Genomic DNA, 72,089 nt, shown 5'->3' on the forward strand with positions numbered 1-72,089 from the left:
TAGATCTTAATAATATTATAAATGTGAAAGTTTGTGTGTTTGTTTGTTTGTGTGTTTGAAGTTCAATCACGCATAAACCACTGGACGGATTGAGCTGAAATTAGGCATGATGATAGCTTAAATTCCCGATTAACATATAGGCATATTCTTATCTCAAAAATCCTTTCGGGCTCCGCCCCAGTGCCTCTGTAATTCCCCATGTTAACATTATGAGTATTCATATTTAAATTAAAGGAATTAAAGAATTTGGTCAGCTGTTTCAACTAAAAAAGTTGGTTCTATGATGTGGAAAAGCATTAAAAAGTTATAAGATTTACCAACAGGGTGCAGCACTATATTTTTTTGCATTTATGAAAACAGCTTATTTGAACTGTCAAAGTAGGATTGTTTACAGTTATGTTAGTGTTTTTCATTTCATGAATAATTTGTAATATTTTGCGAATTGTTGATAATTTATTTTTCTCTATTGTTTAGGTGAAGTGGTAGAACATTATGGCTATGGTAGATGTGTAATACTATAGAATACTGAAAAACAAATTTTATCAAACTGTGTCCTCCCTTATTGCAAACGCAAAGCTTGAGTATAACTGCAATAAGCATTTTATACTTATATTCCAACCACGTACGAAGGACGGGTACTCTGCTAGTGTTTTCATAAATACAAACAAAATTGTCAGTGCTGAACTTTATTGGTAAACCTTATCACTTTTTAATGCTATAGAATATCATAGAACCAACTTGTGTAGTTGAAACAGCTGACAAAATGCTTAATTTCCTTTTAAATATGAATACTCATAAGGGAAACATGGAAAACCCCAGAACTACTGGGGCAGAGCCCGAAAGGATTTTTGAGATAAGAATATGTCTAGATGTTATATGAATATGATCTATCCTCATAGCAAATTTCAACCCAATCCAACTAGTATGCGTGATTGAACTTCAAACAAACAAATAAACAAACACATAAACTTTCACATTTATAATATTAGTGGCCTATGATATGATAATTTATAATGTTTTTACACCTTAAACTTCGCATGTTATGTGGAAAATGTAGAGAACAACAAGTAAACGTATTTTCACTCAGGAAATTAACCAATAAACTGTTGTCAGAACTGAATCATCATGTCTGGGGTTCATGAGCAACCCTCTATAAATTATTTATATTCCATATTTATAGTTAAACCTTGTAATTTGTATTTATAAAATAATTTATATGAGAAATTAACTTTAAAATTCATTACCTCTGGTCTGATTTAGGGAATACCTTAGAGATTCCGTGATAGTAATTATCTTCTGTTCACCTGGTAACTTGGCATTTCATTAGCTTTTGTTGTAACAAATGAGAGATTTCCTACTAGTAATTAATTATCTTCTACTTCTCTGCTTATTTGACTGTTCATTAGTTGTTTTGTTTTGGAAAATACCCTACCTTATGAAAAGAAAGGTTTCGTTGTTCTCATAAAATGTGTTTATAAGTTAAAAACAAGAATAAGTGTAAATAAAAAATAGGAAGCAGGTGAATATACACTATATATATAATATATATATATATATAATTTATATATAATATGTATTATATATATATATATTATACCCCACCGCAGCAGAGGACAACTAAGCGAATTTATATTTTTCTGATTTTATTTTTGCTAAACTGTCTCCTTACGCACAAATGGCCCTGTTTTTAAAATAGACCCCATTAAGTTGTAAGCAATTGACTTTTTACTCTAAAACCAATTAACTATCTGTTACTATATTTATAACTCTATGGTTAGCATGTAAATTTATGTAAATACAATGAACTATGGAACTGGAGTGAAGAACGGTTATGTACGAGTATATGATTTTGTTGATGAATTATTTACATTGATTTTGAGCACTGATTAACGATAAAAGAGATTTACTTTAATAACCAAAGGTAATACAATATCTATCATTTCATTTTTGCCTTTTAGGATATTTACACAATATGCTGCAAGTAAAGAGAACAGCTGAGGGGGGGGGGGTAAAATGTACCAGTTTTATATGAAATCAATTTAAGTTAACTTTTTAACGAATTTCCCATATAGGGAATAAGCTATTACTGTAGTACTCATGGTAAGACCTAGACCCGGTTGAACGATTTAATTTTTCATTTTGAGGTCCCTAAAGGCCAAAAACACCATATGTTCAAATTCATATATATATATATATATATATATATGTGTGTGTGTGTCCTTTAGCGTAATAACTCAAACAAAAATGATCCACAGGATCAATTATGATTCAAGCAAAAATGATATTTATGGGGTAAAAATGGGGGTTTCCCATTTTTGACCCTAAAAACAAAATAAATTTCAATTCCTTTTCAAACCATTTGGTAGAGCTAAAAAAAAGAAATAATTTAGTATATTGTTGTATGCCTAACGGTCACGGAGAAAATTAAAAAATAGTGTAATTTAAAATTCGCATGTTATTCGGAGAAAATTGAAGTTGTTGTAGTTTACTCGTTTATAGATGTATATTAATAAAATTTAGGCAAATTTATTTATTTAATCTTATACTATTAACATAAGGTCAAAAAACACTTTCTACATTCCCCGTAGCAGCAAACCTAACCACTCGTTAAATCTAATGTTATTTAAATAGGGAATAAATATATCTTATTTATGGAAATATTTTAGTAAAAATGTAATCAGACAAATTGAAATTCGCTTAGTCTGCAGGTTTGCTGCGGCGGGGGTATTTGTTTAAATACGGTACCCTAAGTAGTACGATATTTCCTATTTTCATACATGCATCAACGCCTCTTACAATTCGTTCTATTTTGAGGTCCAATTAAATTTTTTTTTACCAAAGGTTGATGTGAAACTATTTCATACAACAGATTTAAAGATCATTTAACAAACTTAGATGGAAATTTTGGAGTAGAACTTGTTACTTATTGTTTCTTTAGCGTCCGCTCCTTTGGAAGCACGGATAGAGCAGCCAGTAACTTATACAATGTCTATAAAATATACCCCTACAAATTTAATATCCAATCCGATCTACATCAGAATTAGACCTATTGAATTACAACCTTGGAACTAAACCATAATCTCGAGTTTTTCGTAAACCAACTATTAGAATGGTTTAACTACTTAACATTCGTTCAGCAACGCATTGTTAAACTCAAATAACTGTATCATTAAACGTTTCGTTTATGATCTTGATATATTTTATTCATATTGTACTTTTACTATCGTTTATTTCTCAACATTTATTTTAGTACTAGCTATGTACCCGTTCTACGCACGGGGGTCTTATAGTATTCAGTTGAAACCTTCTTATAATAAGAACAGCATTTGGTTTGCATATTTTCAGATATGCTGGCTCAGAACATTTAGGGCAAATAACTATTTATTTGTCCACATAAAAGTCTCGTTTGGAGTATAAACAATAACTGAATTGTGAGAAAGTGTCTTATTGGAATGCAAAATAAAAGACAATATTGTGGGAAGGCTTGGGTTTGTTTGTCTAACGGTTTGTTTATAAAAGAGGTCAAATCCTCTTGGTTGGATAACATTGTGGAATCGACTAGTATATATTATATATAACTAAAAAAATAAGCCACTAAATAAAAGCATATAAATTGTTTCAATTTAAAAACAAATTCCACTGTAATTACAAGGAAGTTAATGAGTGTGTCCCAATTTATAGTGTTAAAAATGTAATACGGTTTACCCTGTACAAATAATAAAACATCTAACCACAACTATCATATAACATTTTATTTTATGGGTTCATTCTTTGCATTTCATGAAAACGACGTCCTTTAAATGACATACTCGTTCTACTTGATATTCTATTAGTCGCATAAATATGTCATAGAATACTCGAACCAGCATATATTTAGGAACCGCTTTTTCTTCCTGTGCAGATTTTAGCATTAGTTTAACTTAATATCTCGAGACTATGGGGACGACTATGTTTTCTTGACCGCACTATTCAACTTTGATTATATATGATGTAAAAATAATTATGTTTGGTTTTTCCTGACCTCGTATATGTTAAAACAAATTACTTAGTTTGTCAAACAAGTGTTTTTATCAGAGTTATAATTCATAAATTACATATATATATAAAGTCAAATATATTAATATATTGAAGCCTTTATTTTGATGTAAAAATTATGATGGTCTAATATAAGAAATTTAATTTGTTCAAGAATGAATTATTTGTGATATTTCACCACTTTATATTGTAAGGGACTTAAATAAACATAAATTCAAATTTTAAATCCTAAAAACGCTACCATATATCAAGCAATATTCTTTACCTATCGTGAACAAAATTAATGTCCTTTACAAATTATATAACATCCTTTTAATCAAAAAAGAATTAGGAGATTGTTTTATGCTATGAACGATTTTCCGATTTTGTGGTTATTATGTTTACAATTGAAGCAATCTGTAGACAACAGACTACAGTGAAGTACAGTACATTACAGAACCTCGAGGAGCACAGTCATGTATAATTCAAAAGCGGCAAGGTTCTGAATAAGTTGCAGCCCAAGAACATAAAGTAAATGTTTGTCAACAAACTTATAGTAGCTGTTACAATAGCTCCTTGGGAAAACTAACCATGGACTGGGTCAAATATTGGATGTAACTTAGTTTCATACAGATCTTTGTTAACAATTGCAATAATGAGATAATTAAAATAACTGTTTGTGTGTATAGCGATAGTATAGTGTATAGCTGATTCCTTGGTAACTTAACGTAGTTTTGCAGTGTATATAGCTATTTAAAAATAATGAAAATGTATATATCTGTAGAGTGTTTTCAGGTATACGTCATATTATTAAGACATGGAACTAATATGTAAGTACAGAGTCTGCGTCAAAATCAATCATTAACATAAATATCATATAAATCTCTTAAGGTGTTTTAGTTGGATCGGATGTGATCAACATTGTCTATATGGACGAAAATATCCCATTAAAGTGATGTTTTCAACTACGCGATTGAGTTGTAACTTATTTATGTAGAGTTGATTGTTAACGTAATCACATTTCTACGTGTTACACCTCTGACAACCATTTCTGTTTAATTTCCTATGGGAAAATCAATTGAATCATTTCTCACTGTACACTTCTACATTTCTTACAGATAATGAACTTTTTTTAATTTTATTTTATGTTAAATCCATTATAGCTTAAATAAACTTACAATCAATGGTGTATGCATACGAATGTTTCGTACTTTGCGATATTTTGGCAAATTTCAACCTAACATTAGGGCAATAAATTTAAATTACCCTTTTGCCTTCCATATATCATATAAAGCTTCGAAACAATAGCACATGCAGATAAATACTGTTATTATTTTTATTAGGTATCATTTAATATAATTAGTCATAATGCAATTAGATAGATTAAAAAACACATGAAGATAGTGTAGGTCTGTATTATATTGAAAAAATAGGAAAAATAATGAAATGTGAAATTCGTACATACTTACTGTAGTGGCTTTTCGTAGCTCAGCCGGAGCTCCAGTGACAATGTAGCCTCAGTGATTTTCATACTCTTTACACATTATCCTCATGTATCTCTGGACCTGTTATTAGGATACTGTTGGCAATATTTAAACTAGTTTTATTCTGCATCCAGGGGGTGTTGTTTAAAATAATGCTTATTATTGCGTTTTCCTTCTTCATAATACGGGTAAAACGTCATGTCGATGTCAATGCAATGTTAACATCGATCGACTTACCATCCATACAGTTTATTAACCATTTTGACTTGGTTAGGCTTGATCACTGTAGTAGCTTTTATTTATAGTTTTTTTTTTATTTCACTGAAGCTATCATTTTTAATAGCCTCACCTGTTATATTCAATTTTTATCTTAAAACAGTTGACGATTTTTATTATTATGATTGATCATTATATTGATAACTAGCAGAGTACCCGTCTTTCGTACGGGGTTGGCATATAATATTGCTTATTGCAGTTATACTCAAGCTTTGGACACAGTTTGATAAAATTTGCTTCTTTAAATTTACAGTGTTCTATAGTATTTCACATCTACCATAGCTGTAGTGTTCTACCACTTAACTTAAACAATAGACAACAATAAATTAAAAAAAAAATTGCGAAATATTACAAATTATTCCTGAAACTAAAAACATAAGCATAACTGTAAACAATCCTACTTTGACAGTTAGTTATAATTTCATATCACAGTTTTTTTATGCTGCTTAGTTCAATAAATAAATGTAAAATAAATATAGTGCTGCACGCTGTTGGCAAATCAAATAATGCTTTTGCATATCAAAGAACCAACTTTTTTTAGTTGAAACAGATGACTAATTTTTTTGATTATTCCCTTCAAATATGATTACTCATAAAGTAAACATGGGGAACTATAGAGCCACTAGGGCGGTGCCCGAAAGGATATTTGAGATAAAAATATGCGTATATGTTAATCGGGAATGTGAGCTATCATCATGCCAAATTTCAGCCCAATCCGCCCAGTAGTTAATGCGTGATTGAACTTCAAACAAACAAACACACAAACTTTCACATTAAAATATCAGTAAGATAAATATCTCTATCGTCAATCTTTAAATCCAATTTCTATGGAAGGGATTTTAAAAATAAATCATATTCTTTGTTGATTCTTGTTCTTTATTAATCAAATTAATGGATCTGTAATTTAATTGTTATTGTCTGGTCGAAACTTACTGTATGTTAAGCCTGATAGATGCACAAAAGCCTCACTCAGGTGTTGAGTAGAAAATTGTTTTCGTACAATCATTTTCAATATAAAAACTTAACTATTTTCCACCCCTCTCATAGTTGGGGTTGTTTGAAACAGCAGCAATGTTTTGAAGTAATTTTCCAAACAAGACTGTAGACGAAGCTCTTTGGATGTCGTAGACTTAAACGTCAGTTCAGCTTTTTATTTCAAGTCTAGTAACAGATTGCCTCTGAATGGCACTTTTCTTTGTAGTTTTATGTAATAAGATGAGTGTTATATTATGTTGCACTGTATGCCATATTGAACACCCTTTACAAAGTACGTCATGGTCAAGTGTCATGACATGGAAGGTCCATGTTGCGAAGTGTTGAAATGTTGAACACCTTTTACAAAATACGTCGTGTTCAAGTGTCATGATATGGAAGGTCCATGTTGCGACGTGTTGAAATGTTGAACACCCTTTACAAAGTACGTCATGTGCAAGTGTCATGACATGAAAGGTCCATTTTGTGACGTGTTGAAATGTTACCACCCTTTACAAAGTACGTCATGTTTAAGTGTCATGACATGGAAGGTCCATGTTGCGACGGGTTGAAATGTTAAACACCTTTTACAAAATACGTCATGTACAAGTGTCATTCCATGGAAGGTCCATGTTGCGACGTGTTGAAATGTTACCACCCTTTACAAAGTACGTCATGTACAAGTGTCATGACATGGAAGGTCCATAGTTGCGAAGTGTTGAAATGTTGAACACCTTTTACAAAATACGTCGTGTTCAAGTGTCATGATATGGAAGGTCCATGTTGCGACGTGTTGAAATGTTACCACCCTTTACAAAGTACGTCATGTACAAGTGTCATGACATGGAAGGTCCATAGTTGCGAAGTGTTGAAATGTTGAACACCTTTTACAAAATACGTCGTGTTCAAGTGTCATGATATGGAAGGTCCATGTTGCGAAGTGTTGAAATGTTGAACACCCTTTACAAAGTACGTCGTGTTCAAGTGTCATGATATGGAAGGTCCATGTTGCGAAGTGTTGAAATGTTAAACACCTTTTACAAAATACGTCGTGTTCAAGTGTCATGATATGGAAGGTCCATGTTGCGACGTGTTGAAATGTTGAACACCCTTTACAAAGTACGTCATGTTCAAATGTCATGACATGGAAGGTACATGTTGCGACGTGTTGAAATGTTGAACACCCTTTACAAAGTACGTCATGTTCAAGTGTCATGACATGGAAGGTCCATGTTGCGACGGGTTGAAATGTTAAACACCTTTTACAAAATACGTCATGTACAAGTGTCATTCCATGGAAGGTCCATGTTGCAACGTGTTGAAATGTTACCACCCTTTACAAAGTACGTCATGTACAAGTGTCATGACATGGAAGGTCCATAGTTGCGAAGTGTTGAAATGTTGAACACCTTTTACAAAATACGTCGTGTTCAAGTGTCATGATATGGAAGGTCCATGTTGCGACGTGTTGAAATGTTGAACACCCTTTACAAAGTACGTCATGTACAAGTGTCATGACATGGAAGGTCCATGTTGCGAAGTGTTGAAATGTTGAACACCTTTTACAAAATACGTCGTGTTCAAGTGTCATGATATGGAAGGTCCATGTTGCGAAGTGTTGAAATGTTAAACACCTTTTACAAAATACGTCGTGTTCAAGTGTCATGATATGGAAGGTCCATGTTGCGACGTGTTGAAATGTTGAACACCCTTTACAAAGTACGTCATGTACAAGTGTCATGACATGGAAGGTCCATTTTGCGAAGTGTTGAAATGTTGAACACCTTTTACAAAATACGTCGTGTTCAAGTGTCATGATATGGAAGGTCCATGTTGCGACGTGTTGAAATGTTGAACACCCTTTACAAAGTACGTCATGTGCAAGTGTCATGACATGGAAGGTCCATGTTGCGACGGGTTGAAATGTTGAACACCTTTTACAAAATACGTCGTGTTCAAGTGTCATGATATGGAAGGTTCATGTTGCGAAGTGTTGAAATGTTGAACACCTTTTACAAAATACGTCGTGTTAAAGTGTCATGATATGGAAGGTCCATGTTGCGACGTGTTGAAATGTTGAACACCCTTTACAAAGTACGTCATGTTCAAATGTCATGACATGGAAGGTACATGTTGCGACGTGTTGAAATGTTGAACACCCTTTACAAAGTACGTCATGTTCAAGTGTCATGATATGGAAGGTCCATTTTGTGACGTGTTGAAATGTTACCACCCTTTACAAAGTACGTCATGTTTAAGTGTCATGACATGGAAGGTCCATGTTGCGACGGGTTGAAATGTTAAACACCTTTTACAAAATACGTCATGTACAAGTGTCATTCCATGGAAGGTCCATGTTGCGACGTGTTGAAATGTTACCACCCTTTACAAAGTACGTCATGTACAAGTGTCATTCCATGGAAGGTTTATAGTTGCGAAGTGTTGAAATGTTGAACACCCTTTACAAAGTACGTCATGTACAAGTGTCATGACATGGAAGGTCCATAGTTGCGACGTGTTGAAATATTGAACTTTGTGTAAAGTATTTATGAAACGTTCTTTTGCAATGCGGTTGATGCAATTGATTTCTATTTCATGTATTCAACAAACTTTTTTATATCAAAGAATAGGGTTAAATGGTCTTAAAATAGCTATGTTCAGTATACATTTCATGATTGTGTTTTACCACGCCGATGATTGTATAAAGAAAGGACCACATAATAAAACCAAGGTTATTTCACCGACATCTTGTTTAATAGTGGAGATGTAACAATTATCTTCAAGTAACTAAAAACTACAATCTTCTTTAGTGAACTTCTTATTTTATATCTATCAAGTTTCAAAGCACGTAAAGCTTATGGATTTTTCTTTATTTAAAGTTCCGGACACCTCTCAATATTGTCTGTTAAAATAAGTAGAAATTTAAAGTGCTTTTACAAACAGAAAATGTAAATAAAGTTGATTGATCAATAAAATATAATTAACAGTTGATATAAACTATATTATTATCCAGCATCCAACAGATTCTATTATTTTGATACGTCACTTAATATTTGTTCCTAAAATACCTACAATACAACACGAGAAACATTATCTTGCAGTACATTGGCCAACGGTGAATCATGTATCGAGCTTTTCAAATGGAAAACAGTTCACTCTAACCCCCCCCCCCCCAGTGTGCGGTGTATAATTATTATTTCTTTAAATAATATTTTTAATATGCTTGAATAATGAATATCAAAATAAAATTCACCCTTTACATACTGCATTTTATTCGTATTTATTTACATTAGTTAGGATGTAAAAAACACTGGCCAACGCACACATTCGACACATTCACAACAATTTATAGTTTCTAAAATGACTTAATTTAAATGCAAATGAAAACGGAATTTATTTCTACTAGAAATACACGTTTTAAATTCCTGTTAGATTTGATATTCAATGTATGTGAGGACGGCGGACGTTTATATTACCTCCGTGCTTGACCCTAAACCCAAGATATTTTAACCCGTTAGTATTTTTATTCCTCATTGTAGATTTTTCAAAAAGTTCAGTAAAAAGTGTATATTTAAATTGTATTACACTTCTACACGGTAGTTAAAATACGTAATCATAATTGTCCTTATTTGTGTAATATATGTTTGACATTATATGCATGTATTTCAATTGGTTCATTGAAAATTGTAGTTACAAAAGTTACAACAAACAATTAATAATAGTTGGTAAACTATAGGTATAGTAAAATATTATTGAGTTAAAATGTATAAAACCATTTTCAAGAACTGTTATTGATTTCGGTCCTAGAAGATTATTTTCGTGTAAGGGGATTCTCTACTGAAAATGCTAAATCTGCTAATATGCCAACTATTTGTTTTTGGTGATTTTTTTATAGTTTCTAGCTTTGATGAAAATTAATTTTTATAGTTAAAAGTTACAAAATAGCCGTATGTTTATTTTTATGGGGGTTTTATGGGAAAAACTAAGTGTTATCTTTGAATTGATATATCTTAAGTTCTACTGGCTGAATATTCACAATCAAGGTGTTATTTTGTAGGGCACTTAGTCTACTAAAAAGTTAGGAAAAATTATAACTTTATCCGTGTATAAAAAAAAGTTACATGCAAAATAAAATTAAAATTAAATTTTGTTTTTCAAAAAAAAAAAAAAATTTTTTTTATTACTTTTAAGTGTGATATTGGCATAAATCTTCCTAACTTTTTAGATATACTAATGAGGAATGCCTGAAAAAGATTTCAACCCTCTACCTCAAATAGTTTCTGAGATATATCAATTTATATGTTTATAAAACACGAAAAATCTAATATGCGGGAATCGCGTGTTGAAAACCCCTATCCTATTTTCTTTTGATTACCAACCTGTTATATGGAAATAAAATCACTTTAAAAGGCTTATAGTGAAATGTTATTAATTAAATAATTATAAAAGGACTCACCATCAATAAAAGGATGAAGTTGTTGCCAGGATACCGTAGATATAAGTCCATAAAATAATTTTCAAATAAAACACAACACAAATGAAAAACGCACAAATTACATAAAAAAAAGAACAAAACGCACTTATCCTACTATGTACATCACTTAGTTTGCCTAAAAGCTTCCTCTTCCATAAGTCAGTCCTTCTTTCTGCTTTTTTCTTTCTTCCTCTACTAACTGGGCTTGTCTAAGCTTTTTACGGTACTCCGTAAACTTCAACATCTTTCGCGCCTTCGAAAGTTCAAGTCGCTTTTTATCAAAGCGTTTCGCTATTTTGGATGTTGCAACTCCAGGACTAATCCCACTTTTGTCTTGAATGGTGCAAACAGATTTATTTACACCAGTGTTATACTGGCACACAGCCTCACAAACACAAATTTCAAGTTTTTTCCTGGATGCAAAACTTGTTTTAGGGCACTTTGACCAGATAACCCCATGTAGAGCATCGTTGGCGTTTTGTGTTTTGCCTGAAACACATCTTTCCAATAATGCATCCGAAGCTAACCTTTGGTACAGGGGCATTATTTTCATAGCTACCTTTTCAGTTATAGGTGTTTTTATCATTTTTTTGTGAGAATCAGGGGTTTTGTTGTTGGCAAGGGCTCGGTTGTAGAAGCACCAAGACTCCTTTCCTTTAGGACACTTTTCATGCTGTGGTTTCTCATCAGTAGACTTGCAGTGGTACAGTGTTGCATATATGGCAGTTTTCATCTCTTTTATGTCTCCCAGGTTCTTTTCTATTGCATTTCTGTAATAAGCAGTTAGTTTGTCGATAGTCGATGCTTTTAAGCTTCCGTATTTCTTTCCGCCAAGAGGGTCACCCTTTCCCGTATTGTCTGTCACAACTTTTCTTAGGCCTGTGCCTAATCTCTTGGCTACATGGTTGAGACACTCAACCTTCTCAAGTTTTACACCATCATAGGGATTGTTTTCACTCAAGTGAACAAAAGTTTTTGAGTTGCCGTCCGATACCACGGTTGTGTATCGGAAACCGTGGTCCTGTGATCTCTTCCACATGCGCTCGGCCGCAACCACTTCCATATTAGGAGAAGACCCCTCATAGTTCTTGTCACATTTATCTTCATGGGCAGCAACCCAGTTCTGATATGCGTCGGATTCAGCACCTAAGATCCGCTTCATTTTTTCACATTGGCGGCAATGCTTTGTGAGGACCTCAAAGTCAATGACTACACCTGTCACAACATCCACTACACAGCCAACTCCATTTTTTGATGTAAAGCCTCTTTTTTGCCAGCTACCATCATAACTCACAGATATATCTAAAGGGCCTACATAATCGAGAGGATGGTTCCCTAAAGTCAAGTATGCTTTCCGCACTTCACTTCTAGCGTTTTCCAAAACTGCATCCGCTGCCTCCAGATAGGTTGTATGACACTGGTCCAGGTGCCGATGATATGCTTTAACAGCTATAGGTTTCATATTTAGATGCATGGAAAACACTTCCATGCCTCTATGGCCTTTCCCTAAAGAGATAAATGCATGTGCAAGCCTTCGGTTGATGTAATATGGTGCTCGAGTAGAGTTAGCTGTAGAATGTCCAGCCTGCCGTGAAGTTTGGAAAACGGTTTCTGCCAGACATGAATTACAGTGCAGTTTTAAAAAATGTGCATAGCCTTTGCTATCCTCATTCCTTACTTCCAAAGTTTTACAGAAACATTCTGAACAGGGGAACTGGCAGATGAATGATTTCAGGAGGGCTACATCAACCATGATATAGCTGGTAGCAGCTGCATTTGTTTCGATAGTTTCATTGTAGCTCTTATACAAGGCAAACCCTGTAGGTTTGTCATTTTTTTCAGTAGGCATATCTCCATCAACATAAGTACTTACAGATGTAGAAGGCTGAGCAGTCCCTTGAGTAGACGAAACAGACATAGGCCTAGGCCTGGGTTCAGTCTCACTTTCTTCTGCACTTGTGCTCGAAACACCACTGTACCGTCGTATGTCTTTACAAAACCTTTTAGCAGAGTTGAGTCTGTTCCTTTCTACAATGTTTTTCCTAGTTTTCTTTGTCCTACCCATTTTACTTGACAAATAATTAGTTCATTGAATAACACTCACAACACAAGCAGAATAACACTTCTTGAGGTTATGTGAAAACAAAACATTGTTTTGGTTGCTGTTTGTAAGCAATCAAACAGCTGGTTGTATTATTTTTGTTACATCACTGCCAGCATAGAGTAAGTACTAAGCCAGTAAACCAATAGAAATATTACATATAACAAAACTCTTGGTGAAATTACAGGAGTGGATGCTGAAAACAGACAAAGTTGCCCAGCGGGGCAGCTACTCGAGACTAGTCCGGCGACGTGCAACACCACACTTATATTATTTTATTATATATATATAACAGTCATAATGGTATTATATATATGGTTTTTCTGAAAAAGGACATCCTAAAAAATAATATAAAACAAAAAAAAAATATTTAAAAAATTTAAAAATTTCCCGATTTTCAGTAGGGAATCCCAGAACATTCACAATATAATGATACGTTTGTAGTTATAATATTATGCACGTATGAAGAAGAATCTAAAAAAAAATGAAATATAATAAAATAAAATTGGAAATACTCTTACAAACAATTTTTACATTAGAACTAAATGGTTTTTTTACATTTTCCTTTCAATATCGTTGTATTAGCGTAATGATTTTTTTAAGCTATCAAGCCTGAACAACATGCTGCACCTAAAGCAAAAAATTGATCTTTATAAAATAGATTATTATAAATATTTACTCTAAATTCTTAATAGGTTACATATTTAGTGAAATAAATGACATAATAGTTTAAAAGTGAAGTCCATATGGCATCCCTCCCAGACCATAACGCCACAATAAACTGTTCACGTACCGACTCAGAAAATCCAATTAAATATAAACTATCTAAACATTACGACGATACTGCGAAGCTACACGTTAATTTATTGCTTAAGTAGCAAAATTGACTCTCAGTATACAAAGCAAAGACAATTAATGAAAATTTTCCATATTTGAAAGCCATCTACCCAATATATTTTAAACTTCATATCCATTAGAAAAAAAGGAACTGAAAGAAAAAATACGAGCGCAGATAAGCTACAATTAGACGAGGAAATATTCCAAAAAAGGGCAAAAATGATTAACCCATACAAACTAAAGAAAGAAGTTCCACAGAAAATTATATGAGGTAACACTATTTGGGAATAAAATCCAATTCTAGAAAACCAGTAAGACAAAAGAAATCCGAAATTTTGAAATGTAAAACAAATTAGATGGAAAGTAAAAGCAAAGCTATTTGGGAAATAATAAGAGTAAACTAAATTAAATGAAAGACACACCTACAATTTAAGGAACCCTATATTTGTGATGAAAAAAGTATATTATAGTAGATCCACAAATATAGTATTTAATTGATCTTATAGTTTCGTCATGAAGATTGGCAGTATGTCAATAATTTATAGTTGTTTCCGAAAATATAGTAGTTATATGAATTTATTATTCGGATTCAGTAAAAAGGCATGGCAGTCATTTAAAACAGTCAAACAGATGTGCTGACTATGTGGGTTAAATTACCTCTTCCTTTGCACAATGACTGAAAAGAGGCTGTACCTGAGATTTGGATGATGAAAAATAAGAGATCAGCCAGCACCTGATGAAAAATCCCCAAGGCTGTTAATGTACCCCTTTGTCCCCAATACGAGACAAATTTGACACCTCTGACCTATTTCATTAACTCTTCCTTGTGTCTGGTCAGATTTCAACACTACTTGTTGTTAAGCCCATAAATAAAAAGAGGAGTGATCGGCTGTTCGTTAACATCAGGCCTATATTAATAGTGTTACACTATTCCAAACTGTTTGAGAAATCTTTCCTAAAATCATTACTGGCATTTAAACTCAAATTTACATAATTGCCAGTATGAAGTTTGTCTTTGTCAAAAAAGTCGGTCACAGACAAAACTTTCTATTTTTATTAAGCGTAGTCAGTGCACTAAATAAAGGTGAGAAAGCAATGGGCTTTTTCTTCAACCCATCCAAAGTAATTTACACAGTGGAACATTACCTTTTAAAAGGGAACTAAATGGGTTTTTATTACCTTTCATGCAGTTCCAAAAGTAAAAACAGTGTTACTTGTTTTGGTGAAATATATCGTCAGATACTTCAGTCCACGGAATAAACACCTTATCGGATTTGCTTGATAAGTTTCGTTGGTTTTCAAAATACAGGCACATTCAACACACGATATATACAGATAAGACAGAGAAATAAATAATGTTTGTAAAGAGATATGCCTATAACATCAGTTATCATTTATATTTATTATAATTCTATTTAGGGTTCCGAATATATTTTAATTGTGATTTATATTTATTCCAATTTAAATAACGCATACAACGACAGATGATTAAAAAATCCAAGATTTCTTGAACCACATGAACTGGACTGTTGTAAACCCTGGCGTATAGATAACAATAGTGAGATGATATATTGTAGTCTAGCAATAATTGAGGAGATACATTGTATTGAAAAGATAGCCTATTGTCAAGATATCACTCATCGTCCAAGTAAAGTACGCACCCTGAGGGTACAACACAACATTACAAGACTTCCGTAACCTCATCCTGATAAAATATGGAGCCAAGGATACAGTAAGCCCATATTACATTTTCTAAATAAGTTAAAGGTTGATGTTCAAAAATGTCAACTATTACTTTAATGTGATACTATATCTCACTATATGACACTATACTATATGATAAGAATGAATAACGAAAGAAACTTAATTAATCCACCACCCCCTTTACAATGTTAATAGCTTAAAATATTTCAGCTCAAAAGACAATTTTCCATTTAGATGAAAATAGAAAGAGAACTGATTCTGCTAAGAATACTCCGTTTTAAAATCTTCTTGGAATTTATAGTCAGAGTATTTCGGGACGACGGTAACTTTATTACATTAAATAACAACAAGCTTGACAGTACCTTAAATCTAACTTCTCTGAAACATTTAAACATTCGTCGTCACTTTCGTACAAGTATTTACTACAAATAAATTTGTTAGTATTATTAATATCAATATCCCGAATGGAGTTACTCCTAGTGATAGAAGTGCCTAATGGTACTTTTTAATGGTACTTAATGGTAGTGTTTGTGTTCACAAGACTTAAAAATATATTTACTAAACGTAATTAGAGAATTGATTTTGTCAATGGGTTAAAATCTTACCACCCGTTGTTTAATCATTAAATAAAAACCTAATGACAATTTGGCAACTGCCAATAAGCCATCAACAAGTTCTTTGGGAAATGGAAAAATAAAGCAATAAACAACATTTTATTTTAATAAACTATATAAACAATTATTTTCAAATAAAATAAAAATAAATACATAGATAAATAAAATAAATAAAAGTAAGCTATTAAGTTATAAATTAAGTTATAGTAATTAAATAATAAAATAAATTAGGTTATGGAATATGGTAAAATGAGAATATACTTGCCTCGAATAACAGTTTACGTAAATCGGATGAACCAAGAGATATAACCACAGCGAATTCACATTTCACAAAATTATTTCTTTTTGGATTTGATTTGGAACTAACTTATTTGGCAATTGATTTGTAAATGGTATTTTATGAAAATAAATTATGCAAAGGTATACTCGAGTGTAAAAACGTCCATCCTTCGCTGTAGTAAGTTTAAAAATACATATAACTAGTACAACCCCGTCGAAATCGACGGTTAATCTTGAGGTTTTATGTAAATTCAGCTAACTGCGATGCATAGAGTAAAGTCATTAAAATCTTAGTTAAATGAAGGGAGGATAAACATAATAATAAGTATGACGATTGTGTTCCCTAAAAAACGTGATTGATGAATTCGTTTAACACAATATTTCTTACTTTTTTATCGGCTTTAGGTTGCCCAAAAGGTTTTTTAAGAGTCTTATAATTGTTTGTTCATGAGTTTGTTTCATGTCAAAGCCACTTTCACTATATGTGAGAATGGGTTCATATAATTAGCCTATTATGTTACGGAAATAGTCAATATTTATCACTAACAACTAATTCAATCTGCTTTAGGAAAATCATTCAGATTGTATTCGGATTTATAAGTAAATCTTCATCTTTGGCCATAAAAATACAGAATTTTATCAGCATATTAAATCAGTTTTTTTTATTTGATAAAAATATCTGATTCTCTAGAAAGCAGTAAGATTCTTACTTCGATCTAAGCAATTTTAATTCCTTCTCTTGCCACATCGACCCATGTATTTAATCATCCTGTTCTTACTTGATAATTCATTAACTTATGGGATAGTTTCGCCTTGGCCAGATCGATAACAAAGCTGTGCACGAATTTGATCACAAATCTTGAACATTTGCGGAACCAAATCCATAACCTAGTCCAGCCTTGGTAACAAATTATGCAAATGCGATTAGATGTGATAACACTGTTGTGTTTCCGAATGCTTTGTATGTAGTGAGGATTAGATGTGTTGTTACATGTGTACAGCAAAGTAAAAACCCTGTACACATTCTTTTAAATACCTGAATTGACATTAGTTCACCTACTTCACAAAAACCATAGATGAAACATACTCCGTAGTTAGTCTATTCCAAAACTTGAACACAGCTCTCATCCTCAACGTACTCATCTATGACACAATTTTTTACCCGATCGTCGAAAACTTTTATACCAATAAATGAATTTCTGGTGTTCTTTCTTTAATTCAAAAATGAATGGTAATTGAAAGTAGGCAACAAAAGGCAAGTGCCAACCTTACAATATATGTAAGCTAACCCGATAAGGAATAATTATGTTCCTTTAAAATTTATATGTCACACTTATTTCATAATTTAAAATTTTCTAAGAGCAATAAAGCATATATCTTTGATCACAACATTTAAAACGTATCATAAATTCATAATTTTGTTGAAACTATAAAAAACATGCCATGCATTGGAAAATCAATTTAAAATCATAAATAATAATGTAAACATTTAATTTTGACAGTTTCAGTAGACTTTTGAATACAATTTTAATATTAACAGCTGGTTCATTAAAAGTAGTGTAAAATTATCCATATGGTCGTAATGTAAACAACATTGTGTGTAAACAACTGAGTGAACTTTAAAGGCCTCTGGGGCAGAGTCCCAATTAAATTTACCTCGTTTCTCTTTTGAGGGCCCACCTACAGACCAATACCTTTCTTTAGACACCCCTACCAAGTTTCTACACCCAGCCGTTCTCTCAAATAAGCTGTGACAAAAACCCCGTTTTCCTCCATAAGAATAACATGGGATGGAACTTTAAAGGCCACTGGGGCAGAGCCCCTAGGGAATTTATCACGTTTCTCTTTTGATGGCTCATCTACAGACCAAGACCTTTCTTTAGACACCCCTACCGAGTTTCTACGCCCAGCCGTTCTCTCAAAATAGCTACGACAAAGAAAAACAGTTTCAAATTAATATATAGATGACAAAAAAAACTTTATGATCTTAATCTAGAACGATATAATATTAGTACAGTACTTTGCATACACTTCCATCGTTTATCAATGCCTAAGACTCATTTGGAGTATGAAACAGTGATTTTGCTGCAATAAAAGGACCAGATTATTCTTTGATAATCATAGAGAATATATCTCAAATAATCACACTGTGCAAATCAATACAATAGTACAATCCTTTATGGGGAACATTGTGAGTAAGATTGTGCTTCGTTGACCGTATAGTTCACCTTTAATGATGAATGAGGTAAACCTAATTACTAAGTTTACTTAAGTGAAATGCGTTTAAAAGAATTATTTAGTTTATTAAATCGGTGTTTTTATTTTGTATGGCTTAGGGTAATTAAAAACATATTATCAGAAATTATAGAAATTTATACCATAACGATGTGCAGTAAAATCATTGACCAAATGTAATCAATTGTAAAAGATAGCTAGTCTAGTAATGGATTTTAGTATTTTAATTATTACATTTTGAGAGACCCCTCAACTATAATTTAAGTTCACTATTCGTATAAATGTTGTCGTTAGCAAGCTACCCAAGAAGCATTAACAATCCAACTACACAAATCACGGAAATATATTTTACAAAGAGGAATTAGGTACCGCTAATTGCATTATGTTATGAAGTATTCCTTACTTAGTGCATATAATATACAGGGTGTTTTTTTAAAAACTTGCATCTTTATTTATGTAAAAACCGCAATAGATAGAAATATGCAGTTTGCGGGAATCACCTATTGACGTAGGGGGACCAATTGTTTTGAATTCAACGTTACATTCACATTCCCCCCCTTTTCCCCCCTGCCCCCAACTTAATTTTTTTAAATAGCAAAATACCCCTTGTGACATATCAAATAAAAGAGCATGAAAAAAGAAAATTTTTGATGAAAAAAAAATTGAAAATCGGTTCATAAATTTGTGAGATATTTCCCCCCTCGCCCCCCCGGAACTTAATTTTTTTTTAATAGCAAAGTACCCCTTGTGACATATCAAATGAAAGAGCATGGATAAAGAAAAATTTTGGCGAAATTTATTTTTCATTTGATATGTCACAAGGGCGGGTACCTTGCTATTAAAAAACAAGTTATGGGTAGGGGAAAAGGGGGGTGATTATCTCACAAATTCATGAGCCGATTTTAAATTTTTTTCACCAAAAATTTTCTTTTTTCATGCTCTTTCATTTGATATGTCACAAGGGGTACTTTGCTATTAAAAAAAAATTAAGTTCAGGGGGGGTGAGGGGGGGAATATCTCACAAATTTATGAACCGATTTTCAATTTTTTTTCATCAAACATTTTCTTTTTTTATGCTCTTTTATTTGATATGTCACAAGGGGTACCTTGCTATTTAAAAAAAATAAGTTGGTGGCAGGGGGAGGAAGGGGGGGAATGTGAATGTAACGTTGAATTCAAAACAATTGGCCCCCCTACGTCAATAGATGATTCCCGCAAACTGCATATTTCTATCTATTGCGGTTTTTACATAAATAAAGATGCAAGTTTTTAAAAAAACACCCTGTATAACGGATAAAATCAATCTTCCAGACAGAAGACTACAGTATAAGAAGCATGAAGAACACAGCGATGTATAATTCAAATGTGGCGTGGTTCAGAATAAGTTGCCACCCAAGAACCTAAAGTTTACTGTATGTCTACAAACTTTGATTCCTGAGACAACTAACCATGGACTAGGTCAAATATTGAATGTTGTTAGGATAGTTGTTAGCAGAGTGTGAATGGAATTAAAATGTTTATTCTTACATAATATGTAACAGTTGTTTTATAAATAATTATTTATATACTTCAGTAATTTGCCCACATACTTAAATAAAAATACCAAGAATATTACTCGAATATAGTCCAGGGGTGTTTTCCAATGATCAACAATATTAGTTAAGACAGGAACCAACATGTCCGTTCAGAGTACCTGCGTCAGAAACAGCCAAACGTAAAGTAAAGTCTCTTTTCAGTTAGATCCACAGGTGATCGACATTCTCTGTATGAAAATAAAGATCTTATCAACGCTTTATGTTAAACAATAAGTACGATATGAGAATCAAAATTGTGAATAACTCAACATTTCTAGGTGCTATAACTCTGATAACTGTTTCTGATGAATTTCCTAAGTGGATACCTATCTTCTTCGCACTTCCATAATTTAAATGTATCACACAAGTATACGTTTAGTACAAGTGTTTTACACTCTTTTTATATTGAATCCAATATAATTCCTAAAAGTATAAAGCATATGAAAGAAATCGATATTCTTAAAACGTCTTTACAAATGACTTGAACTTCAGGACGTTACAGCGACCTTTAGCATGACTTTGGAGTAGTTACTTTAATTTGTTCACAATGAGGAATCGACAATAAATCCTTATGAAGCGTTGACTAATTTTCTCTGTTATAGCAAAACGGTGTAATGCGTTCATCAGATTTTCATTTAGTAGCTTAAAAGTTCTCTGAGAGTTCATTGTGCTCGTACTATTCCTTATAGTGCAGGTTCAGTAATTTACACACTCTTAACAATCATCCATGTCCCTCGTGTTTATCTCTATCTGGACCTGATCTTGTCAAGAGATTGCCTCAAGAGAGAATTTGCATATCTGGTTTTGTAAATGCAGAATCCAAAGGGATAGCCATTAAATAATTAACACGTACTATAAAAGTTTGTTCCTCTAATTACTGTTGGGTCTTGGGTGTGTACTGTATACTGTGTGCTGTACTATTTAAACTGTAACTTTTTTTGAAAAAGATTTAAAGATACACATTATTCCCTTCTGTATTCTCACTTCGTTGCGTAGCCTGGGCAGAGTATCAAGTATGTTATAATGTTTTTAACAATTCCCCAAACAAGGCAGCACCCTAATAATAATTGTTCTGGATATTGTTTCCTTCAATACCCGTGCGTTTTTTTTTGTTTTTTTTGGTTGGCAGTATAGTAGACTGTATCTGGATGCCACAATGTCGTGTCATTTCCAGTTGTCATATAACGAGATGAGTGTTATGTTGTGTTACATTGAAACATTGTACGCCATGTTTGACACCCTTCACAAATACGCCATTTTGAAGTGGTGTGACATGCAAGGTCCATGTTGCGATGAGTTAAAATGTTGAGCCTCGTGTAAAGTACAAAGGAAATATTTCCTTGTGGTGTGGTTGATGAATTTAACCTATTTCATTCGGTAATTTCTATTGAGTGCGTTTGCCTTAAGGATAAAATTTTCATTTTTTATTTCAATTAACTACATTACCTACGTTGATTTTTTCAGTTAATAATGCTGGAAACTCATAAGGAATAAGATATCTGAAAGGATGGAAGGGACATTATTTTTCATTTTACTCATTCATTAGGAAGCTACTTTCTGCTATTTATTTTAAATATGATCAGAATGAAACAGTATCTAGGAAATTAAAAATTTAACTTTTTGCAACTAATGTATAAGTTATACTATGAATTACGTTTAGTTCATTTACTTACTAAGTTGAATCAAGACTTAAAAAATATGTTTAAGATTGCAATAATCAGCTCACTATTACTTAACAATAAAATTGTAAATACATTACACCGCAGTTATTTGATAGGAAATGCAAATGGAAGCATGTAATGGGGCTTAGCGCAATGTATATCATATGATGTATTAGCATTCTAATATGAAACCTGTTATCTACAAATTATCTCTAAGCCTACATTACACACACCACATTACAAACGTTTAATGGAAAAGGATCACATTTTTGCAGTTCTGTAATACGAGTACTAAACATTTACATAATTAAAATGAATGAGAACCCGTACGTATTTTAAGGGTTGAAATAATTTATATTTTGGCTAAGGTCATCCACAGAGGTTATGTTTACGAATAATGCTACCCCCATTCCTACACATCATGCATATCAATCTCAAGCAAATCAACAATTAACTCCCTATTAACATAGACAAAAATATTCCCTTAGTGGATTTCCCAACCTTATGAAACAGCTAAAGCAAATTTTATCGTTAGCTCTGTCTGGTGCACTGTAGAGGTTGTGTTTCGTTTACAATTTGTTTCTTGTTATTTCAGTAGTTTAAAATCCTCTTTTGATCAAATAAAACTATATAATATAAACCAAAAAGTATAGCACAAATCATGAAATTAACTCTAAAAGAATAGAAACAAAGTTTCGTCAACACCAGCCACCAGTGTCACCAGGCATGAAAAACGAGCTTTAAAATTTACAATGGGATGGGAAGTCTACTTGTGTTAGTTAATCTATGCCTTTAATTAAGAAGACGCTTCAGTCCACATCAAATTGAGTTTATTTAAATCGCTTTACACCAAGAATAATTGATCAGATTAGTGTACGTAGAGATCAATTAATAGTAAAGTGTACCATAAATACAATAAAATTTTACATGTAATTAGCTTATATCAAATCATTCATTTGGTTATGATACGTTTAAGTTATAATGGTTATAACTCTGGCGTGATTATGAATTATTCTATCAGAACACAGTAGTGTTATAAGCTATAAGGTAATACAAGACACGACTCTGGTCCACTTTACCGTGATATGATGTATCGTGTCTTCGTGTTTCCTCTGTCGCACAGTTGGGTGATAAGAAAAGTATGAGTGATCTTAAGTGGTTGACTCTAGTGTCTCTTTTATAGCTTTATCTAATAATAAGATAACTCATAAAAGCATCTAGTTAATATGACAGAGTCAGTTTGGTATGTTATAGTTACGAAACTTAACCGGAAAATCCAAGCAAACAATTCTCATATTTTTCTTTTTACTATACCAGTTAAACTTACCCAAATTTTAGTAATAATTCGTAACAGGTGATAATTTACACCAAGAATAATCGATCAGATTAGTGTACGTAGAGATATATGTTATTTGTTATACATTATGTATATTTATTATTTATTTTATATATATATATATATATATAAAATCCAATTTGTTGACTACATTCAAGTCTATTCAACATATACAATTTCTCCTGAGCGGCTAGACTAACAAACATTGATTCGCAAAATATTTAAATCTTTAACATCTCGTATTTGTTTATTATATGCCCCTTTCAATTCTATATTTGAGCTAAGACTCCTTTAGTTGAGTAGGTCTTTACATATTTCTTGTTAATGATTTATGTAAAGCAGTATTTTTACGATACGGTGTATTGTTAAGGTAAATAAAAATATTTTGCTATCCAATCAAAATATTTTGAGGAGGAGACAGCAATAGAAGTGTTGTAGTAGTATTACACACATAACTCCGGTCTGTAAGGGTACAAAACTAAGTCCCGTATCGTTCCTTCATGTCTTCTAATTTGAACAGTTGGCAGATAAAATATCAGACATGTCCACTGTCCAGCTGACCAGAGTAGAGCTGCATCAGCTGTTATAGTTACATTTAATTTGGGGGAAGGGATCATTCATTGTTAAGAGTTTAATTGTTTAAAATACAAAATGAATGCTAAGAAACATGTTATTGTAATGATGAATATAATATGTAAATAAAACCTAGACAGGAGTATTCTAAGAGAGATGTGTCTAGATTAAGAACCTTGAGGAGTGTTTAGATGTCTATGATAGTTAGAAGGGAACAAACCTATAATTGTTTCAAACATCATCCATCGAATTATTTATGTTTTTTCAAGTTGAAAGGTATACTAAAAATCTTTGTTTTAAAATAGTTAATAGGACCAAGTTATTCTTGCTATACTACTATACTACTTATCTACAAATAAAACACCTTAAGTTTATTACACTTTATTTTACGCTGTTCCACCAGATGGCTGTGTATGCTTTCGGTTAAAATTACTAAACTTTCGGTGGTAGCGGAACGACTGAACCGATTTTAATGATTTTAATGTTGTTTATAAAAGTATATACATTTTTTTGTGGGATGCACTGTTTTTTAGTTATAAGCGACACACTAAAAAATGAGCAAAATCGGCCAAGATTTTTGCCTCCCATACACTTAGCTCACTTCAGAATCCTTAGCAAACTCATTTTTAACTTATTTAGGATCTCAAGAGGAGATGAAAATGATTTACAGCTTTCCCTCAATTTTTATGAGCTACAAGTCTAATTTGCCTGAGCTATCATTCATTTATTCTTAAATGTTAGCTTTAAAAGTTATATTATAGGAAGTAATTTACTCTCTAAATAAATTACAATACGATATGTACTTTATACGGTATTCAGTGAAATGTAGATTTTCACTCAGCAACATAACTATAAACAATTGTCAGAACACGTATTGATAAATAAAATGGTTTCACGTGTGATAAAAATCATTAGTTTTACTAACGCTCTTCTGACTGACTTCCAAAGATTTCTTGTTAGTAATTATGTTCTGATTACTTGCCACCTTGACTGTTTATTCGTCTTTTCGTTTCAGTTTTTAGTAAGAGAAAGGTACTAACTATGTTTTAGTTTTTCTTAAAAAGTGTGTTTCAATAAATTAAAAACATGTACAAGAGTAAATAAAAATGACGAAACATGCGAAATAAAATTATAATTTTAATATTGAGTTGGGTTTTAGATATATTTTTGAATGGTTTTAACTTTTATATCAGTCGTAGATCTTTTTTGAAGGTCCAGTAATCTACAGCATAATTCGCATTGAAGCTCAGAATATCAAGACGATGTATTAAATACCTAGTACGCTAAAAGCGTAGGTAAATATTACTTTAATGAGAAGGTTTTTATCATCGGTATTTTTAAATAAATTTTAAATGCTATATTGCACGATGAACTAGTAAATAAAACAGTAAAATGTAACACTGTAATTCGGATATAATGTTAGTACCGTGTGAGTTTTTATCGTATGTAATGATAGGGTTTAATTACAGAGTGTAATATCATAAACGACAATACTCGCGTTCCACATAACAGTACTTGAGATGCCTTATGTGGTGCGGCGATGAAGCGTCATGCGTGTGGTTATTTAAACTAAAGCTGGACTGCTAAATGACGATAGTCAAATTTAAATCAGGACTTACATTTATACATATATTTTTTCTAAGCCACATATCAGTAGAGGTCTTAGCCATCTGTGTGAACCAAAAAAGGGTTACATGTGGAGAAAAAAAGAAATTTGTGGAGATGGGTGCAAAGGAATACGTTTCCATTGAACCGCAAAGGATAAGGTAATCGGTTGAACCAAGAGATAGCGCTACAAAATTCTCACACATCACACTGTTATGATGTATTGGACCTAACCTAGTTGGCTACTGATCTGTTAAGTGTAACTTTGTAGAGATAAAAGTTGTTATTTACTGTTTCTATATCTCTCTCATGTTTGGCAAAAAATTAATAAAAAGAAAATATAATTTCTAGAATATTTAAGAATTTAAGTCAAGTCCATGGACGGTTTAGTACTAGTAAATTATTTATTTCTTAACATAAAAGTCTAGTTTTGAGTGTAAACAAGCGATTGAGTCGAGAAAAGGTGACTTATTGGAAATCCAAAACGAAAGACAACATTGTGGGAAAGACTTGCTTTGTAGGTTTAACGGCTCACCTTGTTGAAAGTGCTGAAATCCCGTCGGTTGGAAAACAACAGTTGTCGTATTGAACCGGATCAATGCAATTTGTACAAGATATTAAACAAACTAACTTGATTTACTGGAAAACATATATATTTTGTAATGTTTTATTAAATTAATTTTTTACCTAGGGCTTTAACACATATAGAGTAAATATATATTTCATACATATAGACTGCAAAATCAGTTGAAAGCAACTGGAAGATGAAAGTTTACTTAAGATTTAGAAAAAGTCGTATTTCTTTTTATATACCAGGCTGCATCATCAGTGGGCAAGTTGAACTAAAAATATTCGAGGATAATGGTTTTGATACGGTGTTTGAAAACGTGTGTGAAGGTAAACGTGTGTCTTTAGTGTGTAAACGAGTATTTATTCTTAATCAGCATGGCACGTGCTATTATACGTACATTCTGTAAATTTGTGTATGATAAGATTGCGGAACACAGATCTCAATACCAAAATCAATATAAATTTAATAATTGTAATTGATTGACTATTTACGGCTTGTCATGTCTTAAAACTTCGAATCCTTAACTAATTCCTTGTTCTTGCGATGAATAGACAAATAGAGTTGAAAATGAAAATGGCATAAATTCGGAAAAAATAAAGGGCACAAAAACAAAAATGATCAATTACAAAATAACATAATATTTCTCTCTATCTATCGTCGTGGCTGAAAAGGGTCGTAAAACAAGGAATAATTCAGTGGGAAACTTTTACCTTGTTTAGTTTCTTAAAAACTACTTATTAACATGAAACTAGCTCATTTCGTTAAAAAAATGTATTAATAGCCGTGAGTTATCTTTTCTCCAACTGTTTGATGTTGATTTTAACTTTGTAAGTTTTGAAAGTAAACAAAACATTAAATTTTAAACAACGGTTCCCTATTTCAGTACAATTTCTCTAAACTTGTGTGAATATTAATTATACACGAGAGGTCGTCCAGTGGTCGAAACTCGACCAAAAATATGTAATGTACTCACTTATCTATTTTCACCCCACACTGTAAATAAAACATGTGATTGGAGTTTCCTCCATTTGTTTTGATTTTCTGTTTATATTTCGTTGTTATTTCGTAACCAGCATAGCAACGCATAAGATCCATGTTAATTTTTTCAAATTTTTAAACTCATTTTTTGTGCTTATCTTTGAGCCTATTTAAATTTATAAAGGGATTCTGCACACCTACAGGAAAATAGCTTTCCAACGGTATGCGTAGATTTTCCCTACGATGCACACGAGCTGAGAAAAAAGGTTTTAAAGAAACATGCTTGCCTATTAATATATAGATAGATGCTTAAGTTACTTTATTAAGTATTTATTCGGTTGTTTCATATTACATTTTTATTTTGCTTTTATAAAGTGATTACCAAGTCGTTTGAAAAATATATGCGATTATATGCATTGTCTACCTTGAACTTATGAATTGCGGCCCAATACAATACACGTATAGCCCAAGCCTTCCCTGATCTCAGCTCTGGGAACTAAATAATAAAGGAAACACGAAGTCACAATAGATCATGTTATGGTAGATTGGACAAGAGTTGTGTCTTTGTCAAAAATGGTATAATACTACTGTAGTCTGCACTCACTCTCAAAAACTTTAATAAATAAGCAATTCATATGAATTAATTATTTTTTTATATCACCCAAAACATATTAAAATAAAATTGAAAAAGGTATACATATTGAAATAACATCTCGAAAAAAATTATTAAAAATATTTTAGACGACCTTTCAAACTAAATAACACAACTATTTTGATTGCTTATGTGTGCATCTTTATTGGAATGTGAAGAATATAAGCCATTATCATCTATATTTTTTACTATTATAACTACTTTTAAAACATCTTCTCTGAGGTACATATTTTAAGCAGTAATGATGGTTGCGAGTAAATGAAGATAGGTTACTGTTGTACTTTTGTTACAAGGTGAGATTAGCTGTTTCTATAGCTTAGAATGGCTTAAGACAAGTGAATATCTTGGCCCAGTGATCAATGACTACTAAGCTGTCCTTGAGTAAATGTGAACTAGTGAACTTCAAACAAATGAACGCAATGTTGGGACCCTTGTACAAATTGCGCATTTTAATATAGTCCAAAACTAGTTTTATAGGTGAAACACATAATGCAATAGCATTTTTATCTTAATGATAATGTTTGTTTAACAGTTGTTACGTTAGAAAACCTAGTAATCCTACTAATATTATAAGTGAGAAATGTTGGATGTTTGTATGGATGGATGGATGTTTGTGACACTTAAACGTGAAAAATACAAAACTGATAGGGTTTAAATTTTGTATGATGGTAGCTCACATTCCCGTTTAGCATATTAGACATTTTATTACCTCTAAAATCCTTTCGGGCTCCACTGCAGTGGCTCTGGGGTTTCTCATGTTAACCTAATAAGTATTCATATTTAAAAGGAATTGAAGAGTTTTGTTAGCTGTTTCAACTGGACTAGTTGGTTTTTGCTAATGATATTAGCATTATATAATATATATAATAGCATTACAAATTTATAAGGTTTGCCAACAGGGTGCAGCACTATTAGTTTTTTGCATTTATGACAACAGCTAATTCGAACCAATTAGCAACAAAAAGCTGTATTACACAAACTTTACTTTTTCTATGGTTTAGGGGCAGTGGTAGAACATTATGGCTATGGTAGATGTGCTATACTATATCATACCGTATAAATTAAAAGAACAAAATTTTTTTAAGCCATGTCATCTATATTAACTGAAATAAACAAAATCCATGTGTGTTGCCCCTGAGCTGTTGGAATAATGTAAGACAAAATTACTTACGTAATCCCGTCACAGATTAATAAAATATGTCAATTCAGCTTTAGGTACTTATGTAGAGTGTTGGAATTTATTTACAATCTTGTTCCTCATTGCCTTCTTGGTATTAAGTTTAAAGCAGCTGTCATGTATGATATTATGCCATGTGTTTGCTATGTTTATAATTTGTTGTAAATAAACATCACTTCCACTATGGACTTTAGAAACCATACTGTGTAGTCATTTTACTCCTATTATTATAAAGGAAAATCAATTATAAACAAGTGGTTATGGGCCCAGTTTCACTTTTATTGTAACATGTTCTCTGTGGCCTATTTTGAACTGTTTCATTTTTGAAGAGAAGTGTTTAAGAAATATTTTAGTAAATTTCATTGAATGAACACTTATTAATTACTATGATGGGAGACAAAGTTATATACTCCACATCAGCCCCTGGAATTTCTAAGTTGAAAGGGTTAGCCAACTATGCCAGTTGGAAATTTGACATGAAGATGGCTCTAAAGTATGAGGGATTGTGGAATTGCATTGAACCACGAAGGTTTACTACAGAGACGACACCGCTAACTGTGGATCCAGACAAAGATGAGAGGGCACTCGCCAAGATTGCCATGCACCTGGAGGCAGCTCCAAAACTACATATCAGGACGGCCACATCAGCGAAGGAAGCATGGGACATTTTAGCAAAGCAGTATGAAGTCAAGAGCACAAACAGGAGAATATTTCTGCTGGACCAGCTTTTAGATTTGAAGTTGCAAGTATGCAACAGCATGAGTGAGTATATTTCTAAATTTCTTGACCTCAATGCTCAACTTGCTGACATAGAGAAACCCGTGGATGATGAAATGAAGGCGTGTCTACTTCTAAGAAGTTTGCCTGAGTCTTACAGGGCATTTAGGATGGCAGTCGAGAGTACAGATAAAGTAGAATATAGTAAAGTACTAGAAAAATTAAATAGCATGGCTGAAAAGGATACCACTGAGTCCTCCGTAGTATTTTCAACTTTTAAAAGCAGTACTGGGAAGCTTTTTCTATCAAAATCAAATACTAATCAAGCTAATTCTAATAAAAGCTCAAAGACGAGGAAGTCTTTTATTCCTACTTGTTACAAATGTAGAAAGGCAGGCCATATGATAAGGGATTGTCCTGAAAATAATCAAGCTAATATAAGTAATAGCTCAAAGATAGGGTCAATTTCCAAAATTGGTAAGTCAGATGGTCAAAACAAAAATAAAAATGTAAGTTGGATAACTGCTCTGAATGTAGAATCTGAAAGCTGGTACTTAGACTCGTGTTGTTCTGACAATCTTTCTAAAAGTAAAGAAAGTTTTCAAACGTTTAACTCGAATGAGGGAGTTAAAGAGGTCACTTTCGCTAATAATACCAAAATTTACTCTGCAGGTACTGGGAAAGTTTCTGTGAACCTTAAAAACTTTGGTGAGAGAGTGATATCGAATGTGACGTATGTACCAGATTTATCTACAAATTTGCTATCTGTGAGCAAACTAGCTAGTAAAGGGCAAGTTTTAGTTTTTGATGACAAAGGGTGTAATATTTACATAAAAGATGGGTTTTCAGTAAGAGGTGAAATTTGTGGAACTGGAACAAATGTAAACGGATTGTATCGGTTGGATACAGAGAGTAAATGCAACATTGATCCAAATGATGGAAATTTGGCTATGGCTACTCAAGTTGACCAGTCAGTTAGTGTGGACCTTCACAATTTATGGCACAGAAGGTTGGGTCACTTGAATCATGTTAGTATGGGTGTTTTGAAAAAGGGGATGGCTTTGGGTATCGATTTTCCTAATCAGAGGCCAGAATCTTGCATTCCCTGTGTAGAGGGGAAACACTCGAGAGAATCTTTCCCAACCACTCCAAGTAAGAATCTGAGGCAAAACTAGAGTTAATCCATATGGATGTCTGTGGGCCTATGAATGTTCAGTCTCTTCAAGGTAATCGCTTCATGCTAATATTTATTGATGCCTTCACCAGAATGACCTTTGGTTATTTCTTGAAATCAAAGGACGAAGTAGTTGACTGTTTTCTGAAGTTTAAGACTTTAGTTGAAAATCAGACCAACCAGACTATAAAAACTGTTAGGTCAGATGCAGATGAAGGTGGGGAGTACATGAATGCGAGACTAGAAGAAGTGTGTAATAGATTTGGAATAAGGCACCAGGTCACTACTCGATATAGTCCTGAGCAGAATGGGGTAGCAGAGCGTGCAAATAGAACTATTATTGAAAAGGCTAGAAGCATGCTAAGTGACTCAAATTTGAGCAAGGGTTACGGGCAGTATGCTGTGGAGGCAGCTATTTATCTTAAGAACCAAAGTCCTACAAAAGCTGTTTTTGGAGTCACGCCACAAGAGAAATGGACTGGATCGAAAGTGGACCTCAGTCACCTTAGAGTTTTCGGGTGCATAGGCTATGTGCATGTGCTTAAGGAGAGAAGGACCAAATTGGACTATAAGAGTGTTCCTCACATTTTTGTAGGTTATAGTGAGGATGTCAAAGGTCAAATTGGTCGATTCTAAGTCTCCCCGTAGATTGATTTATTCTAGAGATGTAAAGGTTTTTGAAAACTTATTTTATAATGGGCGTGAAGAAAATAATGGTGATGAAACTATACAACCAGTCGAGACCATAGTAAGCATCCAGACCGTCAAACTCGATGAACCCTGCAGGAATCCTGAGGCAGAAGAGGAGAGCTTCATTCTTGATAATATCAAAATTGAGCAAGATGATGACGATGTTGGAACTGGAGGATCCGCTGAAGGGGATTCGGGAAATGATGAGGAATGTATTGAAATTAATGTTGGAAGTAGGTACCCTCTAAGAGTAAGAAAACCTAAAATGTTTCCTGATTTTGTTACCTACATGGTTACCTGTGAGGATCTAGAGCCAAGTAGTTATCAAGAGGCAATAGAAGATCCGAATAAGAATTTGTGGAAGCATGCTGTGGAGGAGCAAGCTGATGAAGAACCTCTACATGGTTTTGTTGATGCCAGTCATGGAAACAACTTTGATGGGAAAAGTTGTACGGGATATGCTTTTAAACTGAGTGAAGGACCTGTGTCTTGGGGAAGTAAGAAACAGAGATGCATGACTGATTCCTCGACAGAGTCAGAGTTTGTAGCAATGGTTCAGGCATGCAAGCAAGCAATGTTTCTGAAGCACTTGTTGGAAGAGCTGGGAATATTTCTTGAGCATGTAAATTTGCATTGTGACAACATGCCAGCAATGAAGATTTTACAGAAGAGAACCGTGAATGACTAGACCAAACATATAATTCGTAAACAGTTATTTGTCAGAGACATAATCAAGAGAAAACTAGTTGTGCTGAATTACGTTCCAACTTCCAGGATGGTAGCGGACATTTTGACAAAATCACTTGGCAAAATCAAGCATGATGGTTTCATGACCGACCTTGGTCTTACCCCAATGAAGGATCAAGATTAAGGAGGGGTGTTGGAATTTATTTATAATCTTGTTCCTCATTGCCTTCTTGGTATTAAGTTTAAAACAGCTGTCATGTATGATATTATGCCATGTGTTTGCTATGTTTATAATTTGTTGTAAATAAACATCACTTCCACTATGGACTTTAGAAACCATACTGTGTAGTCATTTTACTCCTATTATTATAAAGGAAAATCAATTATAAACAAGTTAGAGTGGATAAGTAATTAACATTGTCAGAAGATAAACACAGTTCGAAAACGAATAAATACATAAAACAATAAAACATTTAAGAAACAGGCCTGTTCTAACCAAAAGATGACCGACCGCACAGGTAGCAAGGGACAGACTCCATTGGATATGATGGTTTGACCGTCAAAGCCGTGTTCTTCAGATCATCTACCCGCGCTACCTGTAAGTTTGGAGAGTTACTTGCTACTGTTGTCAGGCGCCGTTATCTGCATGTGAAAAGGAACTGAAGACAGCTAGCTATTACTATTTTTAGTTTACATACCTAAAAATTTAATTTGAAATCAATAAAAGGGTTTTATTTCTATTGCCCATTTTCTTTCATATATTAGCATGAAAAGGTAAAATTTGTGAACATTAAGCATGTTGATATGGAAAAACCTAGAGCTTTCATCCTTTTGCCTTTTTAATAAAAAAGATCATTATTTAGTTTAAGTAGTTAATTGTGATTTTTTAAGCTTTTACTTTTTTATAACACAACTGCTGATATTGTCCGCTAATTAAACGGAATTGCAGTAAGAGAGCTGCAAACAATGAAGCCGTTGTAACAAATTAAGGAGTACAAAACCTTGTTTTCTTACTCCTTGTCAGCCTGTGTTATTAATTATAGCTTATCTCGCGGTTTTTGTACTTCATTCAATTTGTGTTTTACGTCTTTCATTACATCGTATAACTAATAATTATCGTGAAAAAATAACAAAACATTAAACACACTCATTATAAATAGCGCTGCAAAACATGTTTCATATTAATAAAAATTCTTTCTTTAACCTTAAGCAACATATTGAAAGTCAAGAGTGACCACCCATTACCCGAGCACACTTTTTTAGCCTTAAACCTAGATCAACCATCAACCTAGACCTACCATACCATAGAGAAACTAATAGTGGTCCTTCCCCTACTTACATGGGAACTATAACTATTTCTCATTTACCTGATCACTTAAAACGAATCGCTGATAATAAAGCTATAAAAGAATCTAACAATTTGACCGACCGACAATCTACGAAGATCAAAATAAATCTGCATACAATACATAAATCCTAGCCTTCGCCAACTAGGTTTATAGAGTTATGACTCCGTCAGAAACGTAATGAAGTTTGAATATTACCTGGTTTCAAAGACTGCAGAGAAGAAGTAGTGGTATATTGTAAATACAAAATGGCATATGGATTGATCATTATACAACACAGATTTTCTTACAGGTAAATCAAACAAAAGTAAATATCTTATACTAAAATAGTACAGGGATAAATTTTCAGAGCCACGTGTCTACACACAGATTAGTGATAGTTCAAAACAACCGGACTGCATTTTCACATTTCAACATTGTTAAATATTGGCGATGGATGAGCTTCCATCTCAGAACCTCCTGGAGATGGGTTTGGTCCTATATCTGGTATAGTAACACTCATATACAGTATAACCGTAAATATTAAGTAATTTGTAGCAATGTTTTATTATTTTTATTTTGCAAACCAAAATGTTGTTAATACTGTTGAAATAAGGTTATTTGTCTCACAATGTATTTTATTAGAAAATGATAACATTTAACAACACCGTCCAAGACTTAATTCCTACTTAGGAAAAGCCTGATTGAGGTATTCTTTTATAAGAACAATATGGTTTTACTAAACTCATGCTTTTGTTTTACAAATACTCCTCCTGAACGGCTGAAGCGATCCGCACGAAATTGAAAACAGTCATTGTTGCCAATTAAGGGAAGGTATGGGTCTAAAATTACACAAATCGGATATCAGGGCTTTTTTCCACGTGAATTTAATCTTTTAGAAATTTTACATGGGCCTTATAGGTTGATTGGTAATCATGAGGTTTTACAAGAAAAAAATACAAGTATAAACGCAAGAGTCGTAACATGTGCTTATTAACAAGACATTTAAACAAGAACATTTCAAATATAGAACTGCTATAAGAGCTGATCAGCTGGTAGTTATTTTCTTATGATTGTTTGAGTTTGAATGTTATGAATGTATCTTATGATTGACAAGTTAAATGTTAAATGCAAAGCCAAGATTGAAATATAAGTTAGGGTCACAAAAACACTGGCAGGCCGTGTGATGAGAAACAATATGTTTCTTCATGCTGTAGTAAGTTAAAAAAACAATTATTAAATATAAAAAAATTAAAAGATATTTCCAATTACATCAATCCAGTTGTTTTCTTTAGAGACAGTTATCTAATGCTGACATAATCTGGTATATAGCATATTCAATTATTATTTTCTTGTTAATGGTAACTTTAAGTAATTTAAATGCATCAGGTATCATTCCGCCAAAGTTAAAAATCAAATTGAATTTAAACTACTTAATTACTTTATGAAATGAAAATGAAATAAATAAAATCTTTATTTTACCAGGCAAAGTTAGGGCCATATGGCCCTTTCCTACACATACCCTGACATATGTAAATATAAAGAAATAAATTTTTTTTTCCATGGGTATGTAAACAACTACTTTATATCCTAGACACATGCATTGAAACAGCCGTTTGATTGGAGTATGACAAAAACCTTTGTTTCATGAAATGTTGACATGATGTTATATGTGAGTCCTCAATATTATATGGAAGCTGACATGAGACTAATAGTTGTCGCCACGAGGACAATATTTATAAAGACGACTGCAGCTTGTTTAGGTTCGTCTCTTCACACTTCATATATTCATTCCCTCATCTGTCTGATCAACAACCACATAATAATGACAAAGTGTTTTAAAATTGTATTTATTGAGCTTTTTAATGGAAGTATAAATATTTGATTTATTTATTTAAACTAATAACGTAAAACGTGACTAGTGGTAGGTTATTTCAAGTTTTCTAAGTTTAGTTTTAAATTCAGCATCAAAATAAAAGTTGTAAAAAATAAGCTATCAAAATCTTATTTTACTTATAATATAAATATTATTTGTTCTGCCAATGCTTTGCAACAGCTCAAGGATGCTTAAGAAAACAATGTGGTTCTCTAAATCTACAGTAAAGTTACTCACACTTACCATGCAAATTGTATATTCAAATCTTCATCGCAATTTTATTCTTGCTTATTTAAATTAAAATCTTTTGTGTATTTGCATTACACTGTATGGCGGAATCAAAACTAATAATTTATCGTATTGTAAACATCTATAATGAGAATCAAAATAATAACTCAGGGAAAAGTAAACAAACTAATAATAAATACCCCAACCGCAGCAAACCCGCAGACTAAGCGAATTTTAATTTGGATGATTGGATTAGGTTTAAAAAGTACCTAGGTTCGCTGCAGCAGGGACTGGCAATAAAGTTATTTATTTAGTGAAGCATTGAAAGCCTTAAATAAAATATACAAATTTGTCAATTTTGACCAAAAAATATCTATAAACAAGCAAACTACAACAGTTAACTAATTCTCCATAAGAATAACGATAGGAAATCCATAGGAATTAATTTTAAATTTGTCGAATTTTCGCCGTACCGGTAACCAATAACAGAAAGCCCGTTTCTAAGGTCCAAACATGCTGGTTTCGGAATCATTCAAGTCTATCACGTCCTACATCTTCAAGCCAAATTTTATCAAAATTGGACAAAAATTACTCAAGTATTTAGTATAGCTCACAGCTGTACAAATCTATATTATAATTACAATTTGATATACACAGAATCTCCGGTTCCCGGCCAGGATGATACCTAGTTATTTAATTTCATTTACGGTTAAACATTATTGCACTTGCGATGACCTAAATCCGTTATGTAAAGGCACAACGTGTTTCATCTGACTTGGTTTGGTTTTTCTTACATAACGTGATTGGGATTAAATATATATATATGTGTTATATTAATATTCGAATTTTCGTATTAGCAGGCCTAACTGTTATAACATGTTTTTTTTCAGTATTAGCGAATTTTCCATATAGGGAATAAGCTATTACCGTAGTACTCATGTTAAGACCTGGACCCGGGACCAATTTAATTGTTCATTTTGAGGTCCCTAGAGGCCAAAAACACCATCCGTTCAGTATATATTTGTGTGTGTGTGTCCGTTAGAACGATAACTCGAGTAAAAATTATCCGATTTTGATGAAATTTGGTACAAACGTGTTAACCTACATTTATTCGAACGAGTTTGCGATCCAGCATAATCGGACCATGTGAACCGGGATGGGGGGTTTTATGGGGTAAAAATTGGGTTTTCCCATTTTTGACCCTAAAAACAAAGCATTTTGCAATTTCTTTTCAAACCGTTTTGTAGAGCATAAAAAAGAAATAATTTTGTATATTGAAGCGCTGTTATATGGCTAACGGTCATGGAGAAAATTAAAAAATAGTGTAATTTAAAATTCCCATGTTATTCTTATGGAGAAAATGAAAATTGTTGTAGTTTACTTGTTTATGGATATATGTTGATCAAATTTGGCGAATTTATTTATTTCATCCTATACTATTGACGTATTGTCAAAAAACACTTTTTACCTTCCCTGTAGCAGCAAACCTAAGCACTCATTAAATCTAATGTTATTTAAATAGGGAATACCTAAATATGTCTTATTTATGGAAATATTTTAGTAAAAATGTACAGACAAAACTCTAATTTTATTTATATAGATGTAATCAGACAAGTTGAAATTCGCTTAGTCTGCAGGTTTGCTGCGGCGGGGGTATTTTATTTATATGGTGGAGACATCCGTGTTATTAAATAAGAGGATTATGTTTTATTAACAAAAGTTAGTCGATGTTTTGAAGAATTGTAGTTTTGTCTGTGAAAAATAAGGCTTCAGGTAAATAGGCTTGGATAACATCGAAAACTTAGATAAAAGATCCTTATCTTATGTGACATCAAAGAAGTACTAGGTTGACGAGACAACGTCCAGCGTTTAATTCAACCCTAACGTAACTAAAAGAAAATATGTTTACTAAACTATAAGCGGTTAAATAAAGTTTTTTTTTCCTAAAAACAAAAGCAATTATAGATGTGTAACTATTTCATACAGCAGATATAAGGAACTACATTATTTTTCTCCCCGTCTTCTTCCCGTTGCAAATCACGGTTATAGCAGCTACTAAGTAAACACAATCTTATGTTCTTATCATGAGTTAAGGGAAGCTCGATGGGAGTTAGTTACATGTTTGACTAACGTTTATATACGAAATAATTCTGTTGTAAACTTGGTGTGTACCATAGTGTTTTCCCAATATCTGTATTCTTAGCTTACATGCCAGATGGATACATGTTATACCAGAATACTTTAAAGTTTATCTATTTAATTTCATTGTGTTAGTATTTTTTATTGTGAATTTCGTCGACGACTGGTAGGTTTAGTTGTGGACGAAGTCAGTGTTGACAGTAAAATAGTAACTTTTTCTAAACCTAAACTTTCAACGATCACTCGGGCCGGCAGTCCACAGCACCAGGTGGTCGCGTACGATATTTTCTCTCTGCAATGTTGGTAGTCCTTGACTGTCAGCTGGTAGACTTTCATTCAGTAATCAGTACCGTCGTACACGCGCGACTCTGCCGGTAGTATTGTGTTGTGCTGCCGAGGCCCAGCGTATAAAACAACGTGGTTGTTGTTCGTGTAAAATTTAATGCACTTTATATACAATTCAGTGCTGGGGGCAAAGGAAATATTTTCAGGTTAGGTGAAATTCAGGATTGCACAGTCAATCTTTACTATTGTTTAATGCGACTTTTACAAAATATTGAGTTTCTTAGTGTCATTTGCTTTCCTCAAGTGATCTTACTATAGTTATTTAGATACACTCACAGATTTTCCAGCTAAAGTGTTTTTGTCTTTTGTTTCATTTAATATCAACGAATTAAAAAAGTTCTTACTTTAAAATGAAATGTAAATATCAGTAGCACAAACTAAACGTTAAAACTGTGCGTGTCGTTAACAAAACAACCGTAATAGACCATTTATATGGTCCAAACAACTTCCTCTTCCAGACCAACTCATTAGACAGGTGATAAGTGAAAGGCAACCAGGATTTGTGTTTGTGTCTGTGTTTGTGTCGTTGTGACTGTTGTCGTTGTCGTAGGTTGTGTCCAGTGTTATGTTTTTGACCATGGGATTATTGCATTTGATGGATTGATACTCAAACGGTAAGATCCTCCTTTAATTTCCTTCTTATATTTTAGCAATTTCCTATATTTTAGTCTCAACTGTTATATTATTGCCCTCTTAATTTTTTTGTAACTCTGTCAGTATTCTTCCTTAGTTTACTAAACATCCATTAATTTGTTAATTGTTATTGGTAAAGTAAATTATAAAACGAGTTAAAAGATTTAATAACTTTGAATTAGTTAGACAAAGATGTCCTGGGTAAATTTGTGATCAATGTGGTTGAAAATGTTTTTTTTTCTTCTAAGATATATTTCACGAAATGAAATTGCTAAACTATTTTGTTTTATGTAGTAGCAGGTTAGTTTCTAGGAACCCTGGCTGACGTTTTCCATCAAAGATAATTAATGTTTGTTAGGAATACTTGATATTATTTAGGTTCCAATTATAATGAATGCGTTTCATGTGCTCGTATTCATCACAATCACCGTTGCTGATTAACTGCTGACCTTCTATAACCATAAATAATTATGTATATCTAGAATGAAAACTATGTTTCATCGTTCCCTCAAGTAATTAATATCGTTGGCTTTGTTAAGGGTGCGCTTTTCAGTGAAAACTATGCCATTGTAAAAAAGCCATCAACACAAAAACCGTATTATTACCTCAAACATAGTGCCTTATTATTACTTCAAACATAGTGTTGAAAAAAGGTTCTGTAAACATGTAAAAACGTAAATAGCTTAACATTACGTTTTTAACAGCTATTTTTCTAAAATGTAAACAGGCATCTATTCCTTAGGTGAGGACCCATACTTAAATCAAGGATGCACTTACTTCGTAGTATTAACTGTATGTTGTGTACTTGAATAAGTGGGATTTGAGAAGGACCACAGCAAAGTATCAGGACATACATACAGTAAAAGTGATCAGTAAACATCAGCACAGGACCACAGCAAAGTGTCAGTGTTGTAGTGTGCAGGACAGGAGGAGGGTGTTGTGTAGACTGAGTACCAATGATGGTCCCAGTGAAGGTGGGAGAGCCGGTCTGCACTCTACAGACAGTAAAAGTGATCAGTAAACATCAGCACAGGACCACAGCAAAGTGTCAGTGTTGTAGTGTGCAGGACAGGAGGAGGGTGTTGTGTAGACTGAGTACCAATGATGGTCCCAGTGAAGGTGGGAGAGCCGGTCTGCACTCTACAGACAGTAAAAGTGATCAGTAAACATCAGCACAGGACCACAGCAAAGTGTCAGTGTTGTAGTGTGCAGGACAGGAGGAGGGTGTTGTGTAGACTGAGTACCAATGATGGTCCCAGTGAAGGTGGGAGATCCGGTCTGCACTCTACAGACAGTAAAAGTGATCAGTAAACATCAGCACAGGACCACAGCAAAGTGTCAGTGTTGTAGTGTGCAGGACAGGAGGAGGGTGTTGTGTAGACTGAGTACTAATGATGGTCCCAGTGAAGGTGGGAGATCCGGTCTGCACTCTACAGACAGTAAAAGTGATCAGTAAACATCAGCACAGGACCACAGCAAAGTGTCAGTGTTGTAGTGTGCAGGACAGGAGGAGGGTGTTGTGCAGACTGAGTACTAATGATGGTCCCAGTGAAGGTGGGAGATCCGGTCTGCACTCTACAGACAGTAAAAGTGATCAGTAAACATCAGCACAGGACCACAGCAAAGTGTCAGTGTTGTAGTGTGCAGGACAGGAGGAGGGTGTTGTGCAGACTGAGTACTAATGATGGTCCCAGTGAAGGTGGGAGAGCCGGTCTGCACTCTACAGACAGTAAAAGTGATCGGATTCCCTTCTCTACTTTCTATTAAGTGAACGTTCCTTACCGAACCGACCATCCTACGTCCATATTTGATTTTGAATGCGATAGTTTCATAAGACGAGTTTGTATTAAATCAATGTTGATACTACTTGCTTACTTTGTAGCTTGTGTTGGTTAGTCTATGATTGTAGTTAGCTTTTAGATTTTTCTTTCGTAGTATCCATCATGTGAATACTAGGCAAGAATTATGTATTTGAACACATGTTTGGTAGCTTCTTAGTAACTTGTTTAATTCTTCCCCCTAGGATGCTAGGTTACAGCTCGGTAATCTTTTACGCAGTACTTCAGGGTGGCATGCTAGGTTTCTGCATTATCAAATGGATTAAATTCATTGTAGATTAGCTGGATGTTGAACCTGGGACCTCGGGATTTGAAGCTCTGTATTTTAACTCTACCACACTATCGTGAATGATATATCTGCTAGTAAAAAAAAAAAAAACAACTTCTTTTTAGTTTGTCAGTTTCAGGACTGTCGAAGTTTAGCTATAAAACTTATGTGAACACTGTATCAGTTGCTGAAACATGCTGGTTTCAACATATTTAACTTAGGTTCTACCTTAGCTATATCACACTTGCAAAAAGTAACCAATGGGACATCCTGACATCATCCTGACTTGGAAATACAAGCTAACTTGAATAACCCACACTTTGTTATAGACATACCCTTATTTAACTCTATTATCTGTCCTATGGAACTGTCGGTTAGGTCAAAGTAAACAGTCAGGTGTAGATGTAGGCACAAAGAACGCCGGCCAGGTGGACGTGGGTGTGGCTGTTTGATTTACTCTGTTGGCTTGGCGGGTGTTGCGTTATGGTCTAAATACAAGTGTGATTGTGAACATAGAACTGAGAACACAACATTGACAAGGTCGCCTTTCACACCAGACTCTCATGCAACTGTGCAGAATACTGCACCATCTATATAAATAAAATTAGAGTTTTGTCTGTACATTGCTTAGAATAATGAACTTTTTGGTTATTTTTACATTTCATAGGTCAGAGAAACCGAATCAAACCTTATCTCAATTTCTGTCTGTCTGTCTGTCTGTCTGTCTGTCTGTCTATCTGTCATTCTCTTGGTAACGCTAAAATACGCACTTTATTACAACTACTCCTCAATAACTATAGCACTGTCCCGCCTGAAACTTATTTTCCAAATACTATACATATATGAGATGGTTTTAGACGTATTTCATCGAATATGAGACAGTTAGATATTTAACAGTAAACCCTTGAAAATCAAGTTTTTGTCGATTTTTGACGTGGAATTTCTGGAAGCCCATGTTAACCTTATGAGAAATGAAATTATTGAATCTTAACAGCTGTTTCAATTAAACAAGTTGGTTCTGTTCTGTGATGTTCAATAGCATTAAAGTTACAAGGATTACCAACAGGGTGCAGCACTAGCACTATTATTTCTTTTACATTTATGACAACAGCTAATTTGCAACCTGGAGGCGAGTGAGCGTAGCGAACGAGCTAACCTGAAGGCAAGTGAGCGTAGCGAACGAGCTAACCTGAAGGAAAGTGAGCGCAGCGAACGAGCTCCAACATACAGGTGAGTGAGCGTAGCGAACGAACTTCAACCAGGACGTGATTGAGCCATGCAAACGAGATCAGATAGTAAAAATAAAAGTAAGCCTACCGTTATAGGATCGACCGGCAGACACAGAGGTAATTTAACCTTTTATTGATTGTCATACCGATCCGGAACAACAAAAAACAACATAAAATGAAGCTATGTATAATAGTTTGGCCAGCATATCTTAAAATATGCAAACCAACTGCTGTTCGTTATATAAGAAGGTTTCAACTGAATATTATAAGATCCCCGTGCGTAGAACGGGTACACAGCTAGTTGGTACATAAATTCATAAATTATAATCCTGGATTGAAGTTGTTTTACTATGTACATATTACAATAATAACAAAACTCAAATAAAAACTTTATATTACCACGGGATTCAGGTTTAAAGTGACGTAGTTATTTATTTATTTATGCTGTGCATGGATGTGTCCCGTCTCTAGATCCAGCTGATGCAGCATAATGCCCCGATATCCTAGAACCTCTTACCATTTCAAATGAGACAGCTGATCGTTGATGTGGCGCGGCGCCGTGACCACAACCTGGACGTCTGTGACCCGGTCCACTTATGGTTATGGTCATGAGTCTGTCTGTACCACTCAGGTCAGCTTCACTTCACATCCAACCGACCATCAATGCCGGAGAAAGTTATTTGCATACCTGTATCGTATAACAGACATCGAAAGTTATGATAAACGAGCCGATTTCTGTTATAGAATCAAGATTCAATAACTTCGTCTACATTATTTTTCTAAACTTGTTGACTAAAGTCTTTTTTTGCGTTCATATAGAGTACAATTATTTATGTCTCTATGAAACACAGCTATGGTTTATGGGCCTAACAACAACTTACTTTAGCTACCAATTTCCTTTTTTTATCTGTATTTTTGTTTCTAAAGTTTTCGTTTCAGCAAAAAACCTTTTGCATAGTGACCCAAAAAACATAAGCAAATTTATTTGCTGGAGCTAAAAGTGAAACACAAACGAGAAATAAGCACAAGAATTAACCAAGAGGCAATACGTATAATATAAACTGCGAGAAACATAACAACGGCTAATTTTGTTTGAATATCTTGTGCTAAACAATATTTTATTAATGTTTTTAGATTGGTACCCCTAATGTCTATATTTTTAGCAAAATACGGAGTTATACGGAAATTACGTTTCATTCGAGAACAAATCGTTGACAACAACTTTTTAAACTTAAAACGAAACGAATATGATTTCATAACTCAGCCATACATCAGTCTTCTTTCAATTTAAATGTAAATCTTGTTCAAGTCTCTTGTTTTAAAACTTTGTTGAATTATAATTAATGGAAACTATTCAATTAACTACGATACTGCAACTATTCAATTAATGGAAAATTAATGGATTTTTAAAGGAACTAGCTATACCCCTAAACCCCGGTTTTCGACTTCAACTCTACCTTTAACACGTTGGTCCAGTAAAATAGTTATGCATATTGTCACCAGCAAACATGTTTACTGTATATACCTAACAACGGACACGACAATCGAGTAGCAACGAAAATTGAGAAGACCGTGACTGCGACCAACGCCCACTCTCTCTGAGCAGGATCACGACCTAGGATCCCAGTAGTGTCCTACTCAAGGTCACCAACACAATGGAATACTGAACTTAATCGCTACTGTTAAAGGCAATGATTTTGTATACTCAATCTAGTTTGTTACTCTTTGAAGTAAATACAAAATGTACAACGACTACTATCGGAAGTAAAACACCCCCAGCACACGTACAGTCAGACTTAACGAGAAATATGTTAATTCGAAAAGTGTATTGGAATAACTATCCTTAGTTAAGCACGTTACATAGTTAGGACGGATATACTTTGCATGTATCATTATTTTACCGCAACTCAGCATCCTTAACAACGAACTCCTTAATTTAAATCTTTAAATTTTAAAGAATGAGGTGCAGTGTTGAGGGGAATTCCCAAAAACAACTAGATTTCTCTACGTTTATCATTTACACTTACTAAAACCCCAGTTTGATTGAATTTTGTATATTATAGCAAAGGAAAAAACTGATTGCTTTTAAATGACACCCTTATCATTTATTAATAGAAAGTTATATATTCATCATTCTAAAGATATTTTTTCCCAAATAGTTTGTTAAGATATTGGGCTTATTTACTTATATTATGATTGCTGAACAACAATATTTTTACTTTACAAAAATATTGTGCTCTATGTAGTAAACAGTTATTTCTACATTGACATGAATTATAATTTAAGCTGTACTTGTACATATAGTAAGCTAACAATGAGATAAACAATAGTTTCATTTGATTTGATTTGACTAACAGTGGAAGAAATTGGATGAAAAAATATCCACTAAAATACTAATTTAAATCACCTCACACTTATTACGAAATTTAAATAACCTCTAAATAGTTATATCGTTATTGAGTGACAAAAAATTTTGCTTTCTCATCAAACGGTGTTAAATAGTAGTGAACTTTAGTGATGTAATACACCTCAATACAACAATCACCTTCATTTTCAATGGTGTTCGTTAGGATCTACCGGAGACAGACAGGTGTTGGGTTGGGGTGCGTTTGTTGGTTCAGCTGTTGGTGGTGTGCGGTGTGGCTGTGGCGAGGAGAAACTATGGTTAACATGCGTGTTATGGTCGGCGTTGACAATAAAGTACCACACTTGCAGCATGCATCAGTGGTAGGTGTGAGCATATACGCCATCTGTATGCAGCTAGGATCACGCACAGTGTGCAATACCAGCTGCAGCACATTCAAACAATAAAACCTTCTGGGATTTCTTAAAAATTATAATTATCAAACAATGTGTCGAAAATCTAAGAACTTATCACAGTACTATGATAAAGTTAAATGGACTTTCCATACATGAAACCAGTCCAGAAAAAAACTGTTTGGAAAGGGTTTGTTATTCAAATGGCATTGCATTACGCACTTCAATGACGGCAACATATTTTACTGGATACTAGCTGATTAATTAGCCTATAAGTAGTTATTAAACACCTAATAACTAGGTAATCTCATAAACATGAATTACTATCCACGTAAAAAATTTACAAAATAAAATGTACTTTTTTGCACAGAAATTACTCCAAAGTTGAGTCAAAACTCGAAACCTAAGACACCTTTTCTGTAAAATAAATACCTGAGCTGCAGCAAACCTGCAGACTATGTGAATTTCTATTTCGCCTAATTGTTTTTATAGAATAATATTTCTTTAAACTCGAAAAATGTATTCCCGCTACCCAGGAAGTGCAGAGACTCACTCGCATCTGTTAGAAAGCTGCATCCAACCACTCCACGTAGAAGACACGTTTATCAGGTGAAATCCCAAGTGATATCCTATCACAGGACCTATCATTTGCGGCACGAAATCGTTTGGTTATACTCTCGCCGCACAGTGCCGTGTCGCCAGTTCGTTGAGAAAGCACCACAGTAGGTACGAGTGTATACTGATGCTAATCGTCAATGTACAATGTAGGCCTTCCTCGTTCTGTAGAGAGTCCGACTTCGGTTGTCAGTTATTGCTTTCACTAGCGATCTCACAGAATTATTCATCGACTTTACGCTTGTAAGTCAAATCGTTCGGTGAGGTGGCTCTTGTAGTAGGTATGCAGACGTTTTGACGTTATGTATGCCTACATCTGAAAGTGATTATGTGGTTTCACGGTCTATAGTATTATACAGAATACAAGATCTTAATACGTATTTTAATATACCGGTACGTACAGCGTGAAAGCTTTTGTACAAAAAATAAAATTTGAAATCGTGAAAAACTCAAAATATTAAATAGAAAGAATAGTCGTGATCAACATTTTGTTAATCCAACATCAAACTTTTAAAAATAATTTAATGATTAATTTCGAATATTAATGTTACTCTTGTGAGTGATTAAGTCTCTTGCGCGAGGAGCTTTGGTTGAAGTCGACTTAAGCGTGGAGAACCATAGACTGTTGAAGACTAGTCGCTCGCACAAACTTAATAAGCTTATTTTCTGTTTATACCCGACCTCTTTATACCTTTAACACTCTTCTATACCCGAAGGTCTGAAGAGAAAATTCATGTTGTTTTAATCACTTATGATTGCAATGTTCTTGGATTTCATAATTATTTGTTAAGTCATCTACTAAAATCTATTAGCCAACGTTTAAGAAATATTAACTTATTTGAGTATTGAACAATACATATAAAAATAGGGTTACTGTTAACCGTTACTTTAGTATATTAATTTACTATTGACAAATTTGCCTTTGATAACTAAATAAGTTTTTAAAACTCATCTTTATTGAGTTCATAAAGCTCCTTCACGGCGCGACATGGCTCAGCCCAATAGAGAATATTGATTAGGTTGAAATTAATTATTACGTGTGTAGGGGCTTTCTTAAGTTATTTATTATGTTATTATGTATCATTTGGTCAATGGATGGTTGCATGTTTGATGCTGATCATCATAGAGTTGTTTACAGGGATTGTTACAAGTCGGATGATGTGTATTGTAGTTAGCCAAGGGGGTCCACAGTAAGGTACTATAATAGTAATGTGTTCTAGGGATGTTTACATGTTTGGTGCTGATCATCATAGAGTTGTTTACAGGGATTGTTACAAGTCGGATGATGTGTATTGTAGTGTAGCCAAGGGGGTCCACAGTAAGGTACTATAATAGTAATGTGGTCTAGGGATGTTTACATGTTTGGTGCTGATCATCCTAGAGTTGTTTACAGGGATTGTTACAAGTCGGATGATGTGTATTGTAGTGTAGCCAAGGTCCCGGTCCACAGTAAGGTACTATAATAGTATTGTGGTCTAGGGATGTTTACATGTTTGATGCTGATCACCATAGAGTTGTTTACAGGGATTGTTACAAGTCGGATGATGTGTATTGTAGTGTAGCCAAGGTCCCGGCCCACAGTAAGGTAATGGTAATGTGGTCTAGGGATAGGTAAGTGTTTGGTGCTGATCATCATAGAGTTGTTTACAGGGATTGTTACAAGTCGGGTGATGTGTATTGTTGTGTATCCAAGGTCCCGGCCCACAGGAAGGTAATATAATAGTAATGTGGTCTAGGGATGTTTACTGTTTACATGTTTGGTGCTGATCATCATAGAGTTGTTTACAGGGATTGTTACAAGTCGGATGATGTGTATTGTAGTGTAGCCAAGGTCCCGGCCCACAGTAAGGTACTATAATAGTAATGTGGTCTAGGGATAGTTAAATGTTTGGTGCTGATCATCTTAGATTTGTTTACAGGGATTGTTACAAGTCGGGTAATGTGTATTGTTGTGTAGCCAAGGTCCCGGCCCACAGTAAGGTACTATAATAGTAATGTGGTCTAGGGATAGTTAAATGTTTGGTGCTGATCATCTTAGATTTGTTTACAGGGATTGTTCCAAGTCGGGTGATGTGTATTGTTGTGTATCCAAGGTCCCGGCCCACAGTAAGGTAATATAATAGTAATGTGGTCTAGGGATAGTTAAGTGTTTGGTGCTGATCATCCTAGAGTTGTTTACAGGGATTGTTCCAAGTCGGGTGATGTGTATTGTTGTGTATCCAAGTTCCGGCCCACAGTAAGGTAATATAATAGTAATGTGGTCTAGGGATAGGTAAGTGTTTGGTGCTGATCATCCTAGAGTTGTTTACAGGGATTGTTACAAGTCGGGTGATGTGTATTGTTGTGTATCCAAGGTCCCGGCCCACAGGAAGGTAATATAATAGTAATGTGGTCTAGGGATAGGTAAGTGTTTGGTGCTGATCATCCTAGAGTTGTTTACAGGGATTGTTACAAGTCGGATGATGTGTATTGTAGTGTAGCCAAGGTCCCGGCCCACAGTAAGGTACTATAATTGTAATGTGGTCTAGGGATAGTTAAATGTTTGGTGCTGATCATCATAGAGTTGTTTACAGGGATTGTTACAAGTCGGGTGATATGTATTGTAGTGTAGCCAAGGTCCCGGCCCACAGTAAGGTACTATAATAGTAATGTGGTCTAGGGATAGTTAAATGTTTGGTGCTGATCATCTTAGATTTGTTTACAGGGATTGTTACAAGTCGGGTAATGTGTATTGTTGTGTAGCCAAGGTCCCGGCCCACAGTAAGGTACTATAATAGTAATGAGGTCTAGGTATAGGTAAGTGTTTGGTGCTGATCATCCTAGAGTTGTTTACAGGGATTGTTACAAGTCGGGTGATGTGTATTGTTGTGTATCCAAGGTCCCGGCCCACAGTAAGGTAATATAATAGTAATGTGGTCTAGGGATAGGTAAGTGTTTGGTGCTGATCATCCTAGAGTTGTTTACAGGGATTGTTACAAGTCGGGTGATGTGTATTGTTGTGTATCCAAGGTCCCGGCCCACAGGAAGGTAATATAATAGTAATGTGGTCTAGGGATAGGTAAGTGTTTGGTGCTGATCATCATAGAGTTGTTTACAGGGATTGTTACAAGTCGGGTGATGTGTATCGTTGTGTATCCAAGGTCCCGGCCCACAGGAAGGTAATATAATAGTAATGAGGTCTAGGGATACGTAAGTGTTTGGTGCTGATCATCCTAGAGTTGTTTACAGGGATTGTTACAAGTCGGGTGATGTGTATTGTTGTGTATCCAAGGTCCCGGTCCACAGTAAGGTAATATAATAGTAATGTGGTCTAGGGATAGGTAAGTGTTTGGTGCTGATCATCCTAGAGTTGTTTACAGGGATTGTTACAAGTCGGGTGATGTGTATTGTTGTGTATCCAAGGTCCCGGCCCACAGTAAGGTAATATAATAGTAATGTGGTCTAGGGATAGGTAAGTGTTTGGTGCTGATCATCCTAGAGTTGTTTACAGGGATTGTTACAAGTCGGGTGATGTGTATTGTTGTGTATCCAAGGTCCCGGCCCACAGGAAGGTAATATAATAGTAATGAGGTCTAGGGATAGGTAAGTGTTTGGTGCTGATCATCATAGAGTTGTTTACAGGGATTGTAACAAGTCGGGTGATGTGTATTGTTTTGCATCCAAGGTCCCGGCCCACAGGAAGGTAATGGTCAGCCGGTGACGCGGGGGAAGATGCAAATAAGATAACGAACGTTGAGTTTCTCATCGGCGTCCAATATCATCCCACTCTTGTTCATGCAGAATATAATTTGAGTACATGTACGGCATAGCATCACAGAGAACTTGGTAGTAAAATGGAAAATGTATGACAACGTAAACCATACTCACAACAACTCCAGAGAATTATATACAATTGTTGTCCGTATTTGGTGATACATCATCAGTTAAGCATAAGCTTAAACTACTTAACGTTGTATATTAGCTTAGAAATACTATCCAGCATTAGTGGTTGTTTCATGGTGAAGAACACATTATAAAGTGAAGATATCGCTGTGTATAGTGTGTAGAGATTAGAACAGGGTGATGTAATCCTGCATATTCTACAATTACGCACTACTTTGACAGGTTGTAACTATGAAGAGGTAATGTGTTCCAAGATTTATCAGTTGAAACTCTATAGAAGAGTAGTTGATTATTTCTGTAATTGTTTTTTTTTTTATTCTTTTGGATTTGGATTATCAGAGAATCTAAATAAAAACATAAAAATATAAAACCTAAGTTGATCTAAATGGGTTTCCTCATTTCTTTCCGACGAGGTTTTATGAAACGCAAGGGATACTTACATATACAGTAAATTACTTTGTTCTTCTACAACTGACACTGACAAACGTTTTGAATTAATTCTATTTTCTTAGGATTGGACAAAATAATAACTATTTTATAAGCCCGATATTTAAAAGATGCATATCTACAGAAGTATGTTTTGAGAACAGTATATTGTTGAGTCACAGTATAAGTAATTAATAACAACTTTTGTCACCGTCTTGGCATTAAAGCAATTATAATGAAATATGAATTTATGCAGTATTCTTAAATCCGCATTCTTATTGCTTTTCTTACTCATTATGATTACGCTACACACCCGCCAGAATACAATAATTTATCCAATTTATCCTAATTATATACTCGGGGGTTTTGATGACAGTATAATTCAAACTCTCACAGCATGAATAACGATTTGTACAAGGTGCAATAACTCTCGTATAAAATATTGTTACTGTATTTTAATTTGTACCAATGTTCTTTTAATATCGCGGACAGAAAGAAATCCCCAGTTATTTAATTTAACAATAATTTCTTTAAGTTTGGACTTATGCATTTTGATTTTCGAAGATGTGTAAAAATCCAACCGGGTAGATAAAACCGCATTTTCGTTGTTTAATAGTAATTTTTAACTTACAGATATTTAAGAAACGTTTAAAGCCTAGAACACATAATCGAAACTAATTTTGAATCTGAAATCTCTCTTGAACATGGTGAACTCTTGTATACATGGTCCTCAAAAAGGGAATTAAAGAATTTAGTCAGCTGTGTCAACTAAAAAAAAAAAATGATTCCATGATAAGCAAAAGCATTAAAAGTTATAAGATTCACCAACAGGGTGCAGCAATATTTTTTTCATTAATGAAAACAGCTAATTTGAACTAAGCAGCGACAAAAATTGTGATACGCAATGAGAACTGTCAAATTAGGATTGTTTACAATTATCTTTATGTTTATAAATTTCATATATAATTTGTGACATTTTGCGAATATTCGATAATTTATTTTTCTCTATTATTTGGCTGAAGTGGTAGGACATTATGGCTATGGTAAATGTGCAATACTAAAGTATACCATACATTTCAAGATTTATCAAACTGTTTCCTCCCCCATTGCAACTGCAAACTGCAATAGGTACTTTATTCTTATATGCCAATCCCGTGCGAAGGGCGGGCACTCTGCTAGTATATCATAAAACGTTATTTGCCGCAGTCAGCCAGTCACAGTCACAGTATAATAGTCGAGAGTGGCGGTGAAGTGCAGCACAGTGCAGGCAGTGGTGCGTGAGGTGGTACGCAGCACGGCGGTTGGTCGCAGTCCGAGTGAAGCCAGCCGGAACAGACTACTACGTTACAGCTGGTGGAGATGTAATGTCCATTTCACGAACTACCGAGTACCGTAGTCATCATAATGCCATCAACTCGTTCTTCCCCTTTTGTGCCACGCTTTACCGTAACTATAATGGCGCGGGCAAAACAAATGTCTGTGCACTCGCCGTGTAATTGAGACGTCCGATTACCATTTCTGGTTATTTCTTGTTCTAATATTAAATCTTAAATGTTTTTTTCATCTCAGCTTAGCTTACTAATACATGAATATGGCATTTAAACGATAATCAGGATTTGATGACAGTAGGTACAATATTTTGTAGACAAAATGTAATATTAAGTTGTATGGTAAATACACCGGTTATTAACATGGGGTTCGTAACCCTGCGTGTTTCAAATCGCTATTAAGAAAGTAAACTGTGTAGATTAATTTTGGGCTATTATGTTGGTTATTTTACCGGTAGTAAGTTTAAAATTCACGCTAGTGACAACTGTAACCGATAAATGTAAATTATATAAATGAGAGATTTGTGTAATGCTTTAGCTGTGTGATACTCAAGCAAAAAAGGGTGAATGTTTGTGGTTGAAAATAGAAGTGTAAAATGGTTAAAATTTTACCACATAGTCCTGTAACGGCTGTAGCCTAGTAAAAAGATATTGATGGCCTAAGAAAGCTTTTGTTGTGTCAAAACCTCACTTCCACATTATGTTCAGGTAACGGGGTCGTGTATAGACTACAAATGTATTAGTAAACGGTTGCTTATGAGTTCACATTTCGACAGTCTACGAAAGTCAGAACAGTTAGTTGGGAAAAGTAGTATGTTGTGTGTTGTAGAGCTTCACTTCAGAGTTATATTCGGATAACAGGATCGTGTATGGATTGGTTTTGTTGCGGGTTTCCATATGATTAGTCTATGAGAGTTGAAATTTACAGAGTAGATTGATTTTAGTAAAATAGCGGTTTGTTGTGATCTAACGTTTGGAATTTGTCTGCAGGTGTTATAAATAAACAGGGTTTGGTCAGGAGCTTATATTAAGACAACCTACGAGAGGAGGGATTGACAGTAGAGTGAAGAGAGTTTGTTGTTGTTGAACTTATACACATTGTTATTTACGAGTAACGTTAGCTCACAACGAGTTTTATAAAGAAGAGTTTAGTTCCCCACGGGTAGTTATGATTTTACCACTTTGTTGCAACTTAGAGAGGGGGAAAGAGAGAAAATGCCGTTTACAGAAATATTTTACCTGAGCTACTTCTGGTAAATATTGCGTTCCGTGTATGTAACTAAGTTGCGGGTCTTAAAATGTTTGTATAACTTACGTATCTTAATTCTTACGTTGAACTGTATCTCCTTTTAGGTTTTATATTTATCTTTCTCGACTAGTTTGTGAGTAAATGTTACATTAAACAATATTTTACTATTTATAATGATGATACAAGTCCTTTGTATCGTATTTACAAAGCTACTGTCACCGTCACTGTGGTCACACCCTGGCTGCCTGTCTGTGACTGAAGTTGGCGGTTTGACTCAATCAGCCCTTCGTGTCTATGACATTTACTGAGTTACTGACTCGTAGTGTGGTGGGCCAGTCTTTTGTAACATGATGGTTTAGTTTATATACATGGTATGGTTATTGTTCACATTTGTCTCGTACCATTTATTCCTTAGACAATATAAGGGGTGAATAAAAAGTCAAGACCCACTATCTAATATTTTTCTATGTAAACAGATATCTCCTTCTTGTGGTCGTGCAAACTTATCAGGAAGCTTAATTTTATGATTTGGAAAATGTTGAGTGTCCCGCAAAGTTGGGTTATTTCAGGGACAACGCAAAATTATTTTTTAATGTGAACCCCCTTCAAATGATCAGTTTAAAGTGTTTAAAAAAATTTAAAGAATGGTGAAAACCAGAGTTTGCTATCTCTTCTCTACCCAAAATGGTAGCCCGTCAAATGTATAGGTCTAAACATAAAAAAGATAAGAAAAACTCAATGTACACTAAAGGCGCTATTTTTTTTTTCCATGCCATTATTTTTCCACTATGTATGGCCGTAAACATGAAAAGGTCTACAGGTCATTTTTATACTTTTCACCTAATTAAATAGACTACTAAATAAAAAAAATAAAAAACACGAATAAATAGAACAAACTAATTAATCTAACACGAGGAGATGTGTTAAGCACATTTTATGTAACATCCTTTTGCGTATACAATAGTAATAACAAAAGTTTGTGTTATTAAAAACTATTTTAGATTCTTTAAACTGCTAAAAAAATTTTTGGCATTCATTCACAAAAATCAATTGTTCATTAAGTTTAACATTATAGTTTTTCAGAAGTAATATAAATGTTCAAAGTAATAGCGATCCTAGTATCTTTAGTTATAATGATCAATTACGTGACGTTTACACTAATTTTATGAGGTATGAGTGTTAAAACATAAAACGATATCAAATAAAATATATTTTCAAGCATGAAACTTGTACATTATAATGTAACTGGCGAGGGTGTGAAGAGAGTGGGCGATGACAGCGATCACAAAGGCCAGGTTCTCTTGAGCGAATTAGTTTCCCTCTGGGAGTTAGAGAGTGAAACTGACATCGCTTCACTGATTTGTTGTGGAATAAAGCTGTAGTTGAAGCGAGACAATGTTATGTAACTACTAATGTAAGCATTGATATGCAAGGGACATACGGAGTATTGTACCCACCACCTTGGTGATATAACTGGAGTATAGCACTATAGGGGTCGGGTTACAATCACTACAACATACACATTATAAATGTGTGGTATCAAGGTAGCCAACTTGCAGATTCATCAATTCAGACGTAATTACAACTTTATAATAAACTACGTCATTGTCATTACCAAAGTTAAATATACAATCGACATTATAATTAGGTATATTAGCATTTTGCTCCACTAACTATTTGTTAACTTCATCATATGATCACAAGGCAGTGTTATGATGCCCATGCTTGTCACCCCATATACGGTGTGTTGCGTGAAGTCCTACAACCGCCGCTGTCGTGTTGTTTGTGAAGCCCTCCAGTGAGGGGCACGGGCCTTCTTGGTGACGTCATTATGCTAAAAAGATCAACTTTATACCTTGTATGCAGCTAAGGCGTACCATAAACAACACCTTATACCACTCTGTTAATTTTACAGTTAAATATAAATATGTAAGCTATTTAAACAGCTTGAAAGGAAATATTGTCACAAGTGGTGTAAATTGTTAAGTAAAACTAAGATATGCACACCAAAAGCTCCCTGGCCAAAGCTAGAATTGTTAATGAATATATGCCGCATTCAGTATAAACGTCAGTATGAGTAATTGATATTCCCTGAGGAACAATTTTAAATTAGTTTACCAAACATTTATTGCAATTTGTTTAGATTGACATAGCAATTTTGTAGTTAAATTATAAACGCAAGCGTATATTTTGGGTGTGTGAGTAAAACATTATGGATAAAAAGACTTCTAATGATACCAAACCATCTAAATTATTAATCTTGCTACCAATTAATCTATTTAATTAATAGGTTATAAAAGTTGCATATTTTTACATACATTCCACATCCTACAGACGTCCACAAACTTTTGACCTTATGATTCAGAAAGATCGTTTTTTAGGTAGTCGTTTAGGTCATTTTTCTCTACAGTATTTCCTTTTACATGAATACATAATAATAAAAAAATAATGTTATTCTGGAGAGTTTCTCAGTACAGAGTATTCTACAAAACGACTCATTTCATGTTAAATGGTAACTTATGATTAGTTACATTAACATGCATCTAACTATAAACAATGATTGTATACGTTGACTATTGTTGGTCTTATTACACCTACTGGAAACATAATTCCTTTTAACCCAGATCTAAAAGCTGAGACACGCAACATCAGGGAGGTCATTGTAAAGCTTGGCCCAAAGTATGAAACACCTCTCCTGCCTACTTCTAACCTTAGTTAGGGAAGTGAAGTTGTTTGTCAGGTAGGTATTTCACTGTTATACCCAGTCATGAGGGCCAGTCTTTCCACCTGGTATAGCTGGTTCCTTTTCAGCCATTACCTGATGTACTAGATTACTATTCTTACTCATGGCTGAATACAACATAATACTGTATTCGGCTATTATTTAAACAACCCAACTTTCTCACCCTTGTTAGTGTTGTTACATTAACTCTCTCTTTTTGACGTGTTCTACACTTTTGTTGTATAGAAAGTAAGTAAATGGTGTTCGCGTGTAGGGAAGGAATATCCCTGACTGAGTACAAGACCTGGCACGTACCAAGGGAAACCTCGACAAGGGGCCAAAACGTTTCCCTGCCGACATGTGTTGAAACTTTCATATCTGCATTTCGATTGCGGATCTTCTCTTTTTCATCCTCATTCTGAACACTTTCTGACTGAACTGACTCTGAGTCAAACTTTCTTTTTATCCGTAAAAATAGTGTTTTGTATGAAGAAAATTCATTTTGACCTTCTAGGTGTTACATTTTATCTTAAGGTAGGCGGGCAAAGTTAGCAGGAAATAGGCTATTCACATTCGATGTCTTGTTTGGCATACTATTTTTAGTTTCGTGGAATTTTTTCGCTGCAAAGCCTATGTTGGCCTAATCATAATATTACTTAAAATACTTATCTAATCGTGATTTGAACTTAACCCAAAACATGGGAACACAGTACCAATACTCTACTGGCTTATAACGAGGAATAATTACAAGGATGTTGTTCAACTGATGCAGTAGGCTATATCTGTTTTTTTTATTGGAAGTAATGTGACCAGTGTGAAAGTTTAATGCAAATTTGAAAATGCTGTTTTTTATGTTTTAGGTATAGCTTAACTCTTATATTTTCTGTTACTTCATGGCTTCTTCAAAGTATAAGTTTCAGTCTAGCTTGCAATCCCAAATGAACTTCATGTAAACAAACCTTGACTTTAAATTCATGCCCTCTATGTATTCTGTTGAAATATATTGTGTTTACCACTTAATTTTCACCTGTTTAAAACATGATTTGTCACTAATTGAGTAAGAGCCCAAGATGACAGTAAGTTGCAGAGTCAGCTTACATTAGGCAACTGCGATGACACTCATATTAATGATGTTATGATTCACTCTCGCTTTGTGAAGGTAATGCTAATCTGTAGTCAGTTACCGTCACAGTAATGTGTTGCATAATCACCAAACTCATGGTACTATTTACTTATCAAGAGTGGCTAAGGATGGTCTTATTAACTTGAGGAACATAAAAAGAATCTGTTGGCCATATTACACTTAACGTTTAGTAAACCTCGGTTTAATAATTTAAAATATAATTACGAAAACAATTAATTTATAAGAGGGGATCAGATCGTAAACTGCGAATTTGTATAAGTTTTAATTCCAAGGTAATACGAATAACGCAATATCCTTTTACTTTTCTACAATTGTATTTATTTGAGACATTAATGTACAAATGTAACAAACATAAACTACTAATTTACAACATGAAAAGTGATTCCCCTACCAATCAGATTGCAGTTATGAAAAATAGCCTTTTTAAGATCCTTTTTCATAAACTAGGCCTATAGTCAGGTTGGGTAGCAGGAAAATATTTCAGTTCTGGCAGAGAGGCTGCAATTTTAGCTCAGCCTCAAATTCTTGCACTAACAATTCTTACGCTAACAATTAACAATTCTTGCTTCTCAGATTCTTTCATGAACAGCCGCCATTTTGAAATGACTTTGATGAAACTTGACCATTTTCAACCCAGGCTGAGATAATGTATTCAATCACTTGTGTGCCAAATTTCATGAAAATCGGTTCAGGCATTCGGTCGTTATAGCCAATTCATGGGGACCCAGCATCCTCTTACGGCCGCCATTTTGATGACGTCATTACGGACGACCGAGGTCCTTAAAAATTGGGGTGTGGGCGGTTTTAGGTTCAGAAACTTGTATACTATAACCACCTAAAATTGCAGCCTCTCTACCAGTACTGAAATATTCTGCCATTATATGCAGCTATACGACCCCACTACTACGTTGTCTCTTGTTTACTATCTGACGGTTTTTAACAATCGGCTGAAATATCAGCTGTTCACATTTAAACCATTTTACAGTATCACTATGTTTAAAGCAAACTCTAAAAACTTAAATAATAGGCAGCCGAAGCCCTAAAGAAAACAACTTTTTTAATTACTATTCGCAGGTGCGCTAGGTCATATCATAGATTAATGTTTAATCCATGGTCATATCCTTTAAAATGACCCCTCATCCTTAAAAATAGGTTAAGTAGGTCGTCTGAAATGGGAATGTTACAGAGAAATCTCTTATTGTATGAAGTATAAAGATAGATAGACGATTTGTTAAGTATAATACGCTTGCTGTTGAAAGTTCAAATGCATTGTCCAATACTTTTATATTAACAAATCAATCAATAGTTCTGTGTAAGGTTTGATCCAACTAGACTGTGAAATTTCAATTACTTTGAAGCACGAGTGCTCAAGATAATGCAGTGCAAAGTAGAGAATGCAAATTAGCCTGATATTATCATTCAAACTCCGGGTGACTGGTTAATCTTTGATTCTTATATTGGATCTCAATGTAAAATGAAAAGTTTACTTTTACACAAATTAAATATTATTTTTAAGAAGCTTGTTCGCAACAGACATAAAGTCTTCAAATATTACCATCCTAATAACGTGTATTTATTATCTTTTGGTTTATTGGATAAATAATGAATATGACGGGATATGATACAGTTCCCTTTTCTAAAAAGTTTACAATACAAGCTAATACATTCCTTTATTCCTGCTTTTTAATTTAGTAAACTTATAAATTATTTTACTTTAGTTACTGATTATTCATGTAATTGATTATTGTACTAAATATTTTTGTCAATTGTATTTGTAAAATTAATTAATAATCCTTTAGTAATATTTTTTTTAATTTATGACACACACACTGACTTTGTTATAGGTTGTATCTTTACTTTGTATTATATTTTTTTACTGTCTTTCAATCGTGTAAACCAATGAGCATTAGTTTCACTGGCGTTGTACCATGACAAATAAAACTCCTAATTTCCCTGTCAATTGACTGCAGGATGGACAAAACACTTCCTTTACGTTGCTTGAGATAACTTCAAGGAGAGGCAACCAGGCGGAGTTGGGAACCGAATTTCTACTTCTTATAACCAATCAGTTGTCCAATTAATTAAATTTTTAACAAAATTATTTGGGCTTAACCCGAATGTTAAATGTAAGTTTTTACGGTGCATTACATGGATATTTGTAATTTAGAAGGTCAATAAATAAACAATATTTCAAGTAGGTACTACAGAACTTCGCCGACTAAATATTTTTACCTAAAATGGACGAATTTACCATACACACTGAAATTTATATGTGAATCATCAGTAAATGATTAAATTACAATGATTAAACAGATTACAAGTTAATAGCCAACCGTCTAAATTCCTAAATCTAGTATTATAGGCTAAACAAGTTTAATATGTATTATTTGCATTAAGGTAGCTTCGATAATCGATATGCTCTCCCAGTACTTAATCTCTTCTACAATTGGAAAGTCTACTTGACAATTAATTATTATATAATTATCAATTATATGATAATTGATAATATGATAATAATTATCAACATTGATAATTATATAATTATCAATTCGTGGAATTATGATAAAATACTTACGTTTAACTGCAATTTATTCAATATCAACAAAGCTTTTTTATCGAAATAAAAATATTCAATCGCTGTTTTTCATTGAAGCACTTAATACGTTCAAGACTAACTTAAGCCAATTGTATGAATATAAATCAACTGCGGGTTTAAAAGTAGATTGCGGCAACATCTAACTGAAAACAATTTATCAAGTTACTCTTCGTTACTCTACACTAGGTTACTCTACGACAAGTAACCCTATGGTAAGTTATTATACGTTAGGCCATCCCACACTTGACAAATATATGCCGAATTATTCTATGTTAGGTTGCTCTATTTTAGGCTTCACAATGTCATATCACCCTACGCATGGTTGTTCTCAGGTTTCCTTATGATAGTTTAACCCATATAGGTTAATCTGAACCAGGTAATTTAATGCTATGTTAGGTAACTTATGACGCATGATCACTCTTAGGGCTGACTGATTGATTGAATGTTTATCATACCTATAAAACCCATCGACATAAAACGTCCTTGTCATTTTGGACTGTAAACGGAACAGGACGTTGACAAAATAAAATAAATACTCAGAAAGTGTATTTCCCTTTTTGAAATGATATGAAACTGGTTAGTTCAAGTAATGCAAATCAATTAAACAAACCCAATAAAGAAGAGTTATTAATCCAAACGAAACTCGATCGACTAGTGAATGGATTTTCATAGAGTTGACAAGTAATTGTCAGATGTAACGTCTCGATGACGAAGCAGATCCTCTAAAGGGCAGAGAACGTCGAGAGGCGGTGACGGGGGCCAGTCACGGCGGTGCTGACCTGCTTGTAGCTATCACACGACCAGCGGCTACCATAAACATCCCCCCAGGGCTGCCATAACTCAGATGAGAAACTGTATACTGTAGTGAGTAGCTGTGACTACTACAGGGCTCAGGGAGGCTATCTCACGACCAGCGGATACCATAAACATCCCCCCCCCAGGGCTGCCATAACTCAGATGAGAAACTTAGTACTGTATTGAGTAGCTGTGACTACTACAGGGCTCAGGGAGGCTATCACACGACCAGCGGCTACCATAAACATCCCCCCCAGGGCTGCCATAACTCAGATGAGATACTTAGTACTGTGGTGAGTAGCTGTGACTACTACAGGGCTCAGGGAGGCTATCGCAATCTATCAACTTCAAATGTATCCATACCACAAAATATATAACAATTAATGGTCTATCGTCTGTGTCCATACTAACAAAAACAACGAAAACCTGCGTTCGTAAAGGTAAAGGGCCTTATGATCTATGTTTTTTTGTAGTAATATTTCTGGAAAGTTGTATTGGAATTATTGTATACAGGACGAGTTTTTGGTGAGCCCTTCCCTCTACCTGTTTTACACTTCTATATGAATATAACTCAATAATAATATTAATCAATGTTAGACTACTTACAATAACTGCAAGGCTATGTTTAATTATAATTCACTTATTTAACCTACGATGTAGATCCGTCTAACGAGAATGTATGTATTTCTATCTGAAGGTTGCGTTGTGTGTAACACAAGTTAAATGTATGAGGGATGATACCTCAGTCCGTTTTGAAATTTTCAAAATATTAAAATTAGATGGTTGGTATTTATTTATTCACTTTTATTTTTATTTTATAAATAAAAGAGTAAACATCTTATTAAAATGTTTGTCCCATGATGATCAATCTCTAGATATCAATACGCATGACAAGCAAAGCCAAAAATCTCTCGCAACCTTGACAAATGTTGTTAATTCCTTGAAATGTAATTGTCACTGCTCGGTCGTAACTCAAACAAACCAAGACGGGCCTAGATGGCGTGACTCCTATTTCCTCTATATAATTATACATTTGGCGCAATATACTTCACGCTTTCCCGCCCGCGGGATGACACCTCCAGTGGCGCTCAGCTGGAGGCAACATTACCAACCACACAAAATTATAATTTCCCTGCTCCGGTTGATTGTTGTATACTAGTTTAGGAATTATAATCCTTGTTGCTGAATGAAATGTTTAATATAGTTCAATTTGTATTCTGTATGTAAAATTCAGAAAACCGTTGTAAAAACTTATCAATATCTCCTTATATTGGTGAATAGTTCTGTATACTTGTAACACTGCCGTAGTATGTTTATGAACCATGGCACTGATCAATTTTGTAAATTCAGTTCGGCATTTCACAATTACCTTACATTCATAAAAACTCACTTTCAAACACATAGTTAATAAGTTTATTAACAGTCTATTAATTTACAACAAACATTTAAGTGTACAGTTCCAGTTGAGCAATGCGTAGCTGATTATATGATGTGAGATGACTGTTATTACCATCATCCTCCCTTCACTCCACACTACACATGAGTCTGGTCCCGGCACTACAGGTAGGTAATGCTATCCTTGGGGCCGCGGTGCGTTCATACGGTCGTGACGGCTGCTAGCTATTTTACGACATTGGCCTATTTCTGCCAATTTTGTTAACAAAGTCCTTTCTAACTGGACTATAAGGATTCGTAAATCTTAAAAACATATCACATTCAAGTATCTTTAAATTAAAAGATAATTATTGTCTGATGAGTGTAATTTGTGTTTCGCTTTCAATTGATATATTACATCAATTAAAGCTTTATAAGAGGTTTCTCAGAGTTTAATGTCACTTAAAATATTTTACCATCACATATACATGGCTTCTTTGTCTATCAGCTGTGAATATCGATGCACTTTGCCAACAATAGTGGCAATCAAACCAGCCCAGGTGTGTTATTCACAGGTGTGTTAGTTCTCATGATGAATGTGCGTGATTATTATCAAGACCTCCAGGCGACATCCCACCTCAACACAAAACACACGTCCCTCGTGTTTGTATTATCTTTCTCGTGTAGGATGGTTCCGTCGTGTATTCAAACATCTAACCCATAACATTCTTAAATATGTTTCAGTTGGTTAACCTTTAATGATGTGTGGCGATTTTCACCAGTAGGCCTACATAATGGAATGTTGAAAGAAATTATATTTCAACATTTTCATCTGTTGACCTTAAATTAGGTATTCATCAAAAATTTATATTTTTAGATCGTAGTAATGTTTAATATTTAGAAAGGTTACGAGATTCTAAATTACGTTTTGTACAATACCTTAAACGTCATTTGACGTTTGAACCCATTCGAAAAACCCAAATATAATTTTGTTCTACGACTATAACTACTCTGAAATATAACTGTTCACGAGAGCTACTTTATCTTATTAGAAAACTTCTATGTGGCTCAATAGAACTGGATTTGTGTTCCTTTAGAATGATTCCAGAGAGACAGTTTATTGAATATTTGAAGGGAGGGTTTTTCTAAGGGACGCTTGGACTTTAGCAATGTGCATTACACTATATAAATGCTGAAATTGTTGTTTCGGATTAATACAGGAGTAAAGAAAATATAAAGATAATCCTTCATGTCATAAAATTTTGTTTTTGCTTGAGGAAATTACAAAAAATACACAATGTTACACAGATATTTTTGAAACGAATCTAGTTTTTATCATAGATTGAATAATAGTTTTTTTACATAAATTTGTCTAGCATTTGAAAAACTAGTATTTAGCAAATAGAAAATACATGAACCATTAATCTTCTACTTAACACTACTCAAATCCTTTATTTGTTTTATATATATTTTTATATACTGTATACCAATAATATTCCATATAACATGCCACTCTGCTTTTCATAAGTGTGGACAGCCCGAAGCTGTAGAGGGACGACGCCGGCGCTAGTGGTGAACCTGTAGGATGTTATTAGATTATGGTAATATATCGGCAACAATCAATGGTCTGTCGTGGGACTTGGGATATCACTCGTTTTCATTTTCATTGTTTTTAGCACTAATTTAGATAGTTGTGTTTTGTATCGTCTTCATACAAACGAAAAGGTGGATATTTTGGTTATTAGAAATAGTTACAGTAACAATCTTGAATATGAATATATTACTTGCACCCTTGTTAGTGCATGTCCAATTCAATATTAATAGCTGTATATACGTTTTACTGATTTAAAAATTAGTTAAAGTTTCTTCCCTAATGAAGTTTGGTGAATATTATAACTGCCAATAACCATTGCATTTATTACAATTTTGTTTACATGGAGTTGTAGCCTTAGTAACGCTAGAAATATCGTACGATATATTTATTTTATATTAAACTTCTTTGATATCAAGTTATTATTTTCACCACTAAACATATTTTTGGCTGAAGTTATAATTTTGACGAAATATGTAAACTAACACATTTAGCCTACATTATATTTTAATGACTATGCCTGATGACATAGTTGCAATTCTGTGGATCCATTTCTATCAGTTATCAGGTACACTTCTTGGTAAGTTAAGAAGTAAAATATCGATGGTTTATTTAAGTTCCATAACATTTGTAAAGTAAAGTGTGTAAATTTTATACATTGTAGATACGTTTTAAACAGTAACATAGTAATGCAATTTCACAGGTTAGTAAATAATTGTCATTTACGCACTGGTTGGTAGCGGCTTTCATTCACTTAATAGTTGAATAGTGAATACCTTAAGTTAAGCCTTTATGCAGTTTGGGAACTAAAACTTTGAATAAAGTCTACCATTCCTCATGCTTAATTCAAATCAGTAATACGAATAGTTTACATTACAATACAAGTCGCTTAGTTTAACTGACAAGTTTCCTGTAAAAGACATTATTTCTGAGGTTTGCTTGATTATTTATGAAAGATATATTCAGGTAAGATACTGGATTATAATCCATCATAAAATAAAGTGTGTATCTCATAAACTCTAACCTGAAAGCAGAACGAGGTCAAACTTGAAGCCTTCCGTCTCTTCTAGGGTTCTCAAATATAAAGGGGTTTGAAATTTACAACCTTGCTATATAATACTATATTTTATATGCATACACTGTATTATGCTATGACTAGAGAATTTTATTCATCTATTTGGAACAAACTTGGCATTATCATTACATCTAAATCATGGCTTATTATAGAATGTGTAATCATACTATTGTAAATTTCGACACTAAATACGAACATATACATCTTTTCAGTATGTTAAATACAGTGTAGAAAAAGAAAACTTAGATAATTGGGAAATTTCACTACCGCATATAATCATAAAGTTTTCTTAGCCAGACATCAATACAGGTAAGAAATTTGATTTCAATTAATCATTTTAATTTTTTAAATTTTTTATTGAGGTATTCCGTTCAAACTGTTGGTTGACAATTAGATTTATCCTACATATAATATGTATACTTGTTACCTATGAAATACCTTTATACTTATGGTATAAAATATTAGTTCTGGGTTAGGAAATTAGTTCTCGACTATAAATATTATTTTTAGCCTAAAATAAGGTACTTTTAACAATTTAGAGGTGATCGTTGGAGCCGTTTTTGAGATCATAGATCACGCAAATGTTACTCGTGTTATACGCTAAATATAAGCTGTGTTTAGAGTACTGCCGTCACATTATCAGTGTTCATCAATGAATAGCAGCAGACAGTCACAGTCAGTCAATGACACAGCTGTTAGCCAGTGACGCACGTGGCTGTGTCAATGTCTAGAACATTTCTCTCATTGTGCGTAATCTCACCCAGCTGAATCGATCATTCAGTGTTTCTATATTTGTAAGTTTTACAGTTCTGCTGTAGGCTATAGTTGTAAGTATCATAAGATTTATGTATTAAACAAGAATGTACTTTATTGATTTTACTTCATTATTGTTTAATGTACCTCTAAAAAACGGAGAAAACAGGAAATTAATTAATCTTTTTATAACTAAACTAAAATAAGATTTTATTTTGAAATTTGTTTATTCGTGTTACTTCATACATTATTACGTAAAAGCACCCTATTTTCAAAAGGAGGATGTTTAAACTGGACTTTAAAAAAGTATTTTCAAAATAATTCAATAACATAATTCTATGTAAAATGTATAAGATAAAAAAATGAATTGATTGTGATTGTTTTTAAGCTACGTCATTAAATTATTGTGTTCTACCTTTTTCGAGGATGATATCACCAACATCACACCCCCCGGACTTTTTGGTGGGGGTTATATATACATGGTGGTTATGTTGGTTAGCTTTGTGTTCCGGTTTTCCGGAATTTGTTTTTAAATTTTTTTAGTATGATAGATGGTTTTATTTATCTTTTAATGTAATTTTGTAGCTGCCATGATACTTGAATACATTTGATAATCATATTAAAACTTAAATATGTCATTCCTTTGGTAGGTTACACATAAATAATTCATAACGTATACAGAAAGTAGCTATTGTTTTGAAATCAGGTGTTAAAAGTCTTTCTTTCCTTCATAAGCAAACATACAAGTATAGTTCCTTAACTAACGGTTGAAAATGAGAGTTGTGTGCTGGATATGACTTTGAAAAACTCAATTCGTTTAGAAGTTCTTGGTCTGCAAAGTAATTTCGCCTGAGATGTAAATTAGTTAAAAAATAATTTGTTTGCTCCGAAACTATAGTCATAAAAAAAGACGACTTGGATTGAAGCCTTAAATAAGGCATTTACCCTAATATAGTACTTAATCAATACAGGAGCCAAAACATGGATAAATAAGATTTATACTGTAAGTGGAATTAATTGTTTTCGATAACATATTCTGTAGGCCTAGCACAAAATAATTGTATTTACAGTGGTTTTCAACAGCATCAATACTTGAGCATCTTAAATTGTTATTACGTATATCATTTATTTTATGCCATATCTTAAGACTGTATTTTATACTATCATAGAAATCGTACATTTATAGGTCTATATTTTATTTTTTTACCTCTTAAACAAATCAAACACCTCGAGCAATGCTCGGTTTCCTTATAAATTAACAAGCGAATAATTTCAACAGAAGCACTTTGTGTTCTCGGCAGTTGAAAGCGTAAATTTAGGATAAATTTACGTTATAAAAAACATTCAAGGAGAAGGAACATTAGAGATTCATACGATTTATCCATCGATAAAAGCATGTTTTCCCGGGGCGTAGTGAAACTGCCCCGACTTTTTGGGTACTTTTGAAACGGTGAAACTGCCCCGCTCAAGATAAAAGATTAGCAAGGGTCGCTTTGCAAGACTAGAAATGCTGAAACCGTGTGCTCCCACTATCTCCGCGTTCCGCTATCTCCGAACCCAAATCTGTCCCGATATCTCCGAATTCTTGAGTGACCCTTATAATCCAGTCACTGACTGCGTTGTTAGCTGTCATTGCATACACGGCTGCGAAGCCCCGTGGATGGAAGATTTGATGAAAATTTAACCCTTGGGTTAGGTTAGGTCAGGTCAGGTTAGGTTAGGTTAGGTTAGGTTAAGTTAAGTTAAGTTAAGTTAAGTTAAGTTAGGTTAGGTTAGGTTTGAACGGAAAGTCTTAACGCAGGAAGTAACCGAGGATTATAGGGGTCACTCTGAAATTCGGAGATAGCGGTACACGGAGATAGCGGGACGCGGAGATAGCGGGAGGTAACCGCTGAAACTGCCTTGAGCACCCGGCCAGGTAGTCGCTACAGGAATGGGGATAAAAAGGAATTATTTTTGTCTCTGTGTCCTATCAGTGACTGCAATCTTCTAAGTTCTTCTGCAGTTAACTGCCGTCGACTGCTTTTTCTACCAAGCCAATTGTTTCTGCACTAATACCTAACCCAACCTAACCTAAACTAACCTAACCTAACCTAACCTAACCTAAACTAACCTAACCTAACCCAACCTAACCTAACCTTAAAAAACTAGAAATTCCTGATATTGGTGGTAGTTATTAGAAGAATACAGTCACTGATAGAACGCAGGGACAACAATAATTCCCTCTTTTTTGTTTCTGTACCAATACCTAACCTAAAATAAGCTAGTAGGATAATTCCTGATATTGGGGGTAGTTATTAGAAGACTGCAGTCACTGACATAACGCAGGGACAACAACAATTTTCCCCAGACCCGTCGGGTAGCGGCTACCTGGCCGGGCGCTCGGGGCAATTTCAGCATTTCTGGTATGGCGAGGTGACCCTTCTTGATGCTCTGTAATGAGCGGGGCAGTTTCATCATTTAAAACTTACCTAAAATATCGGGGCAGTTTCATCGTCCCCGTTTTCCCGTATATCAACACATTAGTTAGTAGTTGAAAACAGGGGATGTGAGTATCACAATGGACTGGGTTGTTTGATGCACGAACTCTGCATAATACTGCAATAACTATGGGCATACAGATCAGCTCGACCCGGCGTGTTAATATGCAAGGCGAGAGCTTGGCTTTGATGAAATTTAGTTACGATGATCCGCGTAGCTTTGTACTAGTCTAGTCGATTAGTGGTGTTGATCCGTTCAAGTTTGTATCGCGTTCTGTGCATTTGGTTTAAATTAATACAAAAAATAGCAAACCCTTTGAGGTACACCCGGTATACTGAGAAGATATTTTCATCAAGCACTCATCAATTTATATAAAAAAACAATTCTCTTAATTTAAAAGAAATATTTTAGTAAACATCTAATCATCAGGCGAATATAAATTCGCTTAGTCTGCAGTTTGCTGTATCGGTGGTATTTACTTTTTACACGGCACGTTTTTATTTAACTCTCTTTACTCTGGCATTCTTGATACTATAACTACGATATGGAACACACATCAGACAGTACAGTACCTCTATAATAAAGAAATCATATTTAGTGAAACCTAACAATTTAATAGTCCAGAAATAAATAGCAATCCAGTAGCGGTCCAGGAGTCAGGGGTAATAGCGTTGTTTAACGGGTGAATTTCCTGTGTAATTGAAGTAACATTGTGGTCAGCTAGGGTTGTGGTCGCGTCCATGTGGGAATGTAAATGGACTTGGGCCGCCGACCGCATCTCACTACACAGATCTGCAGTTGGCTGCGATGTGCTAACTGAAACTAAGTTTTACTACATCAAATATTAGCAGACGTGTTTGAATACCCTTTAATCAATACATATTTTTCATAATTGAAGGTTTATTTTTCAATATAAATTTCTTTAACTAAATTCTCAATACAATTTTAAATACTTTGTCTACATACTATTTTTGCAACCTACTAAATTTAGAACTGAACCGTAATCTCAATAATAATATACAAATCCTGAGTACATTACTGAAATCAAGAATACAATGTTACTAGGTAAAACAACTGAAAGTTTGTACGAGGCAGAATTATTGAGGAACACACATGGGTAGTTTTAGTACAGTAATAAATGTATGAAGTCTCCAAGCAATTTCTCGAAAACCAGTGATATGGAGAATAGTTGAAACAGTTTTCTTTTGAAAGTTTGCAATAGCATGAGACAAACAAATTTAATGAATTCCGCTTCTGTATGTTTTCTTATTTCACAAAAGCAATTTAATATCGTTATTTACAAAATGTAATAACTTGAAACAGCGACTCATATCGATTTACTTTATTTTATCCTAACGACTACTCGTCATTTTGATTTGATATTTATTATTAATACACGTGATTTTAAATTGATTCACATGCTCCGACATACGCTATTTCTATTCATCCTGCAAACCACACGGTTCGTGAATATATTCAACTGTAATTACTCATTGATCGTAAAACGAAAGATGAATGAATGGGAGGGATGACAATTCAAAAATATGTAAAGCAACAACAAAATGATATATCGTAGCAAAAGAAAACTTGTTTTAAAATGAGCTACTCGTTTACTTCCAGTCAATAATATGAATACTTACAATCTTGGGGCATTAAAAAATTTACACAATAGTTGCTTATTATAGGAAATACTTTTAAAATGGGGGTTATTTGGTTTGAAAACAGCACATTGTAATCACTGCGTGGTGGTAATTAAATTCTAATCAGGGTTAGGAAATAACGGGTAGGTAAATGATATACGCGGTAATAACAGAAGTCTTTTGAGCCATAATGCATACATGGCTCGTATTATCACTTTCACACGACCTTGTGCCGTTTGTGTGGCTCAAGCTGAAGGTCGTGCCGTTGATAACACAGGATGTAGGAGGTCGTACATTCCGTTCATTGTACTGATACTACTGATACCAGTAATTAGCGTATAACAAATAGATATCGTGTAGATTTGTCGCAGTGTGGTGGATTATAAAGATCGTTGCATATTATCTCTGTAGTTTTTTGGCTCAAAACATAATACAACATTTGAGTTAGTTGTATTTTTGTGTTATCTCGATAGCTGAATGATATCCAAGAGTAGAGATCGAAGGTGCTACGTGAAAGGACAAAGTCATTAAGGGTGTACTGTATAGAAGAACTTTCACTTTAGTCACTTTACTGCAAACTGTCTCTCGAATGGCGCCGGTAGCATTTGAGTGAAAGCTAAATGCTGGCTTCGAAATAATAGACGTCGTACAATAAAACCCGTAGAAGTTAATTAAAAGTTTGTTGGTAATTGTCTGAAAATATTTCAGACAATTCTTAACATGGTTAAAACCATTAATAATACAGTTCTATGCCGTTGATGTTGCATTATACAAGAATTGCTTCAACGTACAATATTGCAATACCAACCAGAATCTTCACAGAGCTGTTAATAATTTTACTCCCACAATACCCATATTACAGTACACAAAACATACTCCTCTTTAAAATTGAAAAAAACGCGCTGAATTATACACTTTATTTCCATTTCATGTGATTTACTTAGCGATATAACCACAAAAGAATTATGGCTACTTTATAATGTCGTTAATGTAAAACAACACTATGAAATGCAGTGAAACGGTTTCTTTTACTTAACAAAGTACTATAATGAAATAATGGATACAGTTAGTCGATTGAAGTGGTGCACTTGTGTTAAATATTTACAAAGCTCAATACAGTGCAATAGGTTTCTATAACTTGTCGCAGTATCACAAACAAAATTCAAAATTCTTACACTGGGAAAACTCTATTGTAAATGATAAGCATATACACAGAAAGAGTTTTCCCACACATTCCATAACTAGTCATTGTTATTTGATTTTGTTGAAATTATTATCACTTTGTGTATGTTTCTCAAATATTTCTCGTTTACAAGGAGATTAACAGTAATGTATGTAAGTTTTGTTTAATAATCCTATACAGTCATTTATAGTAAACCCAACAGCCATGCAAGGAAACCAAAACCAAAACGAATGATCATTTGCTTAAACCATCTCCTCGTAAAAGGAGGCAGACACATCTTTTCTTTGTTCTGAGCCACAGAATAAAAGCTATGCCAATGTATTTACATTTCATATACTGTATAAAACCAATATAGCTATCTCTTATAGAGTATTCGAAAATCTGTATATTAATAGGCAAGCATGTTTCTTTAAAACCTTTTTTCTCAGCGATGCACACCATCGCAGGCAAAATCTATTCATACTGTTAGAAAGATATTTTCCTGTAGATGTGCAGAATCCTCAAATAGGCTCAAAAATAAGCACAAAAAATGAATTTGAAATTAAAAAAAATAACATGGATTTTATGGGTTGCCATGCTGGTGACGAAATAACAACGAATCATAAACAGAAAATCAAAACAAATGCAAGACATTCCAATCACATGTTTTATTTACAGTGTGGGGTGAAAATAAAGAAGACTGTAAATAACATATTATTTTTGGTCGAGTTTTCGACCACGGGACGACCTCTAGTTATGTTTAATAATACACTAACTGTCCTCCTATGGTAATATTTAAATATTATACATTAAAGTTTTACAACATAGATGTTTAGTATATTTCTTCTAATTCGTATTTCAACACAAGAGTGGCTGAGTTCTTAGCTCTCGCTGTAGCCACATATGTGTCACTTGGCGCACCGCCGCGGACCGCCGCTCACCCTCGACGGAAGTGTTTCCTGTCTGGTGCACCTGCCCAGGACCTACTGTCGCCTATTGTTTGTATCTGTCAAGGTCATGGTCATGGGTAGTTGCTCTGTCAACATGGATACTTAAAGCGATGTTTTGTACCCTACAATTTAACGCTTTGAATGATGTTTTAAATATACACATGGTAAGGTTTGGCCTAACACCCATTTCACCGGTACTAAGGCACTAAGGTTGTTGGATTAAACCGCAGCCACGGAGAGAGAAATGGAGAATCAAGAACAAAGAAGTTTTTAGTGATTTTATTTCTCTGTAGTTATAATAAAGATTAGAAAAATCTCTGTCTGTATTCAAACCCATTCATCCTTTTAAGAGTAATATTATGTATTCAAATTAACAATATCTTATAGATAGAGTTTAAATTTTTTTTATGAGTTAATTTACTTTGTCCCCATAACTTTCAGTTCTATATAATTATAACTAAGAAATCTTCTCGACCACTATTACCATTAGTATTAGGTACCACTATAAAATTAAAAATGTTATGTATAAGATGACCCGGTCTCATACTGAGACTCACTCCTTAAATCATCACTCTTTAAAGTATAAAAATAAATACTTAATAAACTCATTTTACGACAACGTTTGAAGTATATTTCCATTCGTAACTTCAGTATTAACTATGCTAATAAATATTCTTGAATGAATAAAAACTCAAATCTACACGATTAAACGAACTTAAATGTTAAAGAGAAGTAGCTAGGTTTACTAAGATTTTTGAAAGTGTGAGATATTTACTTGAACAGATTCTGAACATTACGTTTTCTTGTCTTTGTGCGACAGGCTGTACGGTGGCATTAGAGAGTTAATGTCAAGGACTTTACCAAACGCCAGATACGCTTGCTCACGTTTTTGCACCTGTCAAATTAATTATGAGACGACATTATGTAAGGTACAGTCCAGACTCAGTGTGTGGCTGCGAGACTTGGCCTTTACAGAACATTGATTAGTCTTACTCTCCGACCACACCTTGTCCCGAGGCCGCCCATTATAATGTCCAAAAATATCACCGGTTCCGAAAAGTTGGACGATGCAATATTTTCACAGATTTTAATATTTAATGATGGTTGTACAACATCTCATTTGACTCCAAAAGATGATATAATCCGTAGCAACAGTAAACAGTGTTACCGTGGATAGGACTCAAATGCCAATAATGTAGAATCCGCTGTGTTTTGCTTAATGAATTAGTTTTGGTGTATACTCTGTTAATTTGTTGGTATCGGCACTTTTGTCACCTTCAACA

The sequence above is a fragment of the Macrosteles quadrilineatus genome, unplaced genomic scaffold, assembly GCF_028750875.1.
Source record: "Macrosteles quadrilineatus isolate MER2022 unplaced genomic scaffold, UCM_ALF_1.0 Scaffold_1__1_contigs__length_201487025, whole genome shotgun sequence".
Taxonomy (NCBI): domain Eukaryota; kingdom Metazoa; phylum Arthropoda; class Insecta; order Hemiptera; family Cicadellidae; genus Macrosteles; species Macrosteles quadrilineatus.